General features: G+C 36.0%; 2 protein-coding genes across 3 annotated transcripts; both read left to right on the plus strand.

Moving 5' to 3' along the window:
- The first annotated feature begins 17,825 nt into the window (after nucleotides 1-17,825).
- LOC103413158 (uncharacterized) lies at nucleotides 17,826-21,662 on the plus strand. The gene is made up of 7 exons (XM_029109629.2): nucleotides 17,826-18,210; nucleotides 18,432-18,489; nucleotides 19,164-19,244; nucleotides 19,385-19,420; nucleotides 19,541-19,780; nucleotides 19,868-20,009; nucleotides 20,701-21,662. The coding sequence occupies exons 1-7, from the start codon at nucleotides 17,996-17,998 to the stop codon at nucleotides 21,192-21,194; spliced, it is 1,266 nt and encodes a 421-aa protein (XP_028965462.1). The 5' UTR covers nucleotides 17,826-17,995; the 3' UTR covers nucleotides 21,195-21,662.
- A 508-nt stretch (nucleotides 21,663-22,170) lies between these two features.
- LOC103448276 (B3 domain-containing protein Os01g0234100-like) lies at nucleotides 22,171-24,919 on the plus strand. Of its 2 annotated transcripts, none has more exons than XM_008387525.4 (7): nucleotides 22,171-22,509; nucleotides 22,594-22,689; nucleotides 22,979-23,016; nucleotides 23,108-23,261; nucleotides 23,372-23,578; nucleotides 23,792-23,882; nucleotides 24,002-24,919. In XM_008387525.4, exons 1-7 carry the CDS (start codon nucleotides 22,300-22,302, stop codon nucleotides 24,706-24,708), a joined length of 1,503 nt encoding a protein of 500 aa, XP_008385747.2. In that variant the 5' UTR covers nucleotides 22,171-22,299; the 3' UTR covers nucleotides 24,709-24,919. The 2 variants fall into 2 exon arrangements, with proteins under 2 accessions (XP_008385747.2, XP_008385749.2); XM_008387527.4 differs by having other exon boundaries at nucleotides 22,172-22,509; nucleotides 24,011-24,919.
- Nucleotides 24,920-72,089: the final 47,170 nt, after the last annotated feature.

The following is a 72,089-nucleotide window of genomic DNA, read 5'->3' on the forward strand; positions in this document are numbered from 1 at the left end:
GATAATATTGGAGGGTTTTGAAAGATTCAGTTGGGATATAATGGCAGTTTGGAGGTAAGATGGTTTTGGCTATTTTATCTGGCGACTGCCTTTTGTTAATGTGATGGGGAATGCAAAAAAGTTGTTCCATCGGATGTTTCTTAACATAAGGAGAGGTTTTAGCAAAGCTAGGTGTTTTTTGGGTTGAAGGTGAGGGCATTGATGAATATGGATCATAAGGGTTGGCTAATGCCGTTTGGTAGTTTGGTCTGAATTGGCCAACAATTGATCCTAAAGGAGATCCTAAGCGAACAAATCGATTGGTAATGGCTAGGGCCGATGATGAGGAATCAAGAATAGATTCCTGTTTTACTGGTGGTGGAGGAAGAGTGGTCGGAAGCCTCCTCTGATTATTGTTGTTTTTGTTGGTCGACATTCTTCCCCTGCAAAAATTCTCTGGTTAAAAAATCTGGGATGCAGTTATGGCTGCCTTTAATGTATTCAATATCAAAATAAAAAATGCTTAATATGGCTTGCCATCATGCAAAAATCTGTTTGGATGTAATGTTTTGAACATCTTTTTATAAAACATGTTTTGCAGATTTGCAATCGACTCGAACTAAAATTTTTTGATTTAATAAATCATCTTGAAATTTACTAATGCATAATACAATAGATAATATCTCTTTCTTAATAGTACTATAATTAGTTTGTGCAGGATTCCAAATTCCTGAATGGAAACAAACAATTTGTTCAGGAGATTCGGAAGAAGTTTTTTGCTTGAGGATACCTCCATAACCTGCATCAGATGCATCAGTTTCAACTATTTTAAAAGAGTTAGGAGTTGGAATGCCAAGACAAGGCAATGTCTTAACATGAGTTTTAATCTGTTCGACAATAGAAGTATGAATGGTAGACCATGCTGGAGGATTATCTTTAAGACGATCAAACAATGGTTTACACTGCTGACGAAGATGAGGATAAAATTCTGAAACATAATTTAATGATCCAAGGAATCTTTGAAGTTGGGTTTTATCAGTAATCTGATCTGGGAATTTATCAGCAAATTGAATGACTCGATCTATTGGTTGGATGGTAGACTGATGGATGTTATATCCTAGAAATCTAACATTGGTCTGAAACAGTTTGATCTTAGAAGCTAATACAACTAATCCATTGGACTTAATAATTCTAGCAAACAAATGCAAATGTTTCCAATGTTCATCCATTGACTTTGAATAAATAAGCACATCATCAATATAAACAATCGAAAAATGGCTATATTGATTAAAAATCTCATTCATAATAGTTTGAAATTCACTTGGTGCATTCTTTAAGCTGAAAGGCATTACATTCCATTCATAATGTCCAAAAGGAGTTACAAAAGTTGTTTTATATTTATCATTTTCATGAATTTGAATTTGCCAAAAGCCTGATTTCATATCAAATTTTGAAAACATAACTGCTTGAGAAAGTCTTTTTATCAAATCTCTTTTGTTGGGAATTGGATACCGAATCCATTCCAAAACTTCATTCAAAGGTTTATAGTTAATAACTAATCTGGGAGTTCCTCTTTCTAATTCTGCGTTTTTCTGAACATAAAATGCAGGGCATGACCAAGGTGACTTACTTTTACGGATAATTCCTTTATTAAGAAGTTCTTGGATTTCTGTTTTACAGAATTCCATGACTTCTTGACTCATCTGGATGGGTCTAGCCTTCGTAGGTATCTTAGATTCATTAAACTCCTTTATATAAGGAAGTTTAACTATGTGTTGTTTGCGGTGCCAAAAAGCATTGGGAATATCAGAACAAACTTCATTAATAAGTTTCTTTTGGAATTTATCAATTGTTTCTAACAAAGATTTATTTGTTAGCTATTCTTCAATCCTTTTGTGATTAATTTCTTCCTTTAAGAAATTAATATGTTGTGACTTATTAGTGATAATGCTAACAGTTTTTGAAATATTATTTTTCTGTAAATGTCTAAGTTTTTTTAGGTCTGTTTCCTGACAGAACTCAAACATGACCTTTTGTCGTAAGACTCTGGTGGTAATCCTATTATGATGTACCTTAAAAGGATATATGAGTGCTAAAAAAGGAAGACCTAATATGACTAGGTCAGATATATTTTTTATTAAAACAAATGGGGTTTTGAAACAAATGTCATTTTGGCAAACATGCGCTTTTGGTATTTCATATTTCAAATGCATTGGTGATTGATTAGCAGCACTAAGTATTTCTGTGGATTTATAAAAATACTTGGTAGGTATTAACCCTTCTTGAATACAATTCAAGTCTGCACCCGAATCAATTAAAGCTATGGTTTCTAAATGAAAATCTTCAATTATTATTTTGATTTTAGAATACCATTTCTGGATTCTTACCTTTTCTAAAAGACGTAAGATTAGATTCTCAGTAGATTAGGAACCTGAATCTGAACTGGATGAAGAGCTGGCAAGTTCTTCCTCGTGAGGATTTACTAACAAATGTGTTTGAACCTTACTAAGTTGTGTTCGAACTTCTAGATTTTCAGATTTTAAAAGTCTAATTTCATCTTTGATTTTACTAATTTCCTGCTGGAGATCTTTGATGGTTATTTCTTTCTTAGTCTTATTAAACCTTTCTAAGGTTTTGCTAAGAGAGATTTTAGGAGTAGAATGGGTTTGACTAGTGTCTGGTTCATCTGAAAAAAACTAATTTCTTTAGTTTCTTGAGATAGAAAGACTTAAGTTCTTGGTCATCAACTTTACTTATTAGTTCAAGTAGAAAATCTTCTTGTTCTTCTTGTTTATTAAGGAATGAAATTTTATTACTATAACAAGCATCAATACATCCGACCTTGATGTCTGCAGACAAGCTATTGCTCATTGAGTTGTAATCAGAACAGGATAATTCTAAATCATCTTCTGACTGACTATGGTCTGTGTCTTTTAATTCCAAAACTTGGATTAACTGAAGTTTCTCTTGCTCAGAGATCTTCAACTGATTGATAGTTTTCTTTACTCTACATTTGTTGGCATAATGACCAAATTTACCACATTTGTAGCATTTGCCCTTCTGGGTTTGGTCTTTGTATTGGAATTTTTTGGAAGGTTTCTTCTTCCATTTGGAATGTTTGGGTTTTTCATAAAATTCATTTCTTTCAAAATTCTTGTTCTTATATTTGGGGTGTCTTTTACTAAAGTGTTTGGTTGGATACCTATTGTAGGTATCTGACCGTTTCTTTTTGTTAGAAGGAGCAATGGAAGGTAATCCGTATTGCTCACAGAACGTTCCTAACTCATACTTAGCGATGGATTTATCTTTATTAACTTGTTTTGAAATTTTCATATCGATACACATTTTCAATCCTTCCTTCTGGATAATATTTATTATATTTCCATAAGTAAGGGTATGATATGGTATGATACCTTCTTCGTTTACTAAAACATTTCAGATTTTATGTGCAAAAAGATTTGGTAATCCATTTATAAATTTTTCTTTCCAAAATGGTTGATTACTGTCTTCTCTGAGCATGACTCTAGACATGAATACATCTTTGTACCATCTGAAGTCACTTAGAGTTGGACATCTCAGATTGTTGAGTTGATCATGGATCCTAGAGGTGACATTACTAGGTGTTCCTATAAAGTGTTATATAATTGTAAAAAGAAGTGTGTTAATTGCATCAGGGACTCCTTGTCCGATGTGTTCATCAAAAATTGGTATTCCTTCTTCATCTTTTTTAACAGCATTTAAAATTTCATTTCTGGATTGTTCAGTGAGGTGTTTCTCCCACCAGGAATGAAGCATTCCAGTGAATCCAGTGACCAAAAGGTCAACAATAACAGGTTGACTAAGATTATGATTGGTAATATAACTATTAGCAACCATGGACATATGTTGGAGCTTATTAAGAAGCTCTTATTCTGACAAACCATCTATATTCCATTCATAGATTTTATCAGAAGAGACAGAAAATTGATTTTGAATATTTCTTTCTTCAAATTGAATATCAGGAGGGGTTGGTCTGGGATACCAGTTTTTTGTAAGAGATGTAGGATTGATGTGTCGATGATTGATCCTTTTAAGTTCAAGGTTCTGAGAAGCTTGTTCCACTTTTCGGATAGAGTCTGTACCAGTGTCTAGTTCAGAGGATGGAAGAGATGATTCTGACTAAGATTCTTCAGGATGATTTATGGTTTGGACTGTTTTTTCTTTCTTTAATTCAAGTAAAAACTGATCAATTTTTTGACTTGTGGAAGTAGAGGATGATTTCAAGGCTACTGCCTTTGAAGAAGATTCTGAGAAATGTACTAAAGGTTTTTCTTTGGTTTTTGAGATAGAAAGATTATCAATCTTTGTCTCAATTTTATCTAATTGTTTACCAATTGTATGAAGACTCTGATTGGTAAAATTATTTTGTTCAATAATGGGTTTGGTTCCTGCATCTTCTTTCGGGATTTTGAAAGGAGTTGCTGGAATTTGTTTATTAGCAGTTGTGATGAGAATAGTTTCTTGTGGGGGATGACTAGAAAAAACAATAGTCTTGTCTTCTTTAAGCCAGTTTTCGTTGGTTATTACTTCTAATTTTTTGTCAGACTCATAGTACTTTTCAACATAATCGAAGAAAAATACTTCAAATTTGTGTGTTTCCATAAATTCATTCCATTTTTTATAAATTTCTTATTTTTCTTCTTGGGTATATTTATTTCTGAAAATATTCCTTCGTGGAATATTCTCTTCAGCTTCAATATCAGCATTGAGCATTTTACAATTCTTTTTTAATGGTTTATTTAAAACTAAAAGTTGATGGTGAACATGACTTGCTTCAAAGTCAGATTCAGTAGGAGAAGTTTGTCCTCCTGTTTCTTGGGTTTGATGGGTTTGAGGTTGATAGACTGGATGTGTCACCTGAGAGGCCGTTTCTACTTATTTTAGTTTGATATTAATCAAGTCATTGATTAATTCTTGTTGGGTTACTGATGAACTAGTGTCTACTAATTTTAATTTCCTATTGGCTAGTGAATTTATTAACTCTTGATCTTGACCCATCCTATCGGTTGGTATGGATCCAGAAAAAGAATTTCTGCTAGGACCAAATGATTTTTGTGAGTAAATTGACTCACAAGACCTTCTGGCAGGATGGTCAAAATTGATTTTGACAGTCCCATCAAAATATTGTTCTATGTTATCTAGGTTAACTAGACTGTTTTGGATAGCTACTGGCTTACTTTCATTAATCAAACACCAATCTGAAGGTAGATTGATATCTGACCACCTAATGGTCCTTGGTACTTTAATGTTTGCATTTTCTTGATTAGTTTGAATTAAAAGTGTATGATCTCTCGGACTTTTGGTTAAAGCCTGAAAGTTCATATTCGTGCCAGTGACTTTGTAATAGACTCGATAAATTAATGCCAAAGGTTGTGTTCATTCAAGGACTTGGTATCCTGAAGTCTTAATATTCAGAGTGAGTGCTTTCAGCATGTGGGGGTTTGAAAAACTTATGGTAAGGTCTGGAAAACAATCAAAATGAATAGGTCAATTATAGAGACTCGACTCTATCATACCAAGTATGCTATCACTAAAATTAGTGAATCTAGCATCTCGGAGACATAACAAAATGGAGGTATTAAGACCTTTTCTGGTTAATGGTTTTACGGCTATTTGAACTAAGCCTATATGAATATAGTTATGACCATCTTTCCTATGGGATTTGATTTATTCTGAAGAAAACAATTGACAAGTCTCATGTTCTTTGCTAAGAGCATAAGCCTTTTCAACTATCTTGACATGATGTTCACTTCTAAATGAGGCTACTAACCATTTCTTTTTATAAATATTTTTACTAAAGACTTTGGGGATGTTCCAATCTCCAAAATCTATACTATCATCAGTTTGAAAATCAAGTTTTTGTTCTTCATTGACAATATCAGGTACGGCGCCTAAACTGGACCTAGAGCTAGTGCTGGCCATTGAATTAGATCTAAATAATCTACTCATAATTTTCACAAATCAAACAGTCAAAATACAGAAAACTTATGCTGATTCACCTTCCTCTTGCGCTAGCTAAACCCCTTCCCCACTCATGCGATCCGCTCATGCCTCTCCTGGGTCTTATTGTTTTGAACACGCCTTACTATTTGGTTGGGGAGTTAAACAAATGATTGTGAGGACTGACAGATAAGGTAAACTGTGAATTGAAAGTTTGAATGGGAAACTTACTTTGCAGAATTATGAAGATGCTAATGCAATTACCACTCACTTGGCTCTGATACCAAATGACGGAAGCCAAAGATATATATGGATATGAGAAGCTCGATATATTTGATAAGAATCAGATTATGATTTACAGGAAATTGGAAACCAAATGAATCAATTATAATTACATAAACAAATGAAATCAAATGGAAAATAGGTGTAATGTTCATGATGAATTGAAACTAGTGATGCAGATATTTATTTGAAAATAATTTTATTTCAAATCGGAAACCGACTTACAGTTTCGTCTACTGACGATTGATAAGAAAAACGATGGAGTGCGCAGGCATCCTTGATTGAAAATTAAAATACGATTGATAAGAAAAACGATGGAGCACGCAGGCATCCTTTTTCTTATCAATCGTCAGTAGACGAAACTGTAAGTTGGTTTCCGATTTGAAATAAAATTATTTTCAAATAAATATCTGCATCACTAGTTTCAATTCATCATGAACATTACACCTATTTTCCATTTGATTTCATTTGTTTATGTAATTATAATTGATTCACTTGGTTTCCAATTTCCTGTAAATCATAATCTGATTCTTATCAAATATATCGAGCTTCTCGTATCCATATATATCTTTGGCTTCCGTCATTTGGTATATATATATATATATATATTAAGTAGATTTAAATCTATTTATTTTGTACATATAATTGACTGGTACATGGAGTAGTACATCACGTGTCATTATAAAAATAGTGGGATATGTCATATGTGTGATAAAAAGTTAATAACTTAAAAAAAAATAAAATTTCTCACCACTTTTATTAATTTTCATTTTTTCCTCTCTTTTTTGTTTCCTTTTCAGTTTTTCTTATAATTTTCATTTTTCCCTCCCTTCTTTTTCTTCAAAGGGCGGCAGCCTACCCAACTTTCCCTCTCTTTTTTTGTTTCCTTTGCAGCTTTTCTTATAATTTTCATTTTCCCTCCCTTTTTCTTCAAAGGGTGCGGCAAGAATGGAATGGAATTATGGAATCAATGGATGCATATTAATTAATAATTATTATAGTTTTTATAAAATTTAATCTAAAATGTAATATCTATATATATATGTCAAAGCCCGTCCCGGAGGTGTGTTTGACGGGAATGTGAAAGGACAGAATTGCCCTTGTTGGACATTAAGGTAAGTATGTTTGTGACGTTATTTTGGTTCAATATTAATCAAGTTGGAAGGAATATATTAGTAAGTTGGATAATATTGAAAGTTTGAATTTTTGTTATGTATGGTTAGGATGAAATGGATGGTGTGGATCAGTTTGGACCACAAAAAGGACCTCTCTCTCCTTCTCCTTCCCCGTGTCTTCTCTATCTCTCTCCCTCACGATATCACACACACACACCCAAATACGTACGGCACACCCAAACCCTCCAAAAACTCGACGGATCGAGGCACCAAGGTATGCATCTTCATCCTTTTGACGTTCTGAGTTCATTGGTACTAGTTTTAGGAAGTGAAACCCTCGAAATCATGTGGAACCCGAACCTCCATTTTTGAGTTACTGTTCATGCACACGTAAAATGTCGTGTTTCAGGGAATTCTAAGCTTGTAGTGAGCTTAGTAAGGTCCTAAGGAGGCTCGGAGTGCTTCGTTTGAAGGATTTGGACGTCGGGATCACGTGGTTCCATTTTGGCCAAAATTCTTGGGAATTTTCCGGTGAGATTTCTTGATTTTTAGAGCCTTAAACTAGTCTAACGTGATTCTACATGTTTAGGGCTTCAATTTGATATAAAATACGAAGAAAATGGGTGAAAAACGAAGGAGAACGAAGAGTTTTAAAATTCGCCGGAAAACGGCTGCCGGAAAAACCAGTCCGGCGACCCAAGGAAGAAGAAGGGCGCGTGGGGGGCACGTAGGCCCGTGCCACGCGCGGCGCGTGGGGGGCACGTAGGCCCGTGCCACGCGCGGCGCGTGGGGGCGCGTGAGCCCTCCAAATTTTTTTCTAAAAATTTCCCGACGCTCGTGATGTCGAGTAGGTCGATGTGGTATATTCATATACCCAAATTGAGCATCGTATGAGAAGTTATTTCGAAAAATTGGTGACGTGTTTAAAATTAACGTTTTTATAGTTGTTTCGCATATAGGTGAGACGTATTCCGAGGACGACCGCATCCAGGGACGCCACGGGGGTTACGACCCGTCGACTTATCAGTGAGTGGGCAGTTTTGATTTCGTATTTACCTATATACATTTATTTTCCCAGAAAATACGCGTTTTTATGAAAGTTATGAATTTAATTGCCATGCATGAATTATTGAGATATCTAGCTTGATAATTGTTGCATATATATGTGAAATGACGCGGTGGACGCTCAGGTGAGTTTATTTATTTTTCAGCTGAGTTATTTATATTGAATTTCAGTGAAAGCTCATAACCTGCACCTAGGTGATAGTGCTTATATTGTTATTCACCACACCGCACGCTCGCCTTGGATCCAAGTAGGTGGATGTCGTACAGACCATGTGAGGGTTCCGACATGCCAGTCGTACAGACCATTAGAGGGGTTCCGACTGGTGGGTGACCTTAGATATGCGCGCTGATGATTGATGTGAGAAGCACTAGAGCGTATTTATACACCTGTCATCGTACAGACTACCTTATGTAGTTCCGAGTGACGTGCAGAGTTAGACCGTACAGGTCACCGAGGTGACTCCGGTTGGATTGGATGTTGAGCTTTAGAATCAGCCGTACAGGACCATTGTAGGGTCTCCGGTTGATTTATTATTCACCTGACTATTATTGATGCATTCTGATTATATTTTTGGGCATGGCATATCATTTCTGAGATATTATGATGATGGATATGTGCTGAGTGATGATGTTGCGTATATATATATGTATATATACTATTTTCTGGGAAAGTATACAGGTTTTTACGGCGAGGGGATAGAATTGTTTTTAATGAACTGTTTTGGAAAACCATTTGATTTTTACTGACCCACTCATTTTGTTTTGCGCCCCTCCAGGTTCTAGTTTAGCGGTTGGTGGCTCTCGAGGTCTTATTCCGGCTTCTGACAGACCCTTTACATGTAGGACTCACCTGAGGGTGATGTATTTTTATTTTAGTCCTACTTGACTGCAGTTAACCTATGCTCTGAACTTATGTGTTTACTTTATAACTCGTCCGGTTATGTTCGTAGGTTGATATGTTTGAGTTTGGCTTGAATTTCTACTGATTTATGTTGTTGTTGTTGTTGTTGTTTGCTTCCGTGTCGCGCCCATGGTTACGTCACGCCCACGTGACGGCCAGCACACCTGGATCCTCCGGATCGGGGTGTATCAATATATATATATATATATATATATATATATATATATATATATAATTATTATAGTTAATATTTTGGGGGTATAATTATTATAGTATATATAATTATTATAATTAATTTAATATATATATTTATTTATTATAGTTTTTAGGGGTATAAAATTGTTAAATTAATATATATATATATATAATTATAGTATTTTTTTAGGGTTATAAAATTAATATTCTGCTTATCGTGTATCGTGTTACCCACTTGTATACCCGAATCAACCCGTTATCTTAACAGGTGCTTATCAGGTTACCCGATAACGACCCGATTCGTTATCGTGTCGACCCGAACACCTGTTAATTTCATGTCGTGTCCTGTCGGGTTATCAGGTCGTGTCAGGAATTTCCCGGCCTACCGACAACCCATCAAGTCCAATTGCCGACCCAACACCACTTCTCTGTTATGTTCCTGTTAATACATTGATCATAATTAGTGATATCTTAGTAGATTAAATAATGAGTATTAGTGAGTGATTAGTCATTACCAGCTGGCAATTTGGTTTTTAGTTCCATATTCTAGATGCAACCACGACATCAAAATATCAAATCGAGTCTATGGTTTATATACACCAAAGTCACTCCAAATACTCATCCAAATTATTCGAATAAACCAAATACCAATTTTTTTTTTTTGTGGGTCATTTCATTCGTTGAAAATCCCGAACTCATTCTAAAGAACTACAAGTGGCTTGATCCTTCAAAACGGGTACGTAGGTAATTTAGGCATTTGCTTAAATACAACCACACAATCAAACAAACACTTAAATCCCCAAATTTACGGTCTATTCATATTGGAATTAAGGGGTTTTCCATTTTAAGATTGTTTTAATAGACGCATAGTCTTTTTAATGGGTTTGGTAGGGTGTGGGGTCCACGGTCTTTTTAATAAAAATGAAATATTTTAATTTAATTGGACAAAGGAGTGGGTTCCGCGTTTTCCATGTTTACAGTTAACGATTAATTTAACAGATTAACTAACGGAAGTTTGACATTACAACGAATTTGTAAGTTGATGTATAACATTGCAATGTTCAAAAGATGTGGTATAAATTTGTAATGCGACCCAAATTGAAGTGATAAAATGTGATTTACCCATTTATCATAATTTTCTTTTTCTACCATGAATCTTGTATTAACTAATTGGAATAAGCACTAATTTCAGTACAAGTAGATTAACCTAAAGAATTTGAGTTCGAAATCATTGAATTCGACCCACAGTTGACAAGACAAGGATCCTCTCCATATCCCATTTGTGAGGATCCTAGGGATCCTCATATCCTATCCGTTTATCGTACATCGTGCGGCCTGCTTTTGTTAGGTACTGTTTGTGTTTAATTTTAAATTAAAATAATTTATGACCGCACAATGTACGATAAATAACGAATATGATGTTTGGATCCCTAAAATCCTCACAAAGAGGATTCAGATGGAATCCAAATCTAGTTGACAATTGTGTTGTAATAATTGAACTGGCATTCTAATGCAAGTTGTTGAGTAAGATTGAACACATGGTGATAGTTAGACCTGACATTTTGGACCCAACCCGTTAATCTGACCCGACCCGTTAATATTAGTATTTGGGTGGACTTAACAGGTCGAGTCGGGTCGTTAACAGATGAACCCGTTAACAACCCGTTAAATAACAGGTCACTTTGGGTCAACCTGTTAGATCCATTAGGGTGCGTTTGGTACGCAGACGGGACGGGACGGGACGGGACGGAACGGGACGGGACGGGACGGGACGGGACGGGACGGGACGGAACGAAGGTGTAATTTTTGAAAAAGACATGGGGTATATTTGTCTTAAAATGGTAAAACATTGTGTTCCACATACGTGGAACAAACCCGTTCCAGGGGGGAGGTGGAACGCAAAAACACCCAAAATCTGTCCCGTGGAACAGCCCGTTCCACCCATTTTTAGCGCACCAAACGCGGGACGGAACGCTTCGTCCCGTTCCGTCCCGTCCCGTCCCGCGTACCAAACGCACCCTTAACACCCGTTAGTTGAGGATGTTTTAGTAATTTCAATAAAGTCTTAACAACAAAAAATAAACTCTATGCAAAACAAAAAAATAATAATAATTGTTAATGGGTGAAACGGGTGACCCGTTAGTTTAACGGATCGAGTTCGGATGACTCGTTAACTTAACGGGTCGGATTGTACCCGATCCAAACCCGATAAACCAAACCCGTTTACAAGTCAAGTGATAGTTGACTAAAATTTGTCCCAACTTCAAACTCTTAACAAATATAAAAAGACTATGACTTACTTGATCATGCCATTCATTAATGATTAAGAATAATAACATATAGGTAACTTATTGGTGAGTGAAAATTGTACAGATCATACGACTAGTGCTAGAGGTACTAATAGACACGCTTGACGTAACTTGGTGCATGATTGTTGTGGATTAGGAAATGTGATAATATGGGGGGTAATCTTAGGAAATGTGAAATAATATGGGGGTTAATCTAGAAACTGGGTTGGGTATGAGAAGGGCTTGCCTAACTTTCATTTACATATGTGTTTATTTGAGCCTACAGGATGATTTACTACATCACTAACAAAAACCAAACAAAAATTGATGAATTACTATATTATATTATATTCTTTCTAAAACAAACAATGGTCAATTTAGCCAACTAATACTACGATTCAGTGGAACTTCTTTCACTAGTAAATGAAATCTCAAATAACTCACTAGTTCGCATGAACATATCAAGTTTGTGTTGAGTTTGATACCTAATTATAGTAATCTGAACTCATTGTTTAATATTCTTTCTTTTGGAAGGAAGTGTCTTTACTAGACAATTTAAATTTATATTTTAATATGGAGCACTATTGTATATACTTACATTTGACACCTTCTGCGTAGCATGCTCATCATCTCGAATTGAGTCATAATCACCCATTACGACATTGCAGGAAGAAATTATTTGCAGAACTGAAAATAAAAACATTATATTTGTCAGTAAAATATATTTTTAATTTGTAATGGAAAGAAATCAATGTTCGGGAGGCAATCAAGGGGGCATTCATTAAATATGGGTGCTCTCAATTAGTATAACTAGAATCCTCTAACAGTTTATTTGGAAGTACTTTTAAAATGATTAGAAGCGCTTTTAGAGATATTAGTGCTTCTTGCAAGAAGCAATAGTTACGTGCTTCTTTTAGAAAGCATTTTAAGTGCTTTTTCAGGATTTACTTGCATTTTTACTAATGATTGATTCCAAAAATATTTTGACTGAAAACGCTTTTAGTCATTTGAAAAACATTTCCAAACGACCTCTAAGTCGTTGTTAGTGTCCTTGCCCAACACATTTCTTTTAGGAAAGTACAACATTCATTGATTGACTCTTAACGAGCGCACTGCTCGCCAAAAATTGGTTGACAAGCAATTTAGCCGAACTCTAGCTAGGCATTATATCATTTATGTCTCTTTATAGACTCATTTTCACGTTGGTGGGCAACGAGTGACTAGGAGTTGACGTTTGGAAATACGTGTCTTAGAGCTCCATGCTAGAAAGTTATCAAGTCTGTCAACTGGCTCGAGCGGTCAAATAGTGACCATCTTCATTGTTGTTGCGATAGTGCTATGTCTATAGAGTTTTGTGGGCTAGCTTGTAAGCCCTATGTCTTGATCTTTGTCATCACCTTGTGGGCTCTCTTCAGGCCCATATCTCTAGGCCCGACAACAACTATGTATGTTATTTGAATGAGTCTAAAAGGATCATGTGTTAACAATAATCTTTCATAAAAGTTGGTTTTGTTTTTATAGCAATAAAATTGAGGATTCCGACTGCTTAAGTAAAAAGAGTCTAGTCATACAATGAAGATCAATATATGATTATAATTTGGTGTAGACTTGGCATTCGTATCGTGTTTTTCGTATTTGTGTCATTTTCGTGACATACCCGATATTTAAACGGGTTGTGTTGTGTAATACCCACTAAAGTAAATGGGTAATATGACCCGTCTCGAAATCGACCTGTTAATATTATCAGGTAATATGACCCGATCCATTACCCATTAAAGGAATATATTTTAAACCACTAAGTAATGAAAATGAAAAACATAATTTGACCACAAAAAATGGAAAATATAATTCTAAATTAGTATAGGCATTCTATGACACACCCCGACCCAAAATCAGGGCGTGCTGGCCGTCACGTGGGCGTGACGTAACCAAAAGTGCGACGCGGAAGCAAAAAGGGTAAAAGAAATATGAAGGAATAAAAACCAACTACTAGCAATAATATCCAACTAACATGCTAGATTGAGTTTAAGGGTGAAACACACATAATCAGAGCATAAATACTAGTAGTCTGTCAAAACGCCGTGGGAATCCTCGTGAGTCACCAACACTACTAACTAGAACCTGGAAGGGCGCAAAACAAGATTGAGTGGGTCAGTAAAACAAAGCTTTTCGAAAAATATTTCATTTAATAACACTTCTAACCCCTCACTGTAAAACCTATATACTTTCCCAGAAAAATAATATATATATATATAATCATATAAAACAACAAATAACTCAAATCACAAGTCTTTAACACTTTTCATGAAATATGTCATGCTATGCTTCAAAACATAATAAGGATGCATCAATATAAAAGGTGAAATAAGGAATCAACCGGAGACCCTGCAGTTGTCCTGTACGGCTAATTTTATAGCTAAATATCCAATCCAACTGGAGTCACCAACTGTGACCTGTATGGCACTACTCTGCACACAAATCGAAACTACTTGAAGTAGTCTGTACGACAAGAATGACGTAAGAATGCGCTCTAGTGTTTCTCTCATCAACAGTTGTATAACAATCTAAAGCCACCTACAAGTCGGAACCGCCTCTAATGGTCTATACGACATGCACCTACTTGGATCCAAGGTGAACGTGTGGTGCGGGGTGAATAATACAAGTACTGACATCGGGGGTGCAGGTTATGAGCTCTTAACATAAATCACATCAAACAATAACTAACCCACCTGATACTCACATGTGTGTCCACAACACCATTTCACATATATGCATCAAATACTAGTTCATATATTTCATATAATATGTATGCATGGCATTTTTAAACATACTATCATTTAAATTCAATTTTTGGGAAAAATCAGTAGTATATAGGTATATACAGAAAATAACTGCCCACTCACTGGTATGTCGAAGGGTCGTAACCCCCGTGACGCCCTTGAATGCGCTCGTCCTCGGAATAGGTCTCACCTATATGCGAAACAACTATAAAAACGTTATTTTAAAGCACATAACCAACAATACGTAATAACTTCTCATACGATGCTCAATTTTGGTATCTGAATATACCAACGTGATCTACACAACCTCACGAACATCGTGATATTTTTAAAATATTTTTCCTATGGTGCACGCGCCCTCATGCGCTGGGGAGGCCACGGCCTCGCGCACCCCCCAAGTGCATCATCCCCTACCTCCAGACATCGGAAAATCTCGCCGGCGCTGGAAACTGGACAAACCTGTAAATGCCCTTTTCTTGCTCGATTTTGCACCATTTTCCACGAAATTGTCACCAAAATGTCACAAATCACGAAAAGAAGAAGGTTATACCTCTTTGGATCCTCAAAACCTTCGAGATCACGTCGGGGAAGGTTGAAACTTCAGCGACCTCTGTGAAACTTCGAAACTGGGCTTCCCGTGGACCAATTTTTACCAACGATGCACTCCGAGCATCATGAGGACCTTCTTGAGCTCACTATGGTCCTAAAATTCACAAAAACTTAAGGGTTTAAAAGTTTATGAATAGTGACCAATTCAGGAATTAGAAAAACTAGGGATCCTTACGTCCAATTCCTTCGATTCTTCTTCTCCGAGCTTCCTTAGAGCCTCACTAAGCTTCCTATGAGCTTCAAATTCCCGGAAACAACCATATTTACGTCTCCATGAACAATACTCAAAATTGGGGTTTGAATTTCACGAGTTATCGAAGGGTTCCTTACCTGAAAATGATATCCCTGGACTCGCCACACCACGAGGAATACAATGGTACCTTCAACGTCTTCGATCTGTGAAAATTTAAGGGTCTTTGGGTGTGGTTCGTATGTGAGGGAAGAGAGAGAGAGAGAGGGTGTTCTGTGAAGGAGGGAGGTACGGGATAGGAGAGAGAGAGTGATAGGGATTTGTGTGGTCTTCCTAAGTCCCTAACCACACAAAATGCACACAATTATTAATCCAACTTAATTTTTTTTTCCAAGAATTTAGGAAGGTATGCATTATTCAAATAAACATGTCACACATACCTTAGCAACCTTTAAGGGAAATTCCGTTAATTCACATCAATGATAAATATAATTTCGGGACGGGCTGTGACATCCCACATTGTCACATAAATATTACTTCAAAACATACAAAAATTTTTGTCTTTCAAGTATTATAGACCCCAAAATAATAGTATTATGTAAAAACATTAGTACAATACTACAAAATACTAAAATGTTCATGGATAAGCAAAATGAAAGGAGTTGCATTTCAAAATTGAGGAACCTTGTACGGTTTTTTAAAGTGTTTGATATTTTTAAAGGGTAAATCGCCAAAATGGTCCCTAAGATTTGCATAACTCATCACTTTGGTCCCTGAGATTCAAATCGATAAAAGTGGTCCCTGAGATTGTCCACCATCCATCATTTCGGTCATTCTGTTAAAAACTCCGTTAAGTGTCCCGGAGCTCTTGGTCGGAAGTTTGGGCAATTTTCAAAGCTTCGTAACTCAATCGTTTCTTAACCAAATTCGACCCATAATATATCAAAATGAAGATAGGAAAGTGTAGAATAAGATTATACCTATTTTAAAGCCCAATGGTTGCCGAAGATTGCCGAAAAATAGCCTCAAAGTTAACTGGTCCGAGTGAAAACTTGAAAACTCGTCGGAAACTAGGTAAATTTTAAACGTTCATAACTTCTTCAATACTCAACCAAATCAAGTGATTCAAAAACAAAACTCATACTTCTTGATGAGACAAAGAGAATGGTACCTTTTTTGAAGGCTAACTCGCTGTGGTTTGGCTGGAAAACGGCTCGAAAGTGGCTGTATTGGTCTCGAGTTAGCCACTTTTGAGCCATTTTTCGGCCAAACCACGATGCGTTAGCCATCACAAAATGTATCATTCTCTTCATCTTGTCAAGAAGTATGATTTTTGTTTTTGAATCACTTGATTTCATTGAGTATTGAAGAAGTTATGAGCGTTTAAAGTTTACCAAATTTTCGGCAAATTTTCAAGTTTTCACTCGGACCAGTCAACTTTGAGACTATTTTCTGGCTATCTCTGGCAACTATTGGGCTTTGAAATAGGTATAATCTTATTCTACGTTTTCCCATCTTCATTTTGATATATTATGGGTCGAATTTGGTTAAGAAACGATTGAGTTACCAAGCTTTGAAAATTGCCCAAACTTCCGGCCAAGAGCTCCGGGACACTTAACGGAGTTTTTAATGGAATGACCAAAATGATGGATGGTGGACAATCTTAGGGACCACTTTTATCGATTTGGAATCTTAGGGACCAAAGTGATGAGTTATGCAAATTTCAGGGACTATTTTGACGATTTACCCTATTTTTATATTACTTGATATTTTATTTTAATGTGTTTTATAATTTTTTAATCTCACTCTTTGCCTATAGTATACTATAAAAATAAATAAATAAAACTTAAAGCTTTAAATTCATATAGAATAATACAATAATACATATTTAATATACACTATATACATATAACGATAGCTATTGTATTTTATAGAAGGTTTTTTTAGTAGTTTAAAAAATTAAAATCATCAAAATAACTTTTTTTTTCTTAACATGTCGAATTAGCTGCGTGTCACCCTCTTGTAAACTTGTTAAGGACTCATTATTAACGGATTCTTATCGTGTGACCCGATAACGATCCGATTAGTTATCATGTTGATAAAAAACTAATCATTTTCATGTTTGTTCACACGATATTGTGTAAGAAATTGATAGTCTAATTTGATGTATAGGTCGAGGTATATAGTGACATGATAGATACTGATATCGTACATTGAGTGCAAAAAATAATTAAGAAAATGTTACAATAACTCTTTTATCACGACTCTAATAAATTTAAATTCTAGCTCCACTCCGACCCTCACCCTCGTATGAAAAATCAAATTGAAGAGCAGAGTCTTATCCTAAAACGCGCGTGGTACAGTGTGAGGTGTCCCGGTGGACCCACAATGACGATGACCGCATAGGAGTCATGATCCAGCAGAAGCCCCACCACGGCCCCCATTATCGTTTCTCTCTCCAGAAATTCAATTCAGGATTTCGTACAAGAACACGAGTGGCTCTTACAATCCAACACCTCTCCAACCACCATTTCCCCATCTACCTCACAATTCCACCACACCAAAAACCCTAGGATTCAATCCCAAAATTCTCCCAAAGAAGCTCAGCAGCTATGTGGAGCGGTGGCGGAGCTAGTGGTAGTTGCGGTGGCGATGGTGGCGGCGGTGGAATCTACTGGGGACGGAAGGAGGAGGTCTCTCATTCCAAAGGAATCGTTGTCATCTTCGCTTGGGTTTCGATTCACGAGAGGCACTTGCAGAATCACGTGGATTTGTACTCGTCTCTCGGTTGGAATTCCCTCGTTTGCCATTCCCATTTTCTCCATGCGTGAGTGGATTTTCTTTTCTCGCATTTTCTCACCACCCAAACAGAACGTAACATGCATGAGATGTATCTTTAGAATTCTTTTTGTGCTGAATCGTTCATGGATTTGCTCGTATTTGGATATTTGGTTTATGATTCATGGATGGGTTTAAAGATTGGAGTTTTATTCGATTTTGCTGCATTTTGAGCTTATTTTTCTGCTCTGGTGATGAAATTTTGTGTAGATTCTATCCCGAAAAGGCCATGTCGTTCGCCTTTGTTATTCTCAATGAGCTTGTTGAGGTCAGCTTCCTTCCCAGTTTGCCAATTTCTTATTCATTGCTTCTTTAGATTTTGATGCATATATTTAATATGGAGCAATGATCCGATTCCCGGGCCAATGACTGTATGGTTAGTTGTGTGTGTATGTGTATTACTCGCCTAATGGTGAGAAAGAACCAAACTCTTGCACTATGTTTGGAAAAGGGAAATAAATTTGGAATTTGGATTAAAGACAGAATTTATAAATTGACACGCACTAATTCCCTTGTTTGGATTCATAAACATAGAAATTTAGAATTTCCGCATGGAAAAAAACTTGGAATTTGGGACTTCCAATTCCCAAGTTTAAATTACATGTAAATAGGTGTCATTTTCCAATTTCTATGATTGAGAGTTTAAAAACAACAAATTCTGTATTCAATTTCATTGTTCTTTTAGGTTACCCAAACAAGAAAATTCACAAATTCTATAGAATAAAACTCCATCATTTAAATTTCTATCATTTTAAAATTCCTTAGTAATCTTAAATTTCTTCATCCAAACATAGTGTTATATGGTGTAAAATCCCATCCCATCCCATTCGAATTTCAAAGTGTTTTTAATGCTGGATGAATTTGGCATACATAGCTTTTAATTTTGCTCAAGTTTACTCTATGGAGTGTCCTGTTATTTATTTATATATTTTGGGTATGCAGGAGCTAAGGGTTAAGCCATGTCCTGTAGTCTTTGTGGCTCTTTCTGCTGGTACAAAAGCTTGTATGTACAAGGTTTTTCGGGTAAGTTTTGTGAGTAGTAGATACCCGACTTTGTATTTGGCACTGATAAGTTGATTTCTGGAATTATTGAAGTCTTAGCCAGTCTTTTCTGATTTTATTTCAATGTTTGTACTGTGTAATAACTTTAAATGTAACTGCAGATTCTTGACGGAATTTGTGACGGTCAGCATTATCTGGTATGCTTTTCTTTGTAGTTTCAGTTAAAACATGTGGTGTATTTTATTCATAATGCCCATTTGATCCCATATGTTCATTTTTGGAACTCTGTTCTTATGGGTTATTTTAACTATGTGAAGGCTGAATATCAATTGGTCAGAAAGTGTATTACTGGACACATCTATGATTCTGGTCCTGTTGATTTTACAAGTGATCTGGGCACTCAATATGCTCTACACCCAACCATTCTAAAGATGCCTGGATCGTCAAAACTGGTTTCTTGGTTAGCTAAAGGCATTGCTTCTGGTTTGGATGCGTTGTACCTTACTAGATTTGAATCCCAATGTGCTGAGTATTGGCACGCTCTTTTTTCGTCTGTTGTAAGTTTTCATTCAGCCTTTACTCACCTTTAGCTGTCTGTTGCTTGTTTCTGTTAGTTTATGGACTAATTAATGTTTTTCCTGTAGAGTTTGGGTGCTCCATTTCTCATTTTGTGCTCTGATAAAGATGATCTGGCCCCTTATCACATTATCTGCAATTTCACTCACCGTTTACAAGAACTTGGAGGAGATGTCAAGCTTGTGAAATTGAATGGCTCCCCTCACCTAGGTTTGTATAAAAAAATTGATTTCCTTTTATCCTTATCCTGTTCTGTAGTTTTGATTTCCTTATTGTGCACTACCTACGAAAGTTATATCGCTCATCAGCGATGTGTTTTGGTATCGGGAAACCAGTAGGCATAGCTTAGCACCATTCTTTAACATAATCTTGATAGTTATTGGATATCTGTAAGAAATTACATGGTTTTGTTGGGTGAAGTTATGGCATGTCAACGTGTTTCAACAGGCAACACTTTGAAGAGTATAAATGTCTTGTTGGAATTGTCTGAAACCTTGTGGGCACCATCTTATCTTGGACAAATAGAAAGTAAAAAAAATAGATGCAAAAGTGTTCAGATTATATGGTTAAACCTTTGTTTAGTTAGTAGATTTTGGGGACTTTCATTCTCTTAGCTGGAGGCCATGATTCAGTCGGTCTTGTACCGTGGTATATTTCATCCCAATCTATGGTACTTGAGAATCTAGACCTTGTACTGACCTTAAGTCCAACATGACCATTGGTAAAATGAACTTTCAGAATTGCAGATAGAGTTAGTTGAGTTCCTTTCGCGTTCCTAGATTGGAAAACACTGCATAGATACTTAACTAGCACATGGAAATTTTCACATTTTTATCGCTTGGTTGCTTTAATGCTTGTGGCACAGAAGAACTAAACACACGCAATTTTCTGTTCATTTCAGATCATTATAAGTATTATCCAATACAGTATAGGTCTTCCGTTACTCACTTTCTTGAAAAGGCTGCTTTGGTTTTTTCTCAAAGAATTAAAGAACTTGAAGGTGACAATACTAGCATGGAAGGCATGCAAGATGAGATATCTGAACTAATATGTGATCTCCGGAAAGCAGCAGTTAACTCCAATCAGAGCCTTAGAAGAGTTGCAGTGGAGCCAAGCGACCACTTCTTCTTGCCAAGTTCAGCTGAGAATCAAAATAGTAAGGACTCCGGGTCTTTACAAGATGAACAAAAAGAAAGATCCGTCTCTCTGCCCAGTCCCCCAAGCATTAGTGCACATAGTGTACTTGGCCAAGTCCTGTTTGATGTTTGTGTCCCTAAGAACGTTGAGGGTTGGGATATTAAATTTTGCGGGTCTTTGAATGGGCAGCCATTTGCCTCTGCTCTTAGGAATTCACCTCCTCGTGGTCTCAAAAGCTTTCGTCGCTCAAGATTATGACTTCTGTTATGGGTTAGCCGTCAATGCAACAATGTTAGCCAGAATAGAGGCAAATGTTGGAGGTGAGGTCTGCCATTTCAGGCATCTTTGGTGGTATCCGGAATAAATGCATGCATATTCTAACTCGTTCGTCCTCTGGAACGAAGTGTACAGATCGAACGAAGGATAATCACATGTATATAACAACGTAACCTTTATATGTTTAATATAGATTTTGTCTATGTGATGTAGCTTCGAAATGTATAGATGATGATACATATCACCAGGAGATAGGTGCAAAGTTGGTTTGCATAAGATAATAGTTTGTAGGTCAGCTGCAGCGCGGCCCGAAACGACCGTGAACGGAGTAACTATGACAGTAGATATTGGATGAATCATGACTGTAAGATTTATACGCTGTTAGTAGCAGGAAAATGAACTGTAACTTTTTCTGAATAAGCTAATAAAAATTAGATACAGAGGAGAGAATCTTGGTTTGACTCAATTTCTTAAGGGACAAACACGTCGAGAAAATTTCACGGGTGCTCATTCTTCTTCAATCTTGGAATTATTTATTGACATGGTTGATTATTTAGTACTCAGGCGAAATCATTTCGCAATGTCTACGAGTATTTATGCATAGAAACTTGTCATTTCGACCTTCCCATTTCCCGAATGGTGCTTAGCGGCCGTATTGGCAAATCATTAATGTGAAATTATGAATCTCAACCCATAATTAGGTTCCTTCTTGGACAAGATAACGTCACTAGTGGAAGTGAATTGAGTTTAATTTCTACTCTCCTTCTAATTTTAATAGACAACTAGTGACAAGTCACGGTTATTCACTTGTTTTGGGCTCGGAGAAGCTATGAAGAATTTCAATCTGCCTGTGGCCACAGTCAAGTAGACTCACTAGCTCGGATCATCAAACCCAGAATCTTCCACATTTTTTTTGTTTAGTAGGAAACCGCAGCCTATGCCCTTACCCTTGCTGTTGTTTCGTTTTTTATTTGTTGAAATGGCTAGAGAATAAAGAGGTGAGTGTTTGACAAGAAGTAAAACGCAGTGACTGACTAGTGACGAGAGGGTTGGCACAGCTCTCAGGCTGAGTGTTTGTCAAACGCCAATGGCCATGGCGGTGATGCAGGACTGCAGACACCCCCAAAACTTCACACTCGCCATGAACGTCAAGGAAGAAGAAGAAGAACTCTCCGACTCTGAGTATTTTCCAGAGGAAAAAGAAGACGACGAAGACCACGGCGAAGCAGAAAGCTTGACCGTTTCCCAGTTTCGTCTCCGCAGCCGCCCAAAATCCCTTCATTCACCTCCCCCTTTGGTTCCCTCCCTCTCTCCCTCTCTCTCTCCCTCTCTCTCTCTAGATTGTGAATGTATTTGCTGAATGGTGGCTGTTCGACTGCAGGTAGGGGTAGAGCAGATGGAGCAGACATTGGAGACCAAGCAAAATGTGCTCAGCACTTGGAGACGTCCTACACGACCGACCCATATCACCAAGCGAGTGAGAACGTTTTTCTTTTCCATTGATTTCCTCATGATTTTTTGAGTTGGGTGCTTTTAACAATTATATGGGAAACCCAAAAATTGTGCCAGCCAAGAACATGCCCATCTGTTGTTTGATACATGTTTGATAAACTGCCTGAGTGAACTTTTTCTGCAAATCAGTAGAATTAGAGTGATTTTGTGATTTCCGACACGGCCCTTGTGATTTTACTTGTATTCTGCTGCATGTCATGACTCATATTATCAATACAGAGCTAAATGGAAAGTTGTTATGATTATTTTGACAGAAAGTTCCTGGTCATCCTCAGAAGCATGGAGATGGAGGGTAGGTATATTTGTCGAAATGTTTTCGTTAATTAACTTGGCCACTTATGTGCTTGAAGTATACAACATAGATGTTTTGATTGATTGACTAGGTGTAAGCGGAAGAGAACCATTTTCGACTCTTTTAAGGATCATGAAATATCTTTTGTGAGAAACCAAGTTCAGGACATCCAGGCAAATCTTGGAGCTGACCCCGTCTTTGTCAAGTCTATGATACGTTCAAATGTTTCCTCTTGCTTTTGTTTGGTGAGTCGTAACTCTTAAGTTCTTAACTGATGCACCACGTTTTGAAGGCCTGGACTTGGATTCCTAGACAAATGTGTAACTGCTTGTGTTCTTAATTTTTCTATTGACAGACACTGCCTAAGCAATTCTGCCAGTTGTATTTGCCATTGCATGATGCAACATTAACCCTCGAAGTTGAAGGTGGGGAAAAATACAGAGTGACGTTTCTTGGGGAAAGGAGGATAGTCAGTGCAGGATGGCAAAAGTTTTCTACTGCAAACAAGTTACTTGTCGGCAACCTTTTAGTTTTCCGTTTGGTCAGGCCTTTGAAGTTCAAGGTAGTCACTGTTGTTTCCTGGCAAATACTTTTTTTTTTTTTTTTCCGTAAATTTTACAAGAACATCTTGGTTTTTAATACCCTCATGTCCACTTACTATGCATTTCTTCATAGGATGAAGTGTATCTGCCATTTCATGTGGTTTTATCGGTCTAACTTCTTGATATCTACCATGCTGCGGATTAGTTTATGTGCTCTCTACACAATGTTACAGGTGTACATAATGGGAAGACATAGTCTAGCTGAAGTAGATGCAGCTTTTAGCCTCTTGAAAATGAAATCCTGCGCAAACAAAGCAGTGTTTGGTACTCTCTCTTTCTCTCTCTCTCTCTCTCTCTCTCTCTCTCTCTCTCTCTCTCTACTTTGCTCCTTCACAAATTATTAGATGATTGCATGTGCACCAGAAATATTAACTTGGTGAAAGGTTATGTAGAGAAAAAACATCTAATGACTCCTCCACGAGATGTTTCCCAAGGCAACATTCAAAAGAAAAGTTCGAAATTAGGTACTAATCCGGAGCTTGTTGCCAACCAATCTGAGGATGACAATGAGGACTTTGCCTCCAACTTAGCGGCAGATATTACATTTCGAGGACCAGCTGCTGATTTTGAAGATGTTAGAATGATTGATAATTTCACCATTCTTGTGAATGGTGTGACTATAGATACTCAACTCTCCGCACAGGTCAGGACTATCTATTATGATCTATGCTGCTCACAAGGCTCATTTTTGCATGACAATCTCCTCAAAAGTATTGACAGTAAGTTGGCTGCTGAAATAATAACTGAAACCACCAACATCGCTAATGCCATTAGAGCTTGCAAGCTGCCCCCCTCTCGTGCTGATTATGTAATGCAGGAGAAGACTTTACACGCCTTTGAGCTGTTGGGTATGGATGTTGGATTTCTGCGCGCGAGACTGAAGCAGTGTCTGAGCATTGCCTCCAAATACGAAGTGGCCGCAGAATCAAAGAGGTATTTAGAAGGTAAAGTTGAGCAAGTTTGTACGAGGGAGAAGATTAGAGATCTTGATTCAAAGCTTTCGGAGTTGAAAGAGACCATGGAAAGTTTTGATGCTAGGATAAAGGCTTTAAAAAAAAATTCGAGGAAGCGCGAACTTATCTTTCCATGAAGATTTTGGTGCTCCGTGTTGATTAAAAGTAAAAGAAAACACGCACACGCACATGCACACACACACACAAAAGCCCTTTTAGGGTTCAAAAGAATTCAATGGCTTAGATGATTTTGTTTTTCTTCAAGTAGATGTAGGGATTTCACATACTTGAGTTGGTTGTTATACATGGTGCTTAACCTTATCTAATCAAATCCTTTGTTACTTTTAATAGTACTGTTTGGAGAGTGTAATTATTTATTCTTTTACTTGCAATGCACGTTTAAAATGGGGATCTTTACATCATTCTCTCATCTGTTTTTTGGATAAATATACTTTTGAATATTTTAGGAGACGGATCTACAACACTTAGAGCATGTTTGGTACTCTACTTGAATCTAATTTTTTAAACTTAAAAATAATTTTCAAGTTTTAGGCCTTAAAAACTTGTTTGATAGGATTATTTTAAAAAACTGAACTCAAGACTAATTCAAAAATAGTCTATTATCTAAAAACACAAAAAGTGAGTTTTTAGAGTTTTTAAACTTAAACTCACTCATTTTTTTTCTCTCCCTTCTCCCCTCTCACTCCAAATCTATCTCTCTTTTCTTCTTTCTCTCTTCCCCCCCCCCTTTTTTTTTTACCTTTTTCTTCTTTCATCCAATCCGCTCTTTTCATTCTCTCGATTCTTTCTCACTCCTCTTCCTCTCTATCTCCTCCGATCTTCTCACTTCTTTCTCTTTCCTCCAATCATCTCTTACTTTCTTTTCTCATCTCTCCTCTTTCTCTACCCCCTTTTTATGGATCTTTTTGTCCAGTTTAAGTTGTAAGATTTAAAAAATTTAAATCTCATACCAAACAAGTTTTTGAGTCTTATAGAATTTTTTTTTCAAGAAAAATTCTTAAGAAATGTTTTGAGAAATTATAAAAATTTTCAAATAGGATACCAAACAAGCCCTTAGAAATTGAGTGTATTTTATGAGACTTATTATTGACACTTTAAAAATCTCATTTTACACTCCTTACATACGTATTTTTCTTTTGAAATACATAAAGTTTGGAGTGCAAAATGTGACACACCCCACTTGGAATGTCCACTAGATCCCAAATCGAGCCGTGCTGGCCGACACTTGGAAGGTGACGAAGCCATAAAGTGTGATAATGTATAAAATGTGAATAAATTAAAATCTAAAAGTGCCTAAGTACACCAGTACGCGGTGAGCGGGTCTAGACCCATTTCACACATGAGCATAAGTAAAGTACAGTAAGGTAAGATAATGATTATACCATCATAAGAAGGCACCTACACTGGCAGGTGCCGCGAATCCTTGTCGATACGGAACTCTGCTGCTAGAAGAACCTGGAGGGGTACAAAAACAGAAAATGTGAGTGAGTGAAACAAAACTCTTCAAACCAATTCCAACTACCAAAGATAGTAGTCCCTCGCCGCAATACCTGCTTAATTTCCCAGAAAATAACAGGTGTAACTATAAATCAAGACCATAATCAAAATGATAGTCTTACAGTTATGCTATGTCAATTATCTTAACAGGAATGAGTAACCCAGGTGAATTAAACCAATAGGAAATGGCATGTTAGCTGGATCCACCCATCATGTACGGTTGAATCAATATTTCATCCCATATATGCTAGCATCTCATCACATATCTCATCATAAATATATACTAGCATCTCATCATATATCATCACATTTATGCTAGCATTTCATCACATATCTCATCATAAATATATGCTAGCATTTCATCACATATCTCATCATAAATATATGCTAGCATCTCGTCATATATCACCACATTTATGCTAGCATTTCATCACATATCTCATCATAAATATATGAGCATATCTCATCATAAATATATGCTAGCATCTCATCATATATCACCACATATATGCTAGCATTTCATCACATATCTCATCATAATTATATGCTAGCATTTCATCACATATATCTCATCAATCATGGCTAGCATATAAGTCGGAGTCACCTTTAGTGACTTGTACGACATATTCATATGCATATAAGTCGGAGTCACCTTTAGTGACCTGTACGACATATTCATATCTCATCAATCCTACCACATTATATACTCACCTGAACTTACCTTAGCCTCCGCATTGGTGTGCAACACTGTGCAAGGTTGTACTAAATCACATACTAAAATGTCGACTAATTATGGCATGGCATTTATAAACATAAAACCACAATTTCTCGTTTCCTCGTACGTTGATTTATAACCAACATTTATTCACCCAAAACATAGGGTTAGATCTCACGTTTTTCACCAGATTCCTTCACATTGCTCATTTTCCCAAACAAAGCTTTTGTCTCGATTATTTAATCTCACTTATTGTATGGCTGCATCTAACGTCTCGTTAAATTGCCTACATACCCTAAACAGGGATCAAGCCATTTGTAGTTCACATTAGTATTTTAAAGCATTGACAGTAATTATATGAAATATTCAATTTATAAACGTTTGAGGAGATGTCAATCTTATATATATATATATAGGTTTGAGCTACGACACCCTTGCACGAATATCGAGACATCACGAACTATCGTCGCCTGTGGCCAAGTATCAAATCACGTCTCAGAGTTCTTACTGATAGAATACATAATTTATATAAAACATATCCTTAAGGACCTTCAAGAATAATTTGAGACCCATTGACCAAGAGTCAACGGTCGATCGAAGATCGACTGTTGGGTCCACAATCCTGTATAATTTGATCCGAAAGATCCGCACATCAGATTTCCAATCCGCAACTTCCAAAGATACACATTATGCTTCTAGAATAACATACTAAAATTTAATTACGATCCAACGGTCTGATCTCCGCCAATTGCCCAAAACCAAGTGGCGGTTAACATTTATTTTATAAACTTACAAATCCAATTCGGGAAGATCTGTACATCAGATTCTCGATCTGTAAGTTTCTATGGTTCTCAAATATTACGTAATATAATTTATTAAAGTTTGGTGACGATCCAACAGTCGGATGGTCGATTACTATCCTAATCAAGTGGTGGACCTTTGTGGAACTTTGCCGGATTCTGCAGATTTTGCAGATTTCCTAGGCGATCTTTGGAACTCCATATCTCACTTGTTTTTCAACCAAATTCAACCCATAATATACCAAATCGAAGCTAGAGAAATGTAGAACAAAATTATACCAGCTTGGAGTCCAAATGGTGGCCGAAGGTGGTCGGAAAATTGTCTGAAAGACGGCTGTCCGTGGGAAAATCGGTAACTCGCCGGAATTTCTGGGCAACCTTTCAATGTCCATAACTTTGTCAATACTCAACGAAAACAGGTGATTCAAAAACGGAAATCATAGTTCTCGACGAGACGAAGAGATTGGTCCTTACACGATGGCTAACTCACCATGGTTTAGCCGGAAAACGCCTTGAAAGTGGATGAGGTCTCCGGAAACTGGGCAACCTTAAAATTGTTATAACTATCTCATTTCTCCACCAAATTAAATGATGGGAGACTTTGGATGCGGTCCCTAGTTATGAATAATCTTTGACTAAAACTTTGTTGGTTTTCAATTTTTGATCCAAGTCCCTAAAATTAATTGATAATTTATTTCTATGTACGTTACTATATTTTTTAAATTAAAAATTAAAATTTATAGTTGTTTATAGTAATGAGATTTTAAATAAAAAACATAATTTGTGGGATTAAAAATATTAAAATATAAATATACTATTGTGTGTGTGTGTGTAAACATGGGTACATTCATAAAAAATAACCAAAAAATTATTGTATCAAAACATGGGTACATTCTTCAAAATGGGTACATTTAGCAAAAATAAAAATGGGTACAAATAAATAAAAAAATATGGGTACAATACAAATAAAACTTTAAAAAATATGGGCACAAAAAGAAATTAATATATGGGTACAAATTAAAATTGAAAGGAAAATTGGTACAAATTAAAAAAGGGTTGCAAATTAAAAATGGGTACAAACTAAAAATAAAAATATATGATAAAAAATTTAGCCATAAATATAAATATACTAATTGTAACATTTTTAATATTAAATGAATATATTTAGAAATAAAAAATATTTTATTATTGAAATAATTAATGATATTATTAATACAAAGGACCTTGATCAAAAATTGAAAAGTAATAAGGTTTTAATCAATAGAGTAGTAAAAATAAGGATGAAAACCTAATTACTCCTTAAATGATCCAAACATAAGAATTCATCTACAAAACATGAGGAATCGATTTATACCTGCTACTAAGGACAATTAGGCCGAGAAACACCTTAAATCACCATGAACCGTACGAAACCCTTGAATTTGGGTGTTCTCCATTCGACCTCGAACGAACTCCAACGCCCCAAAACTTGTTTGGGCTTTATTCCAGACCTCATGAGGGTGCTATAGGTGGTGGTAATTGGTGAAATTCGTTTCAATAATAGGAGAATTGACTGTAAAGGTTTCCCGCACCCACCGGTGCGGTTTTCATACCTTCATGGCTAAATTTCTACAATTTTGGGTTGTAATGGGTAGATGGAAGGTCGTGGAACATTTTCCAGGGGGTTAGATAACGTGGTTCACCGGAAAAACTGACAAAAAACCACTGGAGAAGATGAAAAGGACCGAGTCGGGTCGGAAAATGAAACCGGGTCGACGGATCCCCCGCTCCCCTCTTCTCTCCTTTTTCCTCCTTTCCTTTGTTTCTGATTGGGCCATCCTAACTCTCTCCTCTCCCTATTAGTCACACACTTCCTCTCATTTTTTGTTTTATCTTCTTTCCTTTACATCTCCACCATCCATTCCTCATTTCCTTTAATCTGGGCCACCCACGTGGCACTCCAAATTTTCCCCTCAACAAAATCTGAAATTAATTAATTTACTAAAATATCCTTAACTTTAAATATTAATAACTCTTTCGTTATAGCTCCAAATCATGTCCTGTTTGCGCCCACACGTCCGTAGCGACGAGTAACATGAGAATACGCCAAGAAAATGAGTCTCACATGACACGACGCGGTAGTCAATTCAAGTCAACACTTTGTCTCGAAGGGCATCTTCATAACTCACGTATTAAAATGAGAATTTTTGAGTGCCAATAACAATTCCCTTTTTTATTTACCTATTTTGTACTCTAGTATACTAAATTACTAATACCAGAAGAGTGAATTTTCCACAAACAAATGAGATTCGACTCTCTGCCACCTAACAGTTAACGTTAGTTTTCGTACTAACATTATAAAACATCATGTAAAAAACATGAGGTGCTAAATAATTCCACTTTAAGAGAATCCCCTTCATATTTCTCAACCAAACAATTCAAAAGGGAAATTAATAATATAGCATTAATGTGGCGTGGTTTCCATGCATTGCTCACAAAGGGGCAAAATAGGTATGATGTAAAAATTTGAATTACTGAACCTCAAAATTAGCTGACTCATCACTCTAATATGTAAAGTAAATTGAGGTGCTAATTAATATAGTTAATGGGTTTAAACTGAAGAAATTGTTGTGGCATAGTTAATGGATTTTTTAGATGTGTATTTCTCATTTTATGTACTTTTATTTATGGGTAAATTACACAGTAGCCCCTTAGGTTTTGAGGTTTATTACAACTCCATACAACAACTTTAAAACATTTCACTTTCATACCTCAAGTACTATTTTATTTCAATATAATACATCCGTTAGATTTTCCATCCATTAATCCGTTAAATGCTGACGTGGCTGCCACATTTGTGCCATGTGGCTACCAAATGTCTGCTATGTGGCAAAAAAAAATAATTTTTTAATTTTTTTTAAAACCTGAATTTTCTCAACAAAAAAAAAAAATTCAAAAATTGAAACCCACATCTGCAACCAGCGATCAGAAGGAGGAACAGAAGGAGAAGAAGAAAGAGGAAAATAATTTTTTTTTGTCCCAGAGACCAGAAGAAGAAGAAGAAGAAGAAAGAAGAAGAACCCCCCCGGCGACCCTCCTCCCCCCCCGATCGCCCAGCGACCCCCCCTCGGCGCCCAGTCTTCTTCTTGTTGCAGATCTGGGTTTCTATTTTTTTTTTTTTTTGATTTTCTTCTTCTTCTTCTTCTTCCTCTTCCTCTTCCTCTTCCTCTTCCTCTTCTTCTTCTTTTTGCAGTGGGTTTCTATTTTTTTTTCTTTTTCTTTCTTCCTCCCTCCTCTTCTTCTTCTTGCAGATGTCGGTTTCAAATTTGCTTTTTTTTTTTTGAGAAAATTCAGGTTTCTTAAAAAAAATTAAAAAATTATTTTATTTGCCACGTGGCAGACATTTGGCAGCCACGTGGCATATATGTGGCAGCCATGTCAGCATTTAACAGATCAATGGATGGAAAATCTAACGGATGTATTATATTGAAATAAAATAGTACTTGAGGTATGAAAGTGAAATGTTTTAAAGTTGTTGTATGGAATTGAAATAGACCCCAAACCTGAGGTATGAAAATGTAATTTACCCTTTATTTATTGTAAACTATGAGGAGAGAAAAACTTGATTTCTAAGTAATACAAGATAAATTAGAGTTGTCTAAAATAATGTATGTTCCAAAAGCATAAAGATTAAGGCTTTGAGTTTTTTTTGGACCAAACGATATTATCTACACTAAGAGTGTGGGATGTCTCACAATAAGCTAGCAATAATACGTTTCAAATTCACATTTGACGATAATCGAATATAAGACCTCTTACTTAACATTATTGGTCACAAAAATTTGACTCGGAAAGAGATTGCTAGTCAATTGGAATACATATTTCTCGTTTTTGTAAATATATTTTAGATTAAACATTCATTATTTCTAATAAGCCTATTATCTATATTTAGTGCTAGGAAATTTAAAGTTGATAAATTGCAAGGAGCATTTTTGCTCACCACCATAACTATTGTGTATGCTCATCATACACCTAATCATTTGTTATGTGCCGTTTCATCTAACTCTAGTTAATTTTCACATTAAATGTTACATTTGAATATTGAAAAATTTAACTAAGGTTAAGTGAAAAGACACATAGCAAATGCTTTGGTGTATGATGAGCATACACCATAGTTTATAATAGTGATTAGTGAGCAAAAATATTTCCTAAATTGCAGCATAACGTTGGTCAAATAATACTTAACATCTCCGATGGAGGTAGCAATAGAGTAGTAAACTATATGTGAGATGCCACGTTTGTCTCAAATGGAAGTAGCAATTGAATTAGCAAACTTTAACTGTAGCGACTGACCTTAGCAAATTGGGCTCGGAAATATATATTATTCAAATTTTTTTTTAATTTTATTATTAATAAAGGGAATGAGAGACTTCGAAACTATACAATAATTTAGGAATGGAGAGTTTCAAGCTCAAAATGCATGTGCATGAATCCAATACCGTATCTACTAAGATATTGGACCACATACTTATTAAAAAACATTGTTTATTTATTCACACAAATGACAAATCTATTAAACATGCAGCTGTTGGGCCCCACAATAAAACTTAAAATAAAAAACAAAATTTAAAGATTGGGTAGAGTGACGAACTTTTACAACCCATTTGGCGGATTGGATGAGATTGTGCCTTAGGAATAGAACTAGCAATTGAGTCCCCGCGCGATGCCGCGGGTTTTACGACCATTTTAAGATGATATTATTTTACATATAATATGTTTAGACTGAAAGAGATGATTTTAGAGTGTTATTTACAAAAGAGATGATACTATTTACAACCAGCTCAAATCACATTGACAGTCTGCTCTTTGAGCAAGTTTTTGACAAACCTGAACAATAAAATGGACAAATCAATAGGTTGCAGGAGATGAATGAAATTTCAAATTGATTTACCATGAATGAATTAATGAAGAATCGACAATAATACTAAACATGGTAGTCATACAGATTAGGAAGTCATCCATCTATAAGCCAGTCCTTATACATTCATTCACTTGCACTATTCTTCTAGTGTCTGATAAAGAAAACGAAGTATCTGTAAGTACTCCCTAACCATATGAGCAATAATATCTTTTAAAAGGAATCCCAATTTTCTCCACATTAAAGAAAACCATAAAAGCATTACTAATGACTATATCTGCAAACCAAATCTCTTTTTTTTTGCATCCGCTAAAGTACACATATGAATATCAAAACGAAAACCTCAAATTATCATAGCATTCCCTTTCTATCTTAATTTTTGAAAAATGAAACACAATGGAAAAAAAAAAATCAACAATTTTATCTTGTAAATCATTACTATGTAGAGTCAAAAGCACTTCAATTATGGAACGAGGGAAAGAGGTGCAAATATCTAGTGCTCAATAGAAATCATTGCCTAGTCATCAACTCTTTCTAAGCAAAGATTAGAAAAGTTTCGGATCTAGCATGATAATTTAAGTTACTTAAGATTTTTCAATGTTTGCAATCATTCTGCTACTATATAAACTGATGTATTCTTCGAAAGAATATAATCGGTGTGTACTTATATGTAACACCACATAATTAGCCTTAAAATCAATTTGCAAAACTTAAGTAACTTGCACAACACTCATTTTATTGCTTACTCACCAACTTAAATATTGGCTCTTAGATAAGAGATGTAATGGTGACTTCTTAGCCTTATACAATGCACGGTACCATAAATCGCAGAACCTCCAAAACTCTCTGAATGCCCAAAATTCACAGTGATATAATCAACAAAACCCCTTGGAAAATGTTTTATACAATAGTTTTCAATACGGTTAACAAAATGCATATATTTATTCAGGGAGTTAAACAAAATGTAAATCTTGGTATTCTTCCCTAAACTGTAAAAGCCCGCCAGACCTAAACTCTTTTCAATCTACCTCGAGTTAGTAATGATCTATTGTAGGTTCTTTTGGTCTAGATGGCCATTGAATGCAATCTGAGCGTGATGGTTACCTGATGCATGGTGGTTTAATTGTCATCTGCTGCTTTTTGAGATGGAAATGGACTAATTATTGTCTTTAGCTTAATGATATCAAATTTAGCTTGGTTCCAAATGTACTGCAAAAGCCAATTGAAAGTTAAGGACATTTTTGCAAGTAAACAATAGTTAAATTAGTCATAAAATTTGATCAGCTCTGCATCACAGAGATGAGAGCACCATATAAACTTAGGTCCCTAAATATTTTCAGCAAGTCAAATGACAATATTCTAAAAACGAAAACCACATTCTGGTTCTCAAGAAATATTCTAAGCTAGGAAAGGCCTGAAGTTGAGATAACAAAGCGCTGTCAGAAATAACAATTCCGATTCGTTTTGGCCCTATGATCGCTCACTTCCAAATTATCAGATTCTCAATACCATTTTTTCAAAACCTTGCATCTCCCAAATTATCAGATTCTCAATACCATTTTCTCAAAAAACTTGCATACAACAACTAACTTTCTATTGTTTTCAATGTTTAAAGATTACTGAGCAGCGTAAATTTCAGATCCTTTCTTTAAAGCTTGAGCAGATAGACAAACTAATTGTAAAAAAACACATAAAACAGAGAGAAAAAAAAGATACCTGGGATAGATGGAAACTTGTTTGCAATTTCCCATGTATATCCATAGCATGATTTTGAATTAATCAGCACAAAAAATAAGTTTTGCAGGACACACGATATCAAGGAAAAAAGGGTATACAGAGATTACGATAGACTGTGGGATGCTGTGATAGGCTTCTTGTTAATACTATATGTTACATCAGATTCTTTATAAACACCTCTAGGCAACAAAAGTAAGCATTCTTCACTAATTAACTCTCTCAAATAGGCTCAATTTTCAGTTTAAATTTGGTTAACCGTTTGGAATGCCTAACGTTTTCAGATTCTTTATTTCTTAAATCGACTAAAAAGAGAAAAAATTAAAAAGGTGAACCTGCTGGTCGCCATCGCCGCCGATGAGGAGATCGAGGGGATTGATTAGCTTATCGGTTGAAAAGCTGGCTTTCTTCTTCTCATTCAGGTTCTAATATGTGTCTTCTTGTTCCTTCAAAACACTACTAGTAGTTCCAATCACGTACCATTGGATCATAATCCAAATAATAACATAAAAGTTGTCAGAAGCTGGAACAAAATTAAAAAAAAAAATCTATCACATCAAGTTCAAGCCTCCACTTACCATAATCTAATGTGTGCAAACTGGGCATTCATGTGGCTTCCCTTTCTCCAGCCAAAACCAAACAACATCATGCTCATCCTCTGCAATTAAAATACAACAACAAAAAAAAAAGACATCAAAATCATAGGAATAAAAATTTAAAAGATTCTTTTTTTCTCAGATTCTCAACCTTCTCTAATCAAATCAGCTTACCCTTTTCAAAACCCTACAAATAACAAATCGAAGGTTTATGTAGACCCAAATTCAATTATTAGAGAAAAGGCAGTGACGATGGACTTCTGGAGAGATAAAGTGGTTTGAAGGAGGAGAGATAAATGAAATTTTGGAGAAAGATGGAATTTTAAAGAGAAAGAAAGCAGAAAGGCGAGCGAGAGGAAGAGAAAAAGAAGACATTTGGTGGATTTGTGTTTGTCGTTCGTGGGTTTCGATTGGAGAGATCTGCATTGGAAGGAAATGGAAAGGTTTACTGAACCTTCGAGAGAGAGCTCGAGAAATCTGAGAGAGAACACGCGTCCACGATCAGAAACACGTGACCATCATGTGTAAACCTGGCAGAAATGAAATTAAACAAATCAAGTAGGGGTAAAATTAGGAGAACATTGTGCTTATGAACAGTGTTTCAGTTCATTTTCTCTTTTAGAGCAACTTCATCGTAGAAGCCCTCCCCCCAGGCAATCCACTATTCAATCCACCATGTGAATAATAACTGCCCTTAATGAACAGTAACTGCCTTTTGCATCTCCACCGTTGCACTTGAATAGCCCTGACAATAGGCAATAAAATAGTATTAATTTTTTTTTTACAAAATAATAGTAAATAAATTTATTTGTAATTTCGGATAAGATATTATAAATCGTTATCATTGCGCCACGTGTCATTTACCCAAAACGACTATTATTGGTCATAGATTTCGATAAGATTTTTATCCAATGTCATCGTGCCACGTGTCGTTATCTTTTTAGAATCTTTCAGGATAGATTTCGATCAGATTTTAAATCGTTCTCGTTGCGCCACGTGTCATTATCCGAAAAGATAATTATTGGTGATGGATTTCGATAAGATTTTTATCCAATGTCGTCGTGCCACATGTCGTTATCTTTTCAGAATCTTTTAGGATAGATTTCGATTAGATTTTTAACGAATGACGACATGCCACGTGGCACTATCTACAACCTAATCATTTCAGAATCCTCCATTTAATCCATCATCCATCATTTGAAATCTCACACCAATTTTCTCAATATCTCTATCATTATTCATAGTTTCTGCTTCCTTCTTCGCTAAATCAAAATTTGTATCATTATTCATAGTTTCTACTTACAATGTCTTCTTCTTCAAGCATAATGTGGGAAATCGATCAAGAAGAGGAAGAATTGTTTAATCAATCTGAAGGAATGTTGAATCTTCATATAGCCCAAAATGAGAAGGAAGAGGATGAGGAGCGGAGAAGGAGAAATGACGAAGCAAGAATCGTCAGAGATTTACATTCCCGTCGAGTCATCCAAGTTGTGGCTCAGATATGCAGGCCTACCCATTTCGGAAAACCTTGATAGAAACAGGTAACGACGAGGTGTGAAGCAGTTATTGGACGATTATTTTGTCCATAACAGTGCATGTTGCTGTGTTGATCCAACAGATGCTTGTTCAAGTACCTTGAGATAGCTCGCGGCAATGGCACGCTTCGACGGAGATGTGGCTTGTGAGACGAATGGGGAAATTTAGGAAATGCGAATGGGAAAATTTGGGCTTGGGCGGAACCTGTTGGAGTTGTTGCGGTTGACCTGGAAGGTTTCTTTTGGCGGGGACGAAACTACAGCAGAGGAATAGTGGCGGTGGATCCATTTGGTTGTCTTCGTCTGGTGGTCCTCCATTGCCTCTACCTCTCTTGGAGGATTTTCCAGAGCCCCAATACCACTCCCTCATTCCCATAACAAGTAGAAAAAGGAGAAAAATGCTTTTGACTTTTCAACAATTTACCTGAGGTGGTACTCTCGGTGTTGCAGAGAGAGCAGGGAGAACTCTGTGTCTGTGTCTCTGTGTGGTTTTGCAGATCTACGGTGGTGAGATGAAAAAAATGAAAGAGAACTGACATGATTTTTATGTCGATTCCCACAGACGGCGCCAAATGTTGATGCACAAAACCGGAGGTCTTGGAACAACGTAAATCCGACCGTGAATCTGCATGAAATATAAATAATACAAGATGTATCGTGGTTCACCCCAAGGTTTGGGCTACGTCCACACTAATTGTATTGTATTTCTCTGAGAAGTGAGGGAGAGAGCCTCTGTAATATGAAATGGGATGTGAGAGGGTTCCAGGCCTAAGAGTTGGCCTCCTCCAAATTGTGAGGGTGATGGGTCCTTTTATAGAATAAGGACTCCTCACTTATTACATAGTTGCACCTTCCTTTATCACATAATTACATTTAAGTCCCTCGAGTATTTGTACGAGATCTAAATACGAGGCCCTAAATATGGTATAAACATACGTAGTTTAGCTAAATTGGAACTTTTTTTTGCTTGATGGAGATTAAGCTGGCTGTTCATAAGGTCCCTAGCAACTTATATTCCAAGTACTTTGACAATATTTTTTGTTGTGATCCAATTGCCCGATTTGGGGGCCTCAGCTTATGTTGGAATTCCACTAAGGTTTTTGTTAATATAACTTCTTCCTCTCCGAGATATATCGATTGTTTTGTGAAGGATTTAGTTACTAATTTGGAGCAAGTAGTTATTTTCATTTACGTCTTTGCCCAAAAACATATGCAGTGTGACCTGTGGGAGGAGGTCCTCAAGTTGGATCCAATTCATAGTCCTGGATGCATAATTGGATGTTTTAACTATATTATTGATCTTTCGGAGAAAGTTGGAGGTAATAAAATCCATGCTGCAAATATGAACAATTTTATCAATTTTCTTCATCGCGCCAATCTTTTGTCTTTAAATGCGTCTGAAGCTCATTTTACTTGGACTAATTGTCATACGGATCATACGGTTGTTTTTGAAAGATTGGATAGGGTGGTGGCTAACCCTTTTATGGTTAAATATGTTCCTGGATTATTCATTTGCATAAGGGTGAAGTGCCGATTTAGTCTCTGAACTATAGCCTCAGTGAAAATTAGGTCTCGGAATTATTTTTTTTGGGTAAAATAAGTCCCTAAGTTCATTAAAAATTGCTTATTTCATCCCTGCTTTTATATTTAAAGCTATTTTATCCAATTTTTCGTCAATTTAAGTCATTAACACACTTTAAAGTGTAATACCGTCATTTTCTCGCCTATAAGCCCTTAACATTTCATATAGATTGCGAATATGACTTCTAATTTACCTTCCATAGTTAAATCCATACCCCATTTCTTTATATAAAATTACCATTCTACCCTCCAATTTGTATCATATGCAAGCAACGTGATTTAAATTAACAAAAAAATTGAATATAGTAGCTTTGAATCTAATATTAGGGATGTAATTGACATATTTTTATAATTAAAGGACTGATTTTTCTAAAAAAATAGTTTAGGGACCTAATTTTCACTCGGGTGATAATTGAGGAACTAAATTGGCAGTTCGCCATTTACATAACTATCCTATTTTTGGTTCTAATCGTAGTCCTATTTTATTATCTTTAAATTCTAGTATGGAGAATAATAACTACTTCTTGTTTAAATTTGATGCTATGTGGCTTAATCATCCTCAGTTTAAAACGTATGTGCATTCTTGGCATTGGAACCTTAATATTAATCCTAAAGATGAATTCAAATTGTGTGTTGGTAAGTTTTAAATTTATGGTTTATCAATGGAACAAGTACACTTTTGGAAATGTAAAGGAGAAAAAGAAAGAATTGTTAAATGAAATTGATTAGCTTCAGAAGCAAATTATGAGTAACAACTCTGTTGATTTGATGAAGGAAAAATCTCTTCGAGATGAATTGAGTCATGTGTTACGTTGTGAAGAAATTATGTGGCCCTAGAGAGCTAAAGCTATTGGTTGCAACCTGGGGATAAGAATACTAAATACTTTCAAACTGGGGCTACTATTCGTAAGAAAATAAATGAAATTACAAAAATCAAACATGAGAATGGTTTTTGGTGGTCCGTTGGTTAGTGCCTTGAACATGTTTTTGTGCACGATTTTAAAAAGCGTTTTTCCTGTGATAGACCTCCATCGGGTGCTGACCTAAGTAACTTAGTGGATATCATTCAACCATGTATTTCTAATCATCATAATGAAACTTTGTTATCCCTTGTTATAGATGAGGAAATATGAGATACTGTGAGTAGTATTGGAGCTCTTAAAGCCGGGTCTTGATGGTTTGAGTGCGGCATTTTTCCATAGTTGCTGGGACCAAGTTAGGGACCCTGTTTCCTGTCTAGTCAATTTATTTATTTATTTATTTTATTTATTTTTTTATTTTTCCAAAATGGATCCAGCTTAAGGCTAATAAATCATATTAACATCATTTCAGTTCCTAAAATAGATAATTTGGGACTATTGGCTCATAAATGTAAGACAAGCAATATAAGAGAAACATATGGAGGGAAAAAAAAAGAAAAGAAGAAAGAAGAGAGAGAAGAGAAAAGAAAGAAGAGAGAGAAGAGAAAAGAAAGAAAGAAGAAAAATATATCAATAAGCTACAAGGTCAAAGAGAAGAGAGAAAATAATGAGAGTTATCATTATACTCTTATTATTTCAGATAATGAAAGAAAGTATTACTACTTCCTTGAGGACGTAGGTACACTTACCGAACCTCGTATTGTGTCTTATTTATTTTATTCCACTGTACACTTATCCTCAATTTCACAACACGTTATCAGCACAAGAAGCTCTTGTGTCGATGGAAAGAATAATGCCATAAATCCGGTGAAGCACTACCTACCTCTCATCTTTATCGGCTGAAATCTCACAGATAAGAAAATCCTTTTACTTTATCTTCATACTTTTGTACAACTAATTTTCTTAAAGCAAATATACATCTAATTATATAACTGTTATTATTATTGGCAGAAAATATGACAGCCATGAACCTCCGAACTCCAACTTTCTGACCTCATATTTGAATATCATTGAAAATTCACTACAATTAATGTATAAGTGTGGCAAATGTAAACAAAAAGTTTATGCAAACGCTCGTGATTACATTCTTTATGTTTTTACTATGATCATATCGTCGTTTGAATTTTTAAAACCGTTGAAACCCTAGTGAACAGTGTTTTTAAGGGTGGTTGAAATTGTGTAAAAATCATAATAATTGAAGTACAAGTGTGAAAAATATCCAATCACTCGTGATTGCAACCTCTACTATGGGATGATGGTTATATTGTTTGGATTTAAAGCCCTCCAAACCCTTATGAATACTGTTTTTCCTGTAACTTCTAAACAAATAGTAATAATAAATATACAAGTGTGGAAAACGTAAAACAAATATAGAAACGCTCATAATGACAATGGCTACAACTTTGGTGAAGGAGTCGACTCCAAAATTGGACACCATAATCCACAAACTTTAGTGACAAACTCTAATTGTCCGATTGTTGTTACATCGGCACCTTAATTTTCATTACCAGAAGTCATTTTTTGGAGTTTCCCTTTGAAATTGTGATCTTATAGTGGATTGAAAAGATGAACGGTTTGGATCATCGACATCACGTTTTGATCTTCAAGGTTAGTACTTGATGTTTATAAACTCTCTAGATACTATAGAACATCAAGCAATATTTGAACAAACCGTAAGTACCGAAATGTGACGCCAATTATTAGAACCGTTCATCTTTTTTAATCCACTAAAACTACAAGTTTTAAAAAAAGAAAATCTGAAAAACAACATCAGGTGAGAAGAATGGAGCGCAAATGTAAATGATAATATAACGGTTAGGATTTAATTAAATGATTTATGGATGATGGTGTCGTGTTTTGGATTTGATCCCCTTGAAAGAGTTGTAACAAGTTTGTCATTACGAATGTTTCTATAATTTTGTCACATTTTTTACACTTATAAATTAGTTATTATGAATTTTTATTAAATAACCATTTCCAGTAAAATCACTATTCACAAGGATTTGGAGAGTTTTAAAAAGGGGTGTGATATCTACACACCCCATTTTACTTCTCACACACTTTTTTAATTTTCGGCCGTCGGATCAGGTGAATTGAAGAAGATCAACGGACATAAATTATCAAGGGGTGTGTAGATAGCACACCCCTTTAAAAATCCAAACGACAATGTAAGATGTAACCATTGTCAAAGCATAGAGAATGCGATCGCGAGTTTTTGCATATTTGTTCACTTTTTCACACTTGTAATTGAATTATTATGGATTTTTAACATGCCTTCATATGTTGCAAAAAATCAAATTATGGTAAAAAATTCTTGATAATTAATTTACTAGTGTGAAAAAAATACGTGAACGCTCATGATCACATGCTCTAAGTTTTCACGATGGTTATATCGTCGTTTGGGTTCAAACCCCTCAAACTCTTATGAATAGTGTTTAGTTGAAAATGTGTAAAATTAATAATAATTCATTTACATGGGCAAAAAATGAGAAAAAAGAATATGCAAACACTCGTGGTTAAGATTTTTGAAACCCTCCAAACCCTTTTGAATACTATATTTTCCTCTGACTTAAAAAAAAAAAACCAAAAATAGCAATAATTAATTTACAAGTATGAAAAATCTAAAAAAAAAAAATATATATATAAAAACCCTAGTAAATGGCAAGGCTACAACTTTGGTGAAGAAGTCATCTCCGAAACTCGACACCATAATCCATGCACCTTAATAACAAACTCTACCTGTCCAATTGTCATTTGCGTTTGCGCGTTAACTTTTCATCACCGAAACCCTTTTTTGGAATCTTGTAGTAGATTGAAAAAAATGAACGGTTTGAATCATTGACATCACATTCCTATTTTTAATATTAATGCAAATATTGGCCGATTGGGTTTATATGACAATAGAACCAACCCAACAAGTTACTCTACAATTTCCAACAAAACTACAAAATGTTGATCAAATCTCCACAGCTGTTGCAAGAGATAACATAGAGGTCAACTAGTCCAAAAGTAACATATATCAAATTAAGAAAAGAAAAACAAAGAATACACTTTCGTATGTATCACAAACCATACACACCCTGAGTATAAATAAAAGATGATGGAAGAGAAGTGAGATATCACATCTTATTTAGAAACTTGGTTCAATCCATAACGGTGATGTTTCATAATGCCTTCCTTTATAGCAGATTTTAAAGGAATTATGAAAGGGTTGCTCGATTTGTCCATCATCCATATTCAAGATACCCATGTCCATATCCATTCTAAGATGAACACATGCATTATTCATGAAATAAATGCAATTTTGCTTCCATCTAGAATAGTCTAAGGCCTTAACAGAGAACGAAGAAGCATTTTTGCACAAGAACAGGGATTTATCCCCCAGATTCTTTACCTCCGAGTCCAACCATGAATTGCCGTCACTAGATGGGACCTTGAAAACTCTACAGGTAGTAGTTGGTTGAAAATTTTTCCTCAGGTTGGAAAAACACAAAACCACCAACAGGTCCCCAGCTGATTCCACCAGATAAGCTACTTTAATTTGCATCGTAAGACCTAAATATTCCTTTGGAAAACTTGGAGCAACAATCCTTAGTTTTGCTTGCTTAGGGACTTCGATATCACAAATAGAAACATGACAATAAAAGTCCATGGCATAAAGTTGTTCCTCATAATAAGTTAGATCATTTAATATTCCTGGTGTGCATAGACGTATTCTTATCCAATTTTCACTATGTCCGGGTTTGCAAGTGACAAAGCTTGACACAGATAAACTATGATAATGAAATTTGAGGTCCAAGACGGGCTAGTTGATAAGACAAACTTCCTGATGTCATAAAGGGACAACAAGGCTAGTGCCACACTAGGCACCGCATCTTGTAGCTCAATCTAGGCGATGATTTAGAGGATGTTTCAAACAAAATTTTAAATCTTTTTTAGATATAGTTAGCAACCATCCCAAAGAAGAGAGGGAAAGCTTGCCCTCAAGTTGGAGAGATATAGTTCGCAAATCTTAAGTTTTTTCATGTTGTAACACTTGTGCGTGGCAGCACCCTTCTCCAATGGAAGAATAATGAGTGAGACTTGATGTTTTGGTCCTAATAAACTAGGAAAGTAGTTTTCTTTGGCCACAACTGATCTCCTTGACTTAAAAACAACACAAAAAACAATGAACTCCTCCAAGGAACCCATACGTTCAACAGAGCAAGCCCTGAGATTTTAGGGTTCTGTGCGAAAGTGAATTGGAGGCCTTAAAATGTACTAAGAATTTAATTTTTTTTTATATTTTTTTGTTCAAAATAATAATTTTAATTTTCAATTGAGCTTCTATTAATTCTAATAGCACAAACAAATTTAACAAATCAACAAGTGGAAATGTGGCATATTGTTTTTCCTTAATTATTTAGAGGGTTAGGGTTCAAATTTGTATGTTATTATATGGAATTTTTATATTATTTTGTGGAAGCTTATGCATTTAATAAAAATAGAAACTAAAAAAATGATGGAGATGAGTTTAGAACCCATCCCCTAAGCCGATGTAAAGAAGCAATGATTTCACTTACACTAAGGGCTGGTTTGGTATTGCTGTGCTTTGAAAAAAAGCTGCTGTGAGAATAAGCGGCTGTGCTGTGAGAATAAGCGGCTGTGAAATAAAGCCAGTAGAGTGTTTGGTAAACTTTTTTGTGAAAGTGCTTTTGGAAAAAAAAGTAGGATGATAGTGTGTCTTTTCATTAAAGGAGCACTGTAGCTCCGTGTGCTTTGAAAAAACTGGCTTTTTTTCAAAGCAACAAATAGCAGCTTCAGCTTTTCCTTTGATTTTCAGCTTATTCTCACAGCAGCTTCCAAAATAAGCCTTTTTTTTTCAGTTTACCAAACACAAAAATGACCCTCAGCTTTTTTTCACAGTGGCTTTTTTTAAAATCACCTCAATCCCAAACGGGGCCTAAAACTCAAGTTTGTAATATTTTACACATACTACTATATATAAGTAAATGCATGCAAAATTGAAAAATCGGGGCCCTGTGCGGTAGCACCACTTGCATCCCTTCAACGCCAACCCTGACGTTCAACTAAAGATAGAATAAGCTCTCGAGGAAGACCCGACCAGTCAACCAGCAAGACTTGAAAAATATATACCAATCAGTTGTCACCCCGCCTACCACCCCTACGGCCCTGTCGTTGAAAAAATTAAAATTGCAGTTGAACCCAACACCAAGTTCGAGAATTAAATTATGGAGCAAAAAATATAGGGGCTTCTAATGAAACAGTCTTATTACTATTCATACTTAAAATCTTCAAACTCATCCATGGCCAATATCTGAATTCCTCCATATCTTAGAATATCTTAGAATATCTTAATTTGCAAGAGTCCATCTGTATGGTGATACAGAGGACAGTCTAAAAGATTTTTCATTAGTCATATATGCATAGCTTCTTCTTTATGCATATGCATATACCAATGTGGAGGACAACTGGTAGACTTGTACAAGTTCATTTCCAAACTTCTATGTAATCTTCTGCTACTTTCTTTCCAAACTTATCCATTGACAATATTCTTAAGTTTTCCTTTGATATTTCTTCTAATAAGATGCCATCATCTATAATATCTAATCGTAAAGTTCTAATAAATTTGTCATATTTTTGTTGTCTTGTGCGAATTTTATCTTTTTTCAGTATGATGTTACTCCATTTCAATATTTTTTTTCTTTCTAAAAACTCAATTTTAATTATCTCTAGTTCTTTATTAATGGGTTGAATAACCTCTTTTTCTTTATTCTTATGTTGATCAGTTTCTATGCCGATTTTCAATTCTCTTTTCAGGGTGTTACTTGCCTTCTGCTGCATTCTTAGAGATTGGAATTCTTGGTTCATTTTGGTAAATTGGTTAATCAATGCCTCATAATCTCTAAAAAGTGCTTGGAGGCTATTTTCAAGTGAATGAATATGATGTTGTCTTTGATTGAAATTAAAATTAAAACTATCAAACTCTTGCTTCAAAGCTAAAATTATTTTCTCATGACCTAATCTCATGCTTGGTTGCTTAATTTGAACATTCCAAAAGTTATCTAACAGAACATTCCAAAAGTTATCTAAGAAAACTTGTTGCATATCAGTGAGACTGGCTCCACCGTAGCACAATATTTTCCACTTGGGCCACGCCCTCACTATTTTGTTCTTGGGAACTCATGAGCAACTTCCCAGTGGGTCTCCCATCCTAGGATTGCTCTAACCTGAACTTGCTTAACTTCAGAGTTTCGATGGAATCCGAAGCCAATGAGCTCCCAGAAGGCCTCGTGCTATAGGAGGTGGGCATGTACATATAAGGCACATCACCCCCTCTCTGTTGGTCGATGTGGGATGTTACAATCCACCCCCCTTAGGGGCCCGACATCCTCATCAGCACACTCGCACCGAACGGCAGAGTGGCTTTGATACCATTTTGTCACATCCCATACTCGACTCCACCGTAGAACGATATTGTCTTTTTTAAGCCACGCCCTCACGGTTTTGTTCTTGGGAACTCAAGAGCAACTTCCCAATGGGTCACCCATCCTAGGATTGCTCTAACCCGAACTCGCTTAACTTCGGAGTTTTGATGGAATCTGAAGCTGGTGAGCTCCGAAAAGGCCTCGTGCTATAGGAGGTGGGCATGTACATATAAGGTACATCACCCCTTCTTTGTTGGTTGATGTGGGATGTTACACTATACCTCAATGTGGATTTTTTTATTCCTTCAACTATAGTGCCATTAAAGTTAAAGGTGGGTATTGGCGGTGATGATGGTGTAGTGCTCTTCCGCTTATGGTCTTGCGCTGTATTATAACTACCTTTAATATGTTAAAAAATCTATTTTAAAACCATTTACTGTAATTGTATCAATAAAATTGACCGGCTTTAGACAACTTGTTTGTTAGTATGTATCTTATTGTAATGAGAAACTATGTTTTGGCAATTTGTTCATTGTAAATATTTCATTATGTAAAAATAAAGAAAATGCTTCAAATGAGTTAATTAAGGAAAACTAATGAAAAAAGCTTGAAAACTTTAAGTTTTAATGATAAGGACAAAATAAAGGGTAAAGTGAATAGTACCAGGATTGACTTTTTAGTGTAAAAATATGATTTTTCATTAAAGTGAATAGTACCGGGTACTTTTCGTTAAAGTTCCCAGTTAATTATTCCTAAAATCTCTAAATCTGCTGCTAGTAATCTTGGTTGTACATTACTAAATTTCCCTAACATCTACAACTTTTTCATCAGATTTAGGTGACTCCTTATGCTTTTTCTGGTATAATATACATGCCCATCCTAATGAAGATGCATCTATTTCAACTGTTTTTTAACTATCATCTAATAAAAATATTAATGGTGCTTTGTAATTTATGCTTTATATTTTAAACTAATTTAATATTTTCACTATTAAAATACTTTTGTCCAGTTTTGCTAGTTTTACTATGTAATACTGTAATTTTTCTTACTAAATAAGGAATAAAATTTCTTGTATATTTTATAATCTTAAGAATGCTTTTAATTGTTTTTTGTCCTCTAACTTGTCTGAAAATTAAATCTTTCTTAGCTATATGATCTGCAATGTTCTTGACTTAATATACATTCTTAAAGATTCTATACCTTACAATTCAAATGCTTTTTTATTTCTGCTAATCACAATTCCATTATTGATAAATTCTTGTAAAATTATTTCTAAGTGTTTTCTATGTTCATTCCTATTTTTACTATGCACTAAAATATCATCTACATAAACACTACAAAAATTATCATATTTCTTGAAAATTTGATCCATCTTTCTTTAAAAGATTGATGGAGCATTTTTAATCTAAATGGAATAACAAGCCATTCAAAATGTCATCCTAGACATATAAAAGTTGTTCACTCAATTGATTATGCTAATATTGATGGAGCATTGTGCTAATATTTTATTTCGGGTCTAATGTAATTAAGGATCTTCTCTTATAATTCTAGTTTGTTCTGTTAATTGTAATAATTCTTCCAAACTCTTTGGTCTATCTAATTGTAATATCTCTATAAGGGTTGCTTCCTCTAAGACTGGGTACTCATGTTCAAATATTTTGATACACCTTGACCCGGAATGTCCACCTGGACTCTGCATCGAGCTGGGATGGCTGACACCAAAAAGGTGATGAAGCTTAAAGTGTAGTGAGGTGGAAATAAGAGTAAATTTAAACCTAAAAGTGACTAAATGAAAAAGTGTCCATGTGAGCGGGATTGAACCTAGTTCACACGTGATGTCAGAGCATAAGTACAGTACAGTAAAAGTAAAATAAGAATTATACCATTGGAAGTATTCTCCTATATCAATATTTGCCAAGAATCATTGTCGACACGAAAGTGATCTGCCACTAAGACCTGGAGGGGCGGAAAATAAGGGTGAGAGGGCCCAAATATAAAGCTTTGTAAATTTTTTTTGAAAACGTAATAATCCCTTGTTGTAAAACAAGTATAGTTTCCAAAAATAGCATACTATGAAAATACTTATCGTAACAGTAATATCTCAAGAATGCAAAACTTCACAATATTTCGTAAATAACACATAACGTATGGTGCTCATCAACATATACTGACACACAAGTTCATGCAGAGGTATTCTGACATGAATAGAACTGGGTGCAATAATGATCTACGCTCTAGTATTACTATCATGTGAAGACTGGCGCTAAGGGAATCACATACTAGTCCTAATTTCCTATAGCAATCTAGGACAGGACTGGCACCTACCATGGATCCATGGTGAGTGTATCGATGCGATGTGAACATACACGTGAAGGCTAGCCTTGGCCTGGGTGAGTACAAACACCAGTGTAAGCATGTATGATGATGAGTAACATAAGTATGATCATGCTACAGTAATTCGATAATTCTAGCCAATATAATGTTGGAAATGTGCCCTAAAACCAATCATATGATGATACTTTACGGACATTTCACATGTTAAACTAATCTAGTTTAATATAAAGGGCAAAGATTATTGTTTGAGCCGTCTCATATAAATGTTATATGCTTAAACGATAAAGTCCAAGGAATATGTGATTGGGAGAATGCAATCTAATGAAGTTAGATTCATGAGACCATTCTTTCGTAGACACATCCTAAATGTTCCTGATCATAGGATTGTCAATTGGGCATTGACAGTCCGTTAAGATCAGTACGTACTGTGTCTTCTCTCAGGGAGAGTGACTAGTCTCGAGTCATTGGTGTGTGTGACATCAAGACAAGTACGTAGGTGCTCAATAGAGAATGAGTTCACTGAACACGATCAACGAAGAGTTCTCATATTCATGTCACATGAGAACTCATGGTTGGGATAATGCAAAGTAGTCCTTTGACCTGAGGCATCGTCGTTGTCTTGTGGTTAAGTCCTTGATCTTTGATTATGTCAAACGTCATTCCATTGGAGTGTCCACGGCATCGTTGGGGTTAAGCCACTTAGCCATGGAGGCAAGTGAATGCGCAACAAGGGATCTCTAACCTTCAAACTGTTTGAGGGAGAATACTTTATGATATGATTTAGAATCTCTGGCCAGAGTATGAATGAGATTTAGGAATGCGTTCCAAATCACATTCAAGGTAATCATATAAGCACACGAATCACATTGGATAGTAGACATGAATAAATAAACTATCAAACCAAACAATGTGGTCAAGAGTATTGTATTAGAGAAAGACCGTATTGCATTTGTAATCCTAAACTGAATAGGTTCTCCACCTCTTCTGATTAGCTTGGGTAACCATGATATGCTGCTAGGTGTCACTCTTGGTTTGTGGAAGCCCTAAACGTGTATAATCACTAAAGGGAGAATTGAAAGTAAGTTTCAATTCACAATCGATTTGAAAGAGTTTGAATCGCCCACTGCCTCGCTAAAAGGAACCTAATGGATCGTACACCGTGTAAGGTGGAGATTGAAGAATCAATGGAGATGAGTAAGAATAATTAAATGGTTTAATTATTTATGGCAAGGATTAATTAATATGTTAATTAATCAAACGAATAAGTTCGTTAAAGACCTCGGGATAGTTTTGGACGTTTAGGCCCAATGGGCTTCGAACGTCAAGCCCATTGACTTAAGTTGTATGACAACTTAATTCACAAAAGCCCAAAAGTCCAAACAACACCCTAAGGCCGGCCATATGGTTAAGGGTAGTGAACTTGGACTTATTTACAAGTTTGCCACTCAAATGAATAAAGGTATAAATATGACTTTATAGCCAAAATTCATTAAGGGTTTGTTTTAGAGAAAATTGGAGAGAACATGTCTCTCCATTTCTCTCTAAAGAGGCCGGCCCCTTGGAGGGTGCATCTAGCAATCCCACTACTCCAAGGTCACTCATTTCTTCTCCAATCTCTCCTTGGTGAAGAGACTTAGAGGTTCTCAATTTTGGGAACTTGGAGAAACCTATTCTTCCATCCAAATCCATAGATTTAAGATGCAAGGAATGAAGGCCCTCTCTTTGGGTGATTAGCCTTTGCTTATGCAAAGAGGAATCTACAAAGGTATAAATTTCAACTCACTTTGATTTGAGTTGAGTCTTGATTCACCAATCTACTAGGCTTTGAATTTCATGGTTAATGTTTTGTTTTTAAGTGCATGCAAGCATGATTCCGCCTTTAATTGTTAATTGCATGCTTATTGATGTTGCTTAAATGAACATGTTTTCACAAAATAATCCTTCAAGTGGTATCAGAGCCTAGGTCTAGTAGTTGGTGAATCCTTTTGTGTTTTGTAGTTCATAGTTTGTGATTTAAAAGTTGTAATTGTTACAAGCTTTATTCTTGCTTCTTTGAATGTAAATTTTGTTTGAAAATTTGCCATCTCAAATGTTGTAGATGTAGTTCATATGAGCATGAATATTGGAGCTAAAATTTGGTGCCATGACTTTGGGGATTTTCGGCCAAATCCAAAGGGTGGATTTTTGGGTTCTTGTTTGACTTGTTAAAAGTGTTTTCAAGTGACTTTTGGAACCCCTATGTACCCTAGTTTGGTTAGATGTTATTTCCCTAAAGTTTGAATGGTTTTGGGTGAAAAATGTTCATGGAAAATTTTGAGTTTTTTCATGAGTGTTCTTCATTGTTCTTGACATTTTTTCCAAGAACAAAAAGGTTTGTGTTTTGATTCAAAGTTTTGATTTATTTCATAAAGTCTTTGTTTTGTGCTTTATCAAATGTTTTAATGTGATAGAAATTGTGTAAGGTGATGGAAATGGTGATAGGTGTGTAAGAAGTACTTCTCTTACACACACATCACTTGCATGACTTTAAGTCACATACCACTTGCATGAATTTATGTCACAAATTCCACTTGCAAGGCTTTATGAAATTGTTGAAAAGATTTCCAAATTTTTGTGGACTTATCTCCACTCCCTTTCCCTCTCTAAAAACCAGACCTCCCTCAATGGGAGTACTTTTGGGTCTTTTATGCAATTACATAAAGTTTTGATACTTTTGTGTATTTGCACTTTGGCCCAAAAGTTTACGTTTTTACGTTTAGGTCCAAAAACGCTAAAGGACAAATTGTTTTGCTCCTTTAATGAAGTTTTTGCATTGATTAAATTTTGGGTTCTAGTGTAATTACATGAAGTAGTGGATTTTTGTGTCTTTACAAAGTGACCCCAAAAGTTTTGCAATATAGCCCAAAAGTTGAGGTTAATTGCTTTATGGCCCAAAAGTTGTGGTTATTGCATATTGGCCCAAATTAGGTAGAGAACAAAATTGTTTTGTCTCTTTAAATGAGAATTGGATTTTCATTTTGTTTAGCTCCATTTAAATCAATTTTATGGATACAAAAACCAAATGAAAATGTTGCATTCAATTTAATTAGTTAAAGTGTTAATTAATTAAAGGGTGATTATGAACCTAAGCCTAATATAATTGAGCTATGTGATAGGCCGTTTCAAATTTGTTTGAACCATGGGAATGTGTAGATTAGATTTTGGTTGTAATTTGATTTGATCAAATGTTGTAAAAGGGCATAAGCTCTTCTTTACTTTAAAGTAATTTGTTTTATGCAAATGTTGTAATGAGCATAAGCTCACCTTTACTTTGAAGTACTTCTTTCTTGCTTTATATGATATGCATGAAAATGAAGTAGTTGGGTCCAACACCCCTAAGACAACACGCCTTAATGTGATTAAACGCGTAACTAAAATCAATCACCATCCCTAGACCGAGATTCAACACAAGGCTCGTGTTGAATCTAAACAAAGGTTCATAGTCATCCTAAGGCCCTAAGGCAACTATATAGTCCATCAAATGAATGCAAAGGTTATGTTAGTAGTATCATATATTCTTACTTTAAAAACGTTTTATAAGCATAGTGGGAGTATTATATACAACTAAAAACAATCATATGGACCAATAGTTGTAATAGGACCAAAATTGTTTTAATAGAGATTAAAATGTATGTTTATATGTGATGAGACCTAAAACCCTCAACCAAACCATTATTAAGTTGATAAGCGTGAGAGTGCTTTGAACACTCTTTCGTGGCCTTCCACCGTGGTGGGCTTCAATCGTTTGTGACTCATACACCGTATTCGTCCAGTTCTGGGGTTGCAAAGTATGTGCTTACATTCAGGAGAAGCCTATACACATATGATGAAGTGAAGGTAGGCAACGAGTGTAGCTAATATGATATTCTTCTGAGGCCATTCTTGAACCCCTACTTGAACTAGCATGGTGGGAATGACTTAACTAAGTGCAATGTGCCAATATGATATTCTTCTGAGGCATCATTCTCTAGAGGCCAAACTAGATGGGTACTTGCAAGAGATGCAAATGAGTAAGCGTACTCTCTCATTATTATTAACGCTAGCCAATATGATTTTCTTCTGAGGTGGGCTTGGTAGTAGTGAGTCTCCCATACCCTACTAAGAGTTTCCTCCAAAACTCTCGAATTCCAATGAGGGATATGGAATTTGCCAAAAATAGTGGGTGGTGCTATTTGATTTAAAGACTCGAATCAAATGGCTTAAAATCAATCAATTTATATTCGTTATGTATTTGTTTACCAATATATTTGCAAACGTTATCCAACACTTGACAAATAAAAGCCGAAAGCTTTAGTTTCCGGACTTGGTACTACAAAACCATAGATTGTCTTTAATGGCTTGTAAATGTACCTAAGTAATCTCATCCTCACAATCTTCCTATTGATAATGTATCATTAGAAGAATATGTTAGAAAAGTCTATCATAAAGAGGACAACACTTTTAATGTCATAATTCTTCAATTACAAATTGTTGTATGAAGAAATAAGAGTTGCTTTGAACAACTCTTAATCAATGCAAACATTAGTGCTTGTTTCTTTGTTACATGAACAAGGAACTTTAGAAGAAAGCACAAGTGCATGGACACTTTATGTGCCATGATTCTTCACTTACAAATTGTTGTATGAAGAAATGAGAGTTGCCTTGTACAACTCTTGAAGGTTTGTAATTATGTTTAGAACATAATGGTTGGTTGACAAAAATAGTCCATTAACATGGACTTATGATGATTTTGAATCATTGAGTGTTGAAGTGATAAACCACTTAATGAGAGGGAAACTAGGCAAGGACTTCACCTTTGTGTCCCTATCCTTATGGTTCACTAAGTTTATTGTAAACTATATAGTGAACAATAACCACATGCTCTCCAAAATGTTTGATGTGTATAACACAATTGAAATAAGTTTCAAGAGAGATAGTGGGAGTTTAGGGACCATGACTATTGTAGTCAAAGGAGAAGTCAAATGAAAAAAATAAAATTAACTCCAAGGGAACAAACTTTCTTTATGAAAGGATGGACATTGGAAGGGGTATTTGCAAGAAATATCTTGCAAGTGTCAAGAACACACCTTTCGAAGGTGTTGTAAATTGTTCTTGAAAAGTTCAAAACAGTTGGTTCTTCTACTTGAATGCTTGATTCCGTATTAGTAACTATGTTTTACAATCGTTGAAAAAGTGTTGCTAATAAGAAGTAGAAGATTAATGAGAGAAGAGAAAGTACTTCACATTCGAAACATGAATCAAATGTAGATCTCTGCGAAAGCAGATGGTACTTACTTCCTCATATGAACTACCAAAGAAATTGGAAAAACATAGATTGTCTTTATATTCCAATTTTAAGGAACTAAATTCCGTCACTATGTGAAATGGATAAATGTTTTGTTTGACAAAACATTGTTCTTTATTAATGAATGATTAGATTATTGTAATCTAATTAATTACCTCTATAGTAGAGATGATATGGTAGTGTTAATTGTTTAGAATACAATGATGCTTAAAACCCAAAAGGTTGCAAGATAGTGACTAATCCCAACTAAAGTTGTGATACCTCTAAAACATAAGTTACGAGTTGGTCATAGATGGATGCATTGGATCGTAAGATCCGGATCCAATACCTTCTTGTTAAAATTGTATAGAGGCGAAATGTTCGAATCTTTATTCTTTTGGAAAGAAGAAAGAATCACAAAGTTGTTGAGGTTAATTCGCTTAGATGTTAGTGGCACTTATCCACAACATAATACTACTCATGTTGTATGACATTCACCGAAGATCACCCTCGGTTGGACTATAGTTTATTTTAAATAAACACAAGTCTGAATACTTTGCAAAAGGTTTCAAAGAATTCAAGAAATGTAAGTTGATGAGTAAGACGTCTAAAGTATTTACATCCTTAGATTTGATCCAAGGAATGGTAACACTTTAGAATAGTTTTCTTGAAAGATATCAAGGAAAATAGCATCATAAGATAATGAATTTCTCCTTTAGGAGAAGAACGAACTCGAATAAGATTTAGTTCGTTAGATGTTATCTGTTACCCATATATAGGATATATACTTCTAAAACAATATGATTGTAAATTAGAAGATCTTCCAATATTTTCATGACTCCATAAGATGTAGTTGGAAAGAAAGACAAATATTAAGCATGTTAAAATTTGGGGTTGTGTGCTAAAAGCAATATTTGTTTGATAACAATCTTGTGGGATATCCTTAAATTAACTTTTGGATATCACTTCTATAAACCAACTAACAAATGTTGTTTTGTTGGATAGTTCATTGTAATCCTACAATGTGATTTGCCTAAGAGCAAATGAACGAGAGATAGAACTCAAAGAATAGGTTCTTTGAGAGACAAGATAGTAATCAACAAATATAACAACCTAGTTCCTATACCAAAAGCTCCAAGGTAGTCGAGAAGGATTTATAAACCGTCTCAGTTGAATGGTTTGAACTTTATGACTATGTCATAGAGTTGCACCTCTTAATTCGAAAGAAATAAGAATGAAAATCCTTATGACTACATTGAGTGCATATATGATATATACTCAAGGAAATGGTAAAGTACCATTTGACCCGAAATAATGAAACCTTCATAAGCTAATTGGTAGCTTAAGGTAACTACAATCAAAAGGATGGTTGACTTTGAAGAAACCATTTTTGACGTAGTCTTGGTTTCAATTAATTCGAAGATAGCTAGCTACAACTAAATGATGATTCAATGTTTGGACATAATATGGGTTTTCGAAACCATTATTAAGATAGTCTTGATAATATATGTCTAAAAACTATGAATCACAAGACATGTAAGTTGTATAGATCCATCCATCATGGATCTTAGCAAGCTAGTGGGAGCTATAAGCGTCTTATGAGAGAAAGGTCAAATCGTTTAATTTCTCATAAAGATGTAAATGAATCTTTTGTTTACTAGGTTTACAAAAGATTAGTGGGAGTTAATCATATTCCTAAATTTGTATATATATATAAATATATATATGATATATATGAATATATATATGATATATTAATTTTGGAAATGAAAAGAATACTTCTTCGTTAAAGTTATGACTTTAAGCATTCTATAACGATAGAATGTATATGGGAGACATAGTCTATAAACATGGGATGGAAATCTATAATGATAGATTTTAGGATATAATTGGATTATATCAAGCCCTAAATAATAGACAAGAGATGCTAGGAAGTTTCTCATATGATGATAAACTTCAATCAAATGGACAACTCTAGTAAGACTAAGAAGTTGCTCTTCTCAAAGAGAACGTACTTTTTGACTCCCAAAGAAATAATGCGTAAATAGAATCCTTTATGCATACGCATAAAGGTGATTTATGTATTTCATATTGTATGAAAAACATTGATATGAGTTGTACCTAGAGCGGTACAAGATGATATCAGTGCAAGCCCAGGATCAGAACCATGGCAACTGTCAAGTGAATCCTTAAGTATTTAAGAAATACTAAAGGATAGATTCCTCAAAGAATGAGGAAGAATTAGAGTAACGTAAAGGAAGCGTAAATGTATTAGATTATGAATCTAATCCATCATTGGATGTTTCTTCATTATGAATGAAGAGATAAACGGATATCTCTTTATTATGACTAAAGAGATATTTGGATGGAAACATTAAAGTAATGACTTTAGTGTGTTCCATTATGAATGCATAATATATTGCCATATAGAAGCTTACAACAATGTTGTTTGGATGGGAAAGTTCATTAATGAACTCTCTATTCGGTTCCAACCAGAAAGTGTATGACACTAATGGGGCGATAGCTCAAGCCAGGGAATCAAGGTCTCATCAAGATCCGAACTCAAATGAGAGACTAAACCACATGATTGAGAATCATGTATAATGGTGACGTCGTTATTCTCAAGGTTGCTTCTATGGATAACATATAGATATCCATTGTCTAGGCCTACTATTCAGCCATTTATGAAATGACTACAGAAGAGGTATCATCACTGATGACCAAGCTGATTGGCTCTAGTGCAAGTGGGAGATTGTTGGAAATGTGCCCTAAAACCAATCATATGATGATACTTTACGGACATTTCACATGTTAAACTAATCTAGTTTAATATAAAGGGCAAAGATTATTGTTTGAGCCGTCTCATATAAATGTTATATGCTTAAATGATAAAGTCCAAGGAATATGTGATTGGGAGAATGCAATCTAATGAAGTTAGATTCATGAGACCATTCTTTCGTAGACACATCCTAAATGTTCCTGATCATAGGATTGTCAATTAGGCATTGACAGTCCGTTAAGATCAGTACGTACTGTGTCTTCTCTCAGGGAGAGTGACTAGTCTCGAGTCATTGGTGTGTGTGACATCAAGACAAGTACGTAGGTGATCAATAGAGAATGAGTTCACTGAACACGATCAACGAAGAGTTCTCATATTCATGTCACATGAGAACTCATGGTTGGGATAATGCAAAGTAGTCCTTTGACCTGAGGCATCGTCGTTGTCTTGTGGTTAAGTCTTTGATCTTTGATTATGTCAAACGTCATTCCATTGGAGTGTCCACGGCATCGTTAGGGTTAAGCCACTTAGCCATGGAGGCAAGTGAATGCGCAACAAGGGATCTCTAACCTTCAAACTGTTTGAGGGAGAATACTTTATGATATGATTTAGAATCTCTGGCCAGAGTATGAATGAGATTTAGGAATGCGTTCCAAATCACATTCAAGGTAATCATATAAGCACACGAATCACATTGGATAGTAGACATGAATAAATAAACTATCAAACCAAACAATGTGGTCAAGAGTATTGTATTAGAGAAAGACCGTATTGCATTTGTAATCCTAAACTGAATAGGTTCTCCACCTCTTTTGATTAGCTTGGGTAACCATGATATGCTGCTAGGTGTCACTCTTGGTTTGTGGAAGCCCTAAACGTGTATAATCACTAAAGGGAGAATTGAAAGTAAGTTTCAATTCACAATCGATTTGAAAGAGTTTGAATCGCCCACTGCCTCGCTAAAAGGAACCTAATGGATCGTACACCGTGTAAGGTGGAGATTGAAGAATCAATGGAGATGAGTAAGAATAATTAAATGGTTTAATTATTTATGGCAAGGATTAATTAATATGTTAGTTAATCAAACGAATAAGTTCGTTAAAGACCTCGGGATAGTTTTGGATGTTTAGGCCCAATGGGCTTCGAACGTCAAGCCCATTGACTTAAGTTGTATGACAACTTAATTCACAAAAGCCCAAAAGTCCAAACAACACCCTAAGGCCGGCCATATGGTTAAGGGTAGTGAACTTGGACTTATTTACAAGTTTGCCACTCAAATGAATAAAGGTATAAATATGACTTTATAGCCAAAATTCATTAAGGGTTTGTTTTGGAGAAAATTGGAGAGAACATGTCTCTCCATTTCTCTCTAAAGAGGCCGGCCCCTTGGAGGGTGCATCTAGCAATCCCACTACTCCAAGGTCACTCATTTCTTCTCCAATCTCTCCTTGGTGAAGAGACTTAGAGGTTCTCAATTTTGGGAACTTGGAGAAACCTATTCTTCCATCCAAATCCATAGATTTAAGATGCAAGGAATGAAGGCCCTCTCTTTGGGTGATTAGCCTTTGCTTATGCAAAAAGGAATCTACAAAGGTATAAATTTCAACTCACTTTGATTTGAGTTGAGTCTTGGTTCACCAATCTACTAGGCTTTGAATTTCATGGTTAATGTTTTGTTTTTAAGTGCATGCAAGCATGATTCCGCCTTTAATTGTTAATTGCATGCTTATTGATGTTGCTTAAATGAACATGTTTTCACAAAATAATCCTTCATACAATACTATTCATGGTCGTATATATAATTAAGGCATACCCTTATAGTACGCATACTTATGCATTCTGTAAGATTATTTCATAATTCCCAACAATACGACATTTCTTATAAACGTTAATTTAATTATGGCATCACGTAGAAAATTCATCATTAAGTATATATGGAAACTAAATATATATATATATATATATATATATATATATATATATATAAGAAAAGACCCACTCACCGTTACTTGCGAGGTCACATCCGTTCGAACTAAGAAAGCCGGATTCTTCGATAATAATCGCACCTAAGCATAATATTGAGGCCCATTAGTAAAACTCAGTTAAAGCGTTTGAATTTAGAAAAAGAACGGCGATTTCGGAATTAGGGCATCGAAATACTTTAAGAAGAGTCCCAAGAAAATTTTTGTATAAAGTCAACAGAAAAAATCAACCCAGCCGCTCAAGCAATCAACTACGTTAAAATTTTAGAATTTCACTAAATGGATGCCAAAAACGGACCTCAGAGGGTTTCTGAGAAAATTTCGTAAGAATCAACAAATGGAATATTTCGGATCCAGTTCAGTCAATAGGTCGGGATTGGCCCAATTCATGGGAAAACCCATTGAAAACTGGAAAAATTCGTTGAAAAACTGGGAAATTTTCAAAGCTTCGTCTTAACTAAATTCAACCCATAATATATCAAAACAAAGTTAGAGAAGAGTAGAACAAGATTATTATTTGGAAGCCAGATGGTGGCCAGAGGTGGCTTGAATCTCGCTTGAAAGTCACGGAGGTTGCCGAAAATTGGGCAAGGTTTAAATAGTTATAACTTCTTCAATACTTAGCAAAATTGGTTGATTCAAAAACAAAAATCATACCTCTCGATAAGATGAAGAGAATGGTACCTTTTTCGAGATCTAACTTATCGTGGATTGGCTAGAAAATGGTTGGAAAAGTCGCGGCCCGATTGAGTTTCAATCCAGAAGGAAGTTCGAGGTGAGGTTGGGTGTTATGGGCTCATGAGCACAAGATGAAGCTCGTTGTGCCCTTGGTTTGGACGGTGGTGGTCTGAAATTTGTGCACCTTGTATATACAAGGAGAAAGGTAGAAAGAGAGAGCATAAAAGAAGAGAGAAGTGAAGGTAAGGAGAGAGAGAGAGAACCGAGAGATGAGGGGGATGGGAGAGAGATTGTGGGCCCCAGTGGCTCACATTTAAGGCCACAAAAGAAAAAAATAAAAATATCTCCCGAACATGAAATTATCGAAATGTCCTCAACGTTCCGAGTTTTGTAAAATCCTCGTTATAGCTTCGAATTTAATTCTGCTTGCGCTCATGTGTTTGTAACGACAAGTATTACAAGAATACACTAATAGAGTAGATCAAATGTTTCATGACACAAAAGTCAACAAAAGTAAAAAATTTCGCCTCTTGGGGTATTTAAAATTATGAAAACCGTAAAATTAGGGATGGATTATTACATATTTCTTCATCAAATTGTTCTATATTATTATAATCATTATTTTCTTTGAATTCTCAAAATAATAATTATTTTGACTACTAGATCCTTCTATACTTATGTTTTTATATTCTTCTAATGTATTACTTTGGTGAGTTATTGTTATACTTCTCTTTAAAAAAATATTATATTTGGATTCATAAACAAAAAAAATTCCAAAAAGTTTAATTCAAACGCAAAATGAATGAGTATGATCCTACTGGTGAAACAATTATTTTTTGTAGTACATGTGAAACAAATGCTAATGGTAAATTAAATTGTTGGTTTCCTACTTTAAGAGATTCATATTAATGCAATGCATTAAATAAATAGGTCTTTTATAAAATTGTGTTATTACTGGTTCTGGTAGTAACTCTTCTCTTATGACACTTTTTGTGCTTCTTGTATCTATCATTGTTGTTGTTTGTATTTTGTAATTTTTTGCTAATTCTATTTCACAATTTATGGTAATTAACAAACTATAATATTTCCGTTTTTCTATACTATAAATGTTGTTTTCTAATATTTCATTACTTTCTTGTGATTCTACTAAATTAACTTCTAATAACCTATTATTATAACAATATTCACATAAGACACTTTCCTGGCTAGCCTAAATTAATGTATTTATATTCTTCTTCATGTTTTTCATCTAAACTATATATGGACTTTATATCTTCATTTTCTTCTAATTTAAACAACTCCATTAAATGTATTCTATATCTCTGCTGTTATCTTAATTTTGGAAACTTTAGTCTAATATGTCCTACTTCTCCATATAAATAACACTTACAATTACTTTGGTGTTTTATTTTTTCTTATCCATGGTCTACCACCTCTTTTCCTAAATTGTTTGGGAATATATTTACGTTTTTTGTATATGTTTCTAGAGGTTTGATGCTAAAATTCTTTTGTTGTTTATAGGATTTGTATGGCTTATATTTGTTCTTGTATATTGTCTTATGCTTATTCTTCTTATGACAACAATATTATTCGTGTAAATCTATGTTTTTACAATTCATGCAAAATTGTTTCCTAATTTGTCTTTTACTTTTATTTGGCTACACTCTTTTCTAAGTACGTAATATATTGTTGAAATCTAGGTCCTATTGCAACATCATTTTTTTAGATGCTTTTGAGACTTATTGCAAATTTTTTTCTCGTATTAGTCCTTTTATTTTTGTCATGTAAGTATCAAATGAATTAATATCATTAATTCTACAAGTTCTTCCTAAATATTACAAGAAAGCTGATGTATACTCAGTAAGTACTGTAAATCACAAATTTGTAGTTGCTCTAAATTTTCTAATAGCTCTTATTTGTTCTTGTTCACTTCGGGCATATAACCTATTATAATCTAAAAAATATTTTTAAATTAAAATAACAAAACCGTCTATGTTAAAATGTGTCTGAGCTACCTAATGTTGATCCTGATATTGAACTTTCCATGCTTGAAAATAATAAAAACCTAATCCATCTAAAGTATGCTCAAAATAATCAAACATGTTTTGTGAATGACTAAAATCTAACATTTTACCAATTTTTATTATTTTCTCTCAATCTTGTGAATCTAAATATTCTAAACTTAATATATTACCTGCTATATTGATTTGTTCTATTCCTATTATAAAATGGTTTTGTGGTTAATGCAAACATCAAATATGCAGGTAAGCAACAATAAATGTATATATCAAAATATAGTATGCAATGGAGCAATTGGAATGGAGGTAGGTAAGTCTTACATGGTGGCAAAGTCATGATGAATAAAGCCTTTGGGATAGTCTCTTCCTATCTGCATTTCTGTATGTTCAAGCTATTCAATAGGGCAAGTCTGTACTAAACGTGTAGTTATGAGATTAAGGATTGAACCAATATTCTGATCAATTACATTTGGGTCATTTTTTAGTTTGGGAGCAGAGCTTATCCCTAATTTGGTCACCATAAAAGAAGAATATGCAAAAATTCATCAGAGTTTTTAGAAAATACAATACTTGATTACCTGCTGTTGGAATCAAATAATTAATATACAAGGAATTTTATAGAAAAATTACAAAATAATTCAATTGCAAACAATTTAATCGAAATTTGAGGAGCACAAAACCCTAGAACCAATTGAAACAAAAAACTTAAAATATCTTAGTAACATTATGAGCAAAAATCACTAATCATACAACCAAAATTAATAGAAATAAAAAACCAGTATGCATGAAAGACCAAAATAATCGTTGAGGGGGAGTAAATATTGATGAAACATTGAACATTGAGAACTTGATCCTATGGGTGATTGGAGCATATTTTTGCAACTTAGTTAGCTTGTTCTTGTGCATTTATGTTGTTATTTCTTAGTTGATTTAGTATTTCAAGCCATTTTCATGTGGTTGTAGGTACAAAGGTTAAAGAGGCAAAGAAGTGCATTTTGGTGCCTTTTGGAGCAGTTTTGGGCATGGAATGGATATCAAATGCATGGAGCAAAATGGTTGGACGAAATTAAAGATCTAAAGAAGCTAGGAATGTGCCAAGGAAAGGAAGAAAATAAATTGAGGACCAAGGAAGACAAGGAAACCATTAAGAATGAGGAAAGACTAGTCAAACTTGCCTTATCTTGTCGTTACCTTTCCTAATCCTAAATTACCAAAGATTTAGTCACACGAAGGGTTCCTAAATATTTTGGGACATTTCATTACATATTCTAAAAGTCCTAAACCTACCCTAAAAGTCCAAGTCATACCATCCTTCACCATTTCTCTTCCTTGTCGTGCAAGAGAGCCATTCCTTTCCTATTTTCTGCCATAAATCACTCCATTTTACCACCCATGCCGTGCACATTCATCCATGTTCCCTCTTTGCACCCATTTGCTGCACCATTCCACTTCCTTTCCTTTGTCTACCATGTGCACAATATCCTTTCACCTCCTTGCACTCATTGATTCACCATTTACTCACCTTTCCACCCATGCCATGCATAATCACCCTTGTCCCCTTCATGCAGCAGATTTCTTGCACTCATTTCATGCACCATTTCACTCAGTATCCATCCATGCCGTGCACCACCCTTGTCTCCTTCATTATTTCTGATTTCATGCACCAAAACATTGAATCATTGCACTCAGTTGTTGCACATTCCTTGTCCCCTTCACCCATCATATTTCATACAACTTTTACCTCCATTACATGCACTCATTGATGCACCATCCACCACATTTGGAATCTCATGCCGTGCATCATGAGTCTTGCTGCACCTTTGACTCATTTCTGCACCATTCCACCTCTCTTTCCTTTCTTTACCATGTGCACAATCATTCATGTTCCCTACTTGCATTCATAGCTGCAACACCACTCCATTTTACCCCCCATGCTTTGCATCATCACTTCACTTTCAACTTTGAATCATTTCAAACACCACTCCATGCACTCATTGCTGCAACACCACTCCATTTTACCTCCCATGCTTTGCATCATTACTTCATTTTCATCCTTGAATCATTGCACACACCACCAATTTCCCTTAATTTCCGTGCACTTCCTCTATAAAAGGAAGTGTGTGTGGCAGCCATATAGTTCAGTTTTGGGTTGATCATTCATCCCCATTTCAATAAAACCTTCATCCAAACACATCCATTCATCTTTACAACCATTCCTCTATACAAACAAACCTTCAAACACTCACCAACACCTTGTGCCGTAGCAAAGGAAGGGAAGGAAAGTGCTTGGACGTGCTTGCTGTCCAACTTGGATCGTTGGAGCGTTTAGGTGTTTTCTTTCTTTTGTTTCCAATGTTTAAATTTATTTTCTTTCGTTTTGTTGTGAACATGAGTGGCTAAACCCCTCTTAGCTAGGGGTGATTTCAAAGCCATGATTATGTGTGCAATATGATTTGATAAATTCCAGTTATGAACTCTTGAATCATGAATGCAATTGGCTTAACTATTTGATTGATAACTTATTTGTATTTGTTGATTAAGGGTCGACACTTAATTGGCATGCATAAATCCGATGCTAGAATATAAGAAAGTTTCACATAATCGTTACAAACTTATATTCATAAGTAGTGGAGGTCGTTTATAAACGATCGCATTAAGTTTAATTCTAGCATGAGTGACATGATGTCATAGTTGCAAGTGCTTTGTCAATGCTTACGATTTTCATTAAACATAATGATCTTTGATTGTATCTCTATTATGATGTCATGTAGGGAACTTTTGAAGAATGTTTTGGGTTGTTGAATGATGTCATCCAATCCAATAAAACAAGGAAAATTTGAGGGTTAACTAGTGATGTCACAGTTAATTTGGGGCGTTGTCATTCATAATTCAATGAAGTAGTAACTAGAAATCGAGTTGTTTGCTTACTTGTCATGTGTGGAGAAAAAGCCTCTAGCTATCCCATCCATCATCTTATTTCTCAAATTTGTTTTACAATCTGTCTAGTTTTTCATACTTGTTTGTTTGTTTCAACTTCATCCAAATCAAAACCCCCTTTTTAGTTTCTTGTTTCAAAGTGTTTTAAATCTGTTTTAGTTTGTGTTTTTAAGTGTTTTGATTCAAGTAAAAGTCAATTTTCGTCCAAAGTCATTCCTAATGTCTAGTTTAAGTTTATTTAGTTGTTTCAAGTATTTTAAGTTTTCTTTGAGTCTTGTGAGTCTTGTTAAGTGTTTTTAAGTTTAGTTTTATGTTTTTGAGTCAGTTTAGAGGTTATTAGCAAGCCCTCATAATCCCCAGTCTAGAACGATCCCTACTTATACTTTTACTATAATTGTCAAAAGAGGGTTAAATTTGTGTGTTTAGTTAATTTTCACATCAATTTTTTTGCGCCGTTGCCGGGGATTTGCAACTTTGCTAATCCCTTGTTATTTCTTTTTGTTTATTTTCTTGTGTTTTTGTTCGTAGTTGCTGATTTGACTTGTTTTCTTGTTTTAGGTGGTTTATGACTCGAAGTTCTCAACCTGTTCCTAAGCACATCCTTGACTTTGACGATGATTTTGAACGAACTTTGAGATGAGCAAGGAATCAACAAAAACCCCATCTATCTCAACCTGCACCAGATCTTGAAAAAGACAAAGTAAAAGAGCAAGAGGAGGCCACTACAAGGACTTTTGAAGAAGTCTAAGATATGGCAGTAGACAATCGAACAATCAAGAAGCTTTCCACTTCGGGATTGGACAATGCTCTGTCTTTATGCATTCAATATCCAAGGGCGGCCCAAAACAAGACCGACGAGTTCGAATTAAAGTCCAGTTTATTGCACCATATTCCTAAGTTCCATGGGTTGTCCATGGAAGATCCTAATAAACATTTGAAGGAGTTTGAGGTTGTTTGTTTGAGCATGACCCTTGTGAATGTTGATGGGAGCATTCTGAAAATGAAGGTTTTTCCCTTTTCTCACTTAGAAAAGGCTAAAGATTGGTTGTATGAGCTAGCCCTCGGAACTGTCACATCATGGGAGAGTATGAAACGGGCATTTTTGGAGAAGTTTTTCCCAACTTCTCGAGTCATTCTACTACGTAAAAGGATTAGTGGCATTCAGCAAAACCAAGGTGAATCCTTTCCCACGTACTATGAGCGTTTTAAAACCCTTGTTGCTTCATGTCCACAACATCAAATGAAGGAGGAGCTTCTTCTTCAATATTTCTACGAAGGGTTTCTACCAATTGAATGCCAAATGCTAGACGCCTCAGTGGGAGGAGCTTTGGTGGACAAAACACCCATGGCTGCCAAGACCTTAATTGCTAACCGAACATTGAACGCTCAACAATATGAAGGCGTTGGTCAAAGAGACAACCCACGGCAGCAACAAGTTAATGAGGTAAGTGCTATTTCCAAACTTCAAAATCAAATGGCTAATCTTACTACTCTTCTTTCACAGGTGGTTGAAAAACCAAAAGAACAAAGTGTAGCTGCTTGTGGCGTGTGCTTAATGAATGGACATCTCACGGATAAGTGCCCTCAATTGATCGAGAACGAAGGGTGGGAATCTGCCAACGCCGTGGGTTTTGGGAGTCAAAACCAACCAAGGAATGATCCGTTCTCAAATACATACAATCCAGGCTTGAAAAATCATCCAAATTTCAAATGGAGAGAACCCCAACAAACCTAACAACAAAGTGCATCAGACAGCAACCTCTGGGCTTTTATCAAAGGCCGTATGCACCCGCACAACCCCAAACACAACCTGCCTAAAATAACTCAGGTTCGTCTTTTAATAATGCTCAAGTTATTCAGTTACTAACTACGTTGGCGACAGGTCAGGAAAATCAAGCCAAAGATATGCATAATTACGCCAAGGAAGTGCAAAATCAAGCTCGAGAGGTGACTGAATTGAAGAGACAAATGAGACAAATGGCTGAGTTCATAGGGCAATTTAGTAGAGAACAAGGTAAGTTACGTAGTTCGACGGATGTGAATCCAAAAGGAGGCTTCTAATCTACCAAAGCCATCACCTTGCGAAGTGGAAAAGAAGTTAGATCTGATCCTAACCCATCTAAATCCAATCAAAAGAAGGATGAAAAGATGCAATCTGAGGAAAAGGAACAAGGCCTGCCCTCGGCAAGGATTGAGCAATCTTTGCTGCAGCCACCTACACACCCTAATTCGACCACCAAAGGTAAGTTGGGTTCAAATTCCATGACTTCTAATTCCATTCCACCCAATGCACCCTTTCCTCGCAGGTTTATGCAATCAAAGAAGGATGAGAGTGACAAAGACATCCTTGACACATCCAGAAAGGTACAAGTCAACATTCCACTTCTAGATGCAATTAAACAAGTCCCCAAGTATGCTAAGTTCCTGAAAGAGCTGTGCACTACAAGGAATAGGGCTTCGAACAAAGAGGTGGTAAGGGTAAGTGAGAATGTCTCAGCTGTGTTGCAACGAAAATTACCTCCTAAGTGCAAAGATCCCAGCAGTTTTACAATTCCTTGTGTTATAGGAAATACTCGCTTTGAATCTGCCATGTTAGATCTAGGTGCACCAATAAATGTCATGCCTTATTCAATATATGCATCTAAGAACTTAGGAGAATTAAAAAATTATGGGGTGATCATTCAACTGGCCGATAAATCTAATGCGTATCCAAAAGGTGTTTTGGAGGATGTTTTAGTGCAGGTGAATCACCTAGTCTTTCCGGCGGACTTCTACGTGCTTGAAATGGAAGACTCGAACCATTCCTCTCAATTACCAATCTTACTTGGCCGACCATTCATGAAGACTGCCTGTACAAAGATAGATGTATTCAAGGGAACATTGACCATGGAATTTGATAGGGAAGTTATTGATTTCAATATTTCTAATGCTATGAGATATCCTCATGATGGTCACTCTTGTTTCTCTATTGATATGATTGACTCTTAGGCGCAGGAATTCCTTGATGATTTAAGTGAGGATGCACTTGAAAAGACTCTCACGCAAAGCATTGGACTAAAAAACAAAGGGTTAGCACTTAGGTATGCACACGACAACAACAAGGAACATCTTGCCGTGCCTATTCAAGAAGAATTAGTGGAGATGGTTGCTGCCCTAGAGTCAATTCCAAGGCATATTGGTAAGTCTTCTAACCTAATTTCAATTCCCATTTCAACTAATAAGTTGCTTCCTTCTGTAATCCAGTCCCTTTCCCTAAAGCTAAACCATTGCCTACCCATTTGAAATATGTGTTTTTGGGAGAACAAGAGACGCTGCCCGTCATCATCTTTTCTTTACTCACTGCACAAGAGGAGGACAAGTTGGTGAGGGTGCTTCGGGAATACAAAACTGCCATTGGGTGGACATTGGTCGATATCAAGGGAATTAGCCCTACCACTTGCATGCATTGAATACTCTTGGAAGAATGAGCCAAACCATCTAGAGAAGCACAACGTCGACTCAATCCACCCATGATAGACGTTTTGAAGAAGGAAATCATCAAGCTATTAGATTGTGGAGTGATTTACCCAATTTCTGATAGCCATTGGGTCTTGCCGGTCCAAGTTGTTCCTAAGAAGTCCAGAGTCACTGTGGTAAAAAATGAAGATAATGAGCTTGTACCCACCAGTATTCAAATCGGTTGGAGAGTTTGTATTGACTATCGGAAGCTCAATGCTACGACAAGAAAAGATCACTTCCCGTTGCCCTTTATTGATCAAATGCTGGAAAGGTTAGCCGGTCATTCATTTTATTGTTTTCTTGATGGCTATTCAGGTTATAATCAGATTGTGATAGCTCCCGATGACCAAGAAAAGACTAACTTCACATGTCCCTTTGGTACCTTTGCTTATCGACGCATGCCATTTGGGCTATGCAACGTACCAGCCACATTCCAAAGGTGTATGGTAAGTATTTTTTTAGAATTTGTGGAAATGATCATTGAAGTGTTTATGGATGACTTTAGTGTTTTTGGTGACTCATTTGATGCATGCTTGAATAATCTTACTTTGATCTTACAACGATGCATCGAAACTAATCTTGTCTTGAATTGGGAAAAGTGCAATTTTATGGTAAAACAAGGTATAGTTTTGGGGCATATTATATCAGAAAAAGGGATTGAGGTTGATAAATCTAAAATAGATCTTGTACGTCACTTACCCTCTCCCACTTTGGTGAGGGAGGTTCGTTCTTTTCTTGGCCATGCATGATTTTATAGGAGATTCATCAAGGATTTCTCAAAAATCGCCCAACCCCTTTGCCGTTTACTACAAAAGGAAGTAGCCTTCGAGTTCAACAAGGAGTGTGAGACCGCTTTCAAAACTCTCAAGGACATGTTGACTTCGACCCCCATCATCATGCCACCAGATTGGAGCCTTCCATTTGAGCGAATGTGTAATGCATTCGATTATGCCATTGGTGCTGTTTTAGGCCAAAGGAGGAACAAACAACCCCACGTCATCCACTACGCTTCCCAGACCCTAAATGATGCTCAATTGAATTATTCTACCACTGAGAAAGAACTTCTTGCAGTTGTATTTGCTTTAGATAAATTTCGTTCATACTTACTTGGCACTAAAGTGATTGTATATTCTGACCATGCAGCGTTGAAGTATTTTTTCACCAAGAAAGAGGCCAAACCAAGGCTGATTCGTTAGATGCTCCTACTTCAAGAGTTCAACATTGAAATAAGAGACAAAAAAAGGAGTGAAAACGTGGTTGCTGACCACCTTAGCCGTTTGGTGCATGAGGAGGATTCCTTACCCATTCTAGAGACCTTCCCTGACGAGCAATTGTTGTCCCTAGAGGTAAGTGAGCCCTGGTATGCTGGTTTGGTCAATTATTTGGTCACAAAACAAGTTCCTAGCACTCTAGATAAATACAAACGTGATAAACTCAGAAATGATGCACGATTTTATGTGTGGGATGATCCATATTTATGGAAGTATTGTCCTGACCAGATTATTCGTAGATGTGTGCACAATTCCGAGTTTAATTCATTTCTTGCATTTTGCCATAGTTATGCATGTGGGGGTCATTTTGGCACTCAAAAGACAGCCCTTAAGGTTTTAGAAAGGGGTTTCTATTGGCCTACATTGTTTAAGGAGGCTAGAACATTTTGTATAACTTGTGATAGATGTCAAAGAACAGGTACAATAGGTGCCAAAGACCAAATGCAGCAAACCCCCATCTTTAATGTTGAGATCTTTAATGTATGGGGTATGGATTTCATGGGACCCTTTCCACCCTTATATGGTTTTACTTATATTTTGCTAGCTTTTGATCATGTGTCGAAATGGGTGGAAGCCAAAGCCACCCGTACTAATGATTCTAGAGTGGTGGCAGATTTTATCAAGGCTAACATCTTTTCCAAATTTGGCATGCCAAGGGTGTTCATAAGCGATGGAGGCTCCCACTTTTGCCATCGCACCATTGAGGCGTTGTTTAAAAAGTACAATGTGAAGCATCAGGTTTCCATGCCATACCACCCTCAAACAAGTGGCCAAGCCGAAGTCTCGAATAGAGAAATCAAGTAAATCTTGAAGAAGACTGTTGGGCCAAATAGGAAGGATTGGAGCTTGCGTTTAGATGATGCATTGTGGGCATATTGCACTGCCTACAAAACACTTCTAGGAATGTCTCCATTTCGACTAATCTACGGCAAGCCGTGTCACCTACCTGTGGAACTGGAGCACAAAACGCATTGGGTTGTGAAACATTCAATTTAGACTTAGATGCTGCTGGAATGTATAGGAGGCTCTAACTGAATGAACTTGAGGAGATACGGAACGAAGCCTATGAGAATGCACGAATTTACAAGGAGAAAACAAAGGCGTTTCATGACAAAATGATTCGGGGAAAAACATTCTCAATTGGACAGAAAGTGCTACTATTTAATTCCCGTCTACAATTGTTCCCTGGTAAGTTACGGTCTAAGTGGATTGGGCCATTTGTTGTCACTAATGTTTTTCCCCATGGTGCAGTCCAAGTTAAAAGCTCAAGGAACGGCGATGAATTCAAAGTGAACAGGCATCGTCTGAAGCTATACTATGAGAGTGATGTGGGGTAGATTGTGGAAGAAATCCCACTCAGTGCCGTGGGCCCTATCCAAGCTTAGAAGGAAGTTTCGTCTGGCTGCAAGACGTTAAAGCAAGCGCTTCTTGGGAGGCAACCCATGTTTTGCGTTCCTAAAAACCTTCCCTTTTCGGCAGTTTTATTTTGCCATGATTGTCATTTTTATTTATTGCTTGTTTAATTGTTTTTGGTGTGGGTTTATTTTTTAAACATTGACAGATATGCAAGGTATTTTTATATTAAAATTCGTTGAAAATGAACAGGAGGCAAAAAAATACAAGAGGGAGCCTTCACAAAGGCTACTTAGGAGAAGTCTCAGTAGTCAGCGGAGCCTCAGCAGTCGGCGGAGCCCCAGAAGGAGGAGGTATCGAAGGTTGATCATTTGGAGCTTCATTACGCGGTACATCCCTAGAAGACGAAGGAAAATGTTGTTGGAACAAACCCACAAACCTCTGATGATCAAGTAAAATCTGACCATTAGATTCCTGCATCTGGTCAATCTTCCTCTTCATGTTTGTAGCATAGTTATGTGCGAGCCTGTACAACTGTTTATTCTCATGCTTGAGCCCTCTAATCTCCTGTTTGAGACTCATCACTTCAGCCGCCAACGAATCAAATTGACGGGTTCGAGCAAATAGACGTTGGGCCATATTAGACACAGAACCTGCACACTGCACATTGAGAGCCAGAGAATCCTTAACAGCCAACTCATCAGACCGTTTGGAAAGTAGTCTATTATCTTTGAGAGTGACAAGGTTTCGAGCCACCACCGCAGCGGCCATATCATTCTTCATCACCAAATCTCCAACGGTAAGAGGACCAGTAAGGGATATGAAGGATGGGCGCCATATGTTGTCTAGAGAAGGCATGGCTGCCTCTTCACCAAGGTTCAAGTCAAAACGATGGTCGGAGGGGCTAGAACATTTTCAAATGTGTTGAAGAAAGAAGAGGTCGGACAAATCAAGATCTTAGAAGTGCAAGAAAGGAGTTTCTACAAGCGAAAATTCAAGTGTGCCTTGAAACGAACTGCGTGCCTCTATAAAAATCAGCACTCGACAGGATTTCAGAGATCGAAGCGGCGAGCTCAGAAATCAAAGAGGCCAATTCAAAAATCGAAGAAGCGCTAGCTTTCTCAAAAGCTGGGCTTGCTTAGAAACCACAGGCCATCATCTTTTCCAGATTTGTCCGCACTTGTCATATGCGACCTCTGCACTCGACGGAGCTTAGAAATCAAAGGGGCAAGCTTAGAAATCGGAGAGGCATTTGCTTTTCCAGACGTGTCAGCATCTATCACATGCATACTCAGCTTTGCAGAAATCACAGGCAATTTGTCGAAGCGCCGATTCCAGATATCTAAGAGGCACCTGCTTTTCCAGACATGTCAGCACCTGTCACATGCACACTCAGCCTTGCAAAAATTACAGGCAATCTGTCGAAGATTTTTGGTTACGTAGAAAGCACGTGAAGTTTACTGTTCAATCATCCAACGATTGCCGACAAGAGTGAAAAAATAGTACCGGTTATTAATTCATATAAATGTCGACCTTCACCCTCCATAGCAAGGCAGACATACATAACCCTTCTTCATCTCCAAGAATGTCTTCCCAACAAAGCCTTTTGAGTCACTCAGTGTTCCTTATTCCTTGGGGTACATCTGCAAACAACTCATCAAAAGCAAAAGTATTTCATATCATGAAGGTTGAAAGCAAGAGTATCTCATATCATGCTTTCTCCTTGTCGTTGTTTTCACCTGTGGGACAAGGAGAAAGAAAGCAAATAGCCAGCACTTGGTATCAATCTTCCGATCTGGAACCCCTTCCTGATTGCTTACCTAGCCTTACTCTCGAGTACTCATCTTCAACATCTTATGCTTCCTCAAAAGCTACCACATCTGCCTGGAGAACAGATAAGGGAAATGAAAATAATACCTCGAAGCATGTGGAGACAATGTGCTAATTCATCCTCAGCTAGGGACAAGGAGAAAGAAAGCAAATGGTCAGCACTTGGAAAGATTGAAAAAGGAAACAGACCATCACCTCTACCTCGTGCCTGCCTACCATGCAGAAGAAACAAGCAGAGAAGAATGCAGACTGCACAATCAAATCAATCCAGCAGAATGAGTCTGATTTGAAACCAAGGAACTCTCATATTCCCCGCTCAGAATTCCAAACCAGTTCGAGATCAAAGCTGTGGAAAGTCAACAAGATCATCTATCTCCAAAACCAGATTTGCGTTCTTAAACTCTACTCTGTCTGGTTTTTACTTTGCCATACTTGTCATGTTTATTTGTTGTTTGTTTGTTTGCTTGTTTTTGTGTGAGTTTATGCTTGAAACATTGAGGACAATGTTTAATTTAAGTGTAGGGGGTAACCAAGTTGTTTTGCATGAAATTCATAGGAGTTTATCACCCATTACTTCCAATCCTTGTTGTTTTTAAGTGTTTTTAAGCTGTTTTGGAGTGTGTTAGTGTGTTTTGACATAAAAATCCAAAAATCTCATAAAATTTTGAAAAATTGTTTTGAAAAACCCAAAAAGAGTTGTTTTTGTGTGTTTATTTGTGTCTTAGGGTACCTTCCAACACAATGATAAGGATTTGGTTTTTAATTACATGACTGTTAAAGAGAGTTATAAACATGGATGAAAATTTGATTTA

Source organism: Malus domestica, chromosome 10 (genome assembly GCF_042453785.1).
Source record: "Malus domestica chromosome 10, GDT2T_hap1".
Taxonomy (NCBI): domain Eukaryota; kingdom Viridiplantae; phylum Streptophyta; class Magnoliopsida; order Rosales; family Rosaceae; genus Malus; species Malus domestica.

Coding starts and splice junctions, on each gene's coding strand:
- LOC103413158 (XM_029109629.2), top strand. CDS start 17,996: ATGTGGAGCGGTGGCGGAGCTAGTGGTAGTTGCGGTGGCGATGGTGGC. Junction 19,245..19,384: donor GTATGTACAAGGTTTTTCGG/GTAAGTTTTGTG, acceptor ATGTAACTGCAG/ATTCTTGACGGAATTTGTGA. Junction 19,781..19,867: donor ACGCTCTTTTTTCGTCTGTT/GTAAGTTTTCAT, acceptor TTTTTCCTGTAG/AGTTTGGGTGCTCCATTTCT.
- LOC103448276 (XM_008387525.4), top strand. CDS start 22,300: ATGGCCATGGCGGTGATGCAGGACTGCAGACACCCCCAAAACTTCACA. Junction 22,510..22,593: donor TTCATTCACCTCCCCCTTTG/GTTCCCTCCCTC, acceptor GTTCGACTGCAG/GTAGGGGTAGAGCAGATGGA. Junction 22,690..22,978: donor CGACCCATATCACCAAGCGA/GTGAGAACGTTT, acceptor TTATTTTGACAG/AAAGTTCCTGGTCATCCTCA.